Below are 57,823 nucleotides of genomic sequence, written 5' to 3'. Positions count from 1 at the left end.
CGTGTTCCGGCAAGCTGCAACGACGGTTGGAGTAGTGGTGACGGCCGGCGTCGGGATTGGCGGCTGCGACATGGAGATGGAAGGAGAGAAAGAGTTAGGGTTAGGGTTTTGGTTGTTTGAAGGAGAGAGAGAGAGTGATGATGTGGCATGTTTCGATTAGTGATTTGAGTTAATGGAAGATTGATGATGTGGCAAACTGTGAATGGTTAATTTAGTAAGTGGAGGATTGCCACGTGGCGAAATCTGGTGGACTAGAGTTTAAGTGACATTAGGGGTGCAACTTAGTAAAAAGGAGGGGTGCAAAGCAGAAATTTAAAGTTAAATTACAGAAGGGGGTGTAAACCTGAAATCAGGGGGTGCAGCTAGTCCTAGAAATATTTTATTTTAATAATAGATATTCCATTTCGAAAAAGGGGTGTAAACATGAGAATTGGGGGTGCATTTAGTACCTGAACTATTTCTCTCCAAAATTCCTATTTTGGGACTTAATCTATGAATTAAAAGATTCATTATTTACACCCTTAAGGACCTAATTTAAATTACACTTGCATTAGTAAACTCAAGAATATCTAATAATAAATTTGATGCAACTAATATCAAATTTGTAAGCGCAAAAATAATATTAAATTCCCCAAAAGTTAATTATTGAATGTGAGCCAAGGTTCGACTCATCATAGCTCCCAAGCGGTCTGGAAGCTGTGGCGCCTAGCGGTACGTGTCCCCCGCCAGGCGGTTTAGCTGCTGTAAGTCCCAGTTGTTGGACTTCATAGGGTGTTCTACAAGGCTTCTGGTAGTGCTTTAGAGGTGAGGTTGCTGGAGTTCCTTGAGTTGTGGCTCGGAACGTATCCCTTGAGTTGTGGCTCGGGATAGGGGTTAAGCACGTGGTATTCCTTGAGTTGTGGCTCGGAATAGCATCTCTTGAGTTGTGGCTCGGGATGGCGGACGAACACGAGGAACCCTTGAGTTGTGGCTCGGGTTGGCGAGTGTGGCCGGTATGAGTGTGCTGGTTGTGGCCAGTACGGATGGGTCCAGATAGATTGCCCTCCTCAGTTGTTGGCTGACGAGTTAGGTAGTCTTGGGACGATACGGACTTTGTTCGTATGTGGGAACTCTACCTGGCGTTGCGGTGTATGATCCGTAGCATGTATTCCCGCACGTGCTCTATCGGTTGTGGCCGATAGGTATGGCAGCAAGTCACCTTGAAGTAATTAACAGACGAAGTAGAACACGAATAAACGTATTGGAGATTGAATCGAGGGAATAAAAATATAGGGCAATGTGGAAAGTTAAATTTAAGTGATGTTATGTGTATGTATACTGATTTATATATATATGTTTATAGCTTTGAATATATATGTGTTTTATCTGCTAAGCTCACCCTATCTGCGTGTGTGTGGCGATGATCGTGTACGCGGTACACGGGAGCAGATGCTGGTGATGCAGGTGGCTCAGGTGCAGCTTAGGCGTGGAGAGGGGATTGAGTTGGGGAAACTTTTTACTTGTATTACTTGTTTTGGAAATATTTGTAAACCCGGATGGGTGACTTAATAACATTGGATTTTAATTATGTGATGGACGTTCTAAGTTTTTATCAGCAATTAATAAAGTTTTAAATTTTCCCGCGTTTTGGGAAAATGAGGTATTATTAAACATGTTGTCTTAATTATTCCAATTATTTATTTATAAATTAGTAATATCCTGACGGGATGTTACAGGTACCCTTTCTCGGTACAAGGATATGGGGACCGACGAGTTGTCGGCGGGGGATAAGGAGGTGGTGGAGATCTTAATGAAGTTTGTCGATAAGTTGCCCACTAAGGGCTTAGTTAGAGTTTATAATTCGGTGCATCCGATTATAGATATTGAAGGTATCCGTTTGTTACTTAAATTGTGTTAATGATTCTAAGTTGTTTTACTGGGGTTTAATATGTTATTGTAGGGCACATGGCATAATCAGGGAAGAAGAATTTGGCGCTCTTCTAGTCGTTGAGGAAGGAGATGGCCGCTAAGGCTAAGGCAGCTGGGAAGACTGCCATTCCCAACTTGCAAGAGTCCGTGGTGGAAGTTCATGTACATGGTGGAACGAAGAGGAAAGTTGAGTTGCCGCCTCGCGCCAGCAAGGGGAAGGATGTGAAGAAAGTGAGGGCGGTCTTGCTCGGGGTGGGGTCGGCCAGTGGGGCAGGGTCGGCTAGTGGGGAGAAGGGACCAGAGTTTGGCATAATTGAGTTGCCATAAATATCTTTGAGGAAGGATATCGCGATCAACCTCCTAGAGACCATTATAAACTCTATTGATGGTATGGAGGCGGATCATATCGTAAGGACAATGGTGGAATTTGGGAGTAAAGCCTTGATATTAAGTCGCCATGTAGGGTCTTTATATCGGCGGGAGGTGAAGGAGGGAGGTTGGGAGAAGGTAGAAGAGCTGCAGGGAAAAGTCGACAAGCTTGAGGAAGAGAAGGCTTCGTGGAAGAAGGAAAGGGAGAGTTGGGAAGAAGAGAGAAAGAGGTTGGCAACGTGGAAGGTCGTTGTTTGGATTCAGAGGGAAAATTGAACAAAAGAATAGGGGAGTTAGAGGAAGACTATGATGAATTGAAAGACAAGTATGACGGTGCTGTGGGTGAGCTTGACGACCTGAAGAATTGTATTATACAAGAGCACATCAACGGCTTTGAGAAGGGACTACGTCAAGCGACCTTTTTCCATCAGGATGTTGACATCACAGACTCAAAGTTTGATGTGAACAGGGACGTTATTGACGGAAAGCTTGTCAAGGAAGACGAAAGCAACGCGGATGAGGAGGCGGAGGAGAAGGCGGTTGAAGAGGAGAAAGGAGTGGGCGATGCCGAGGAGGTGGCCCTTGATGCAGCAGAATAGGATCTCAGTTTTTATTGATTTGAAAATATTATTTGAGCCTATGTCTGTAATAGTTGGTACATTACGTTACATTGGTACATTCTTGCACTTATGTTGAATGCGATTAAAAGGTTCTGTATGTTATTGTGTATGATGGATTTTGATGATTTGTGGTGTATGTATGGTGCGTTCAATTGTATGTTATGGGTGTTCGACCCAATCGCTTACTTGTGTTAAGGGTGGGGAACTTGAGCGAATTAAACACAAGTTAAGGGTGTTCGAACCAGGCCGCTTACTTGTGGTAAGGGTGGGGAACTTGAGCGAATTAAACACAAGTTAAGGGTGTTCGACCCTGGCCGCTTACTTGTGGTAAGGGTAGGGAACTTGAGCGAATTAAACACAAGTTAAGGGTGTTCGACCCAGGCCGCTTACTTGTGGTAAGGGTGGGGAACTTGAGCGAATTAAACACAAGTTAAGGGTGTTCGGCCCAGGCCGCTTACTTGTGGTAAGGTTGGGGAACTTGAGCAAATTAAACACAAGTTAAGGGTGTTCGACCCAGACCGCTTACTTGTGGTAAGGGTGGGGAACTTGAGCAAATTAAACACAAGTTAAAGGTGTTCGACCCAAGCCGCTTACTTGTGATAAGGTTGGGAAACTTTAAAGGAATATGAGAGTAAAAACATAGGAGAGCTGTACAGTTGAGAACCCTTTGTTTTATTTATTGAATATGGGGTGCCTCGTTAAAATCTCTCTGGCCAAAACCCTCCTTAGGGAAAAAAGACCAGGTGAGGAAAAAGAGTACACCCAGGGTTACAAGTATTCAGTTTAATGCAACATACATTTAACTGAAATAGAACTTGAGGTGGGACACGTTCCAAGTCTTAGGTATCTCTTCCCCAGATAGATGTTTGAGGTGATAAGCTCCACCTTCTATGTCTTCACGTATGCGATATGGGCCGTCCCAGTTGGCGGAGAACTTGTCATCCTTCTTTCTTGCACTGCTGACCATTCTCCATACTAAGTCCCCGATTGTGAATGATCGTGGACATAGGTTTGCGTTATACTTTCTGGTAGCTCGTCGTTTGACAGCTAAATTGCGTATCTGGGCTTTTTCTCTAAGTTCGGGTAGGAGGTCGAGATGCGTAGCCATGTTTTAGTGGTTGTGGGTTGGGTCGTATAGTTCTCGGTGCAGGGATGGTTCGTCAATCTCAACCGGTATCATGACGTTTGCACCGTAAACTAGGCTGAATGGGGATTCGTTTATTGATGATTGAGGGGTGCACCTGTAAGCCCATAGCACTTCTACTAACTCTTCGGGCCATCGACCTTTGGCGCTATCTAATCTCTTGTGTAGCTCCACTAGGATAACTTTATTGGCCGCCTCTGCTTGTCCATTGGTTTGTGGATGTTCTACAGAACTTGTGATGTGTTTGATGCCCATGCCAGTGTAGAACTTGGCTAGCTCCTTATCTATAAATTGTCGGCCATTGTCTATGATGATGGTATGTGGAACATCATATCTGCATATAATATCTTTCCAAACAAATTGTTGAACTTGATGGGCCGTGCTGGTGGTTAGCAGTTTGACTTCTATCCATTTGGTGAAGTAGTCGACGACTACAATTAGGAATTTCACTTGCCCTTTGTCGGGTGAGAATGGGCCGAGGATATCCATTCCCCATTTAGCGAATGGCCATGGGGATAGTATGTGGTGTAGCTGTTCTTGTTTCTGGTGGATGAGGTTGCCATGTTTCTGGCATGGTTTGCACTTTCTGACATAATCTTGGCAGTCTGCTTCTATAGTCGGCCAGAAGTACCCGGCTCTAAGGACTCTTGTAGCCATGGTACGTGCGTCGGAATGGTAGCCGCAAATGCCTTCGTGTAGCTCTTTAATGATATATTGCGCTTGCTCTACCGTGACACATTTGGGGAGAGGTTGGCTGTATCCGCGCTTGTAAAGATCGTCGCCTATCATGGTATACCTGGCGGCCTTAGCCAGCCAAGTTTTGTTCGCATCTTGTGGGGGGTTGCCGGTTCTTAGGTATTGGATATAGGGGGTGGTCCAGTTATGGTTTTGGGGAGGGGTGGTGCTGTTAGTTGGGGTGTAGGTTAGGTTTTGGCAGGTATTTGTGATGAAGGGTGTGGATAATGTTTGCTGTAGTAGAGATCGCTGGCGGCTTTTCAATTTGGTGTTGGCTAATTTTGAGAGGATGTTGGCTCTGATGTTGTCGGTTCTTGGGATATGTTCGATACGGACTCATTCGAAGGCGGATTGTATGACTGCGCGGACTAGGTGGTAATACTGTAGAAGGATGGGGTCTTTAATTTGTAATTCATCGTTTAGGTGCCCTACAGTAAGTTTGGAGTCGGTCTTACATGTTAACGTCTTGACACCAACTTCGCGGGCAAGAGAAAGGCCGACGAGGATAGCTTCGTATTCGGCCTGGTTATTTGATGTTTTGAAGGCAAAGTCGAGGGATTTTTCGATGAGGATGTCATTGGGTCCTTCTAACACGATGCCAGCACCGACACCTTTTGGATTTGAGAAACCATCTACATGAAGCGTCCACTGGTCCTCTGTGGGTGTGTGCTGGAGGTCATTGACAAAATCTAGAAGACATTGGGCTTTAATGAGACCATGGGGTTCGTAGCGAATGTTGAATTCCGACAGCTCGACGGCCCAAGATGACATCCGTCCGGCTAGATCTGGTTTTTGCAATATTTTTTGAATTGGGTAGTCGATTTTGACGGTGATGCTGTGGTTTTGGAAGTATGGGCGTAGGCGGCGGGCTGCGTGGACTAAGGATAAGGCCAGCTTCTCTACCATTTGATATCTGGTTTCAGGATCTTGCAGTGTTCTGCTAACGAAGTAGACAAGATGCTGTGTGCCTTCTATTTCTTGGACGAGCGTGACGCTGACAGTGTGGTCGGTGGCCGTGATGTATACAACGAGGGGTTGGCGAGTGTCCGGCTTGTGGAGGATAGGTGGTGAGGTCAGGGTTGTTTTCAACTTTTGGAAGATTTGTTCACAATCATCAGTCCACGTGAACCGGGTGGATTTCTTTAGAAGTTGGACGATGGGTTGGGTTTGTTCGGCCAGTTTGGGTAGGAAGCGGGAAATGGCTGTGAGGCGGCCTATGAGGCATTGGACCTCTTTGATGGTAGTGGGACTGCGCATCTCAATAATGGCCTTGTATTTTTCGAGATTGGCTTCTATGCCACGTTGGGTCAACATAAACCCAAGAAATTTACTACGGTCGACGCCGAATACACATTTGTCAGGGTTGAGGCGGAGGTTGTATTGGCGTAGCGCGGAAAAGACAACCGAGAGGTCCTCGAGATGTTGGTGATGACTTGGAGACTTGACAACCATGTCGTCAACATATACTTCGACATATTATCCCATTAGATGACTGAAGACCTTGTTCATTAGCCATTGGTAGGTTGCTCCAGCGTTCTTCAGACCAAAAGGCATGACTCTATAAAAGTAGTTGGCATCGTCTGTGATGAAGGCGGTCTTGTGCATTTCAGATATGGCCATGGGGATTTGGTTGTACCCAGAATATGCGTCCAAAAGGCTAAGCACCTTATTCCTTGTCGCGCCGTCAACAAGTCGGTCGATATTGGGTAAGGGGTAGGCATCGCGCGGGCAGGCCTTGTTCAGATCTGTGTAGTCTACACACATCCGCCATTTGCCATTGGCTTTCTTCACTAGGACTACGTTAGAAAGCCAAGTGGTGTACTGAGCTTCTTCTATGAATCCTGCATTTAGTAACTTGTCGGCCTCAACCTTAGCCGCTAGTCGGCGTTCTTCGCCAAGTTTGCGTTTCTTTTGGGATACGTATCGGGCTTCTTTGTAAATGGATAGTTTGTGGGATGCCACTTGAGGGTCCAACCCAGGTAGGTCAGCGGCTGACCAGACGAAAAGGTTTGTGTTGCTGTTGAGGATAGGTGTGATGATGGCACGCTCGTCAGAGTTCAAACTGGTGCCTAGGTTGATAGAGTGGCCATTGGGGAACTCTAGAGGGGAGGTCTCCTCAACTGGTTCGAGACAAACATCCCGACCTACTCTAAGGTCTAGGTTTTCGCCTGATAGGGCGATGCCGGATCCAGGTGGTCGCTCAATGTGGTTGGTTTGTTGAATTAGGAGCTGTGGGCGCAGGCTGGCCATATGTAGCATTCGTGTGCCAAGCGCTGGTCGCAATGGATGGTGAGGATGTCACCGGAAGGAGAAGGGAACTTGATGGCCAAGTGGGGGGTGGAGACGACAGTGCCAAGGGTGTTGAGGGAAGGACGACCTAGGAGGACATTGTAGGATCTTGGCGCATCGACGATAAGGAAGCGGATTGGAATGATTTTGGTTTGGGTTCCCTCACAAAAGACAGTGTGGAGGTCGATGTAGCCGCGGGTGGATACCTGTTCGCCAGAAAAGCCATAGATTGGTTCGTCATACGGGACCATAGTGGTGTCCGGAAGTTGGAGTTTTTGGTAGGTGGCCCAGTAAAGGATGTCAACGGAGCTGCCTTGGTCGACAAGGACATTCTTAACGACGTAGTTTTCGATTTCAATAGTGATGACCATGGGGTCATCTTGTTGATGGTCGAGGCCATGAAAGTCGTCATCTGTGAAGATGATGGGAGGCATGCGACGTCTGTGGTGGGAATGTGTGATATGGTTGATGAATTGGATATGGCAGAGGTATTTCTTTCTGGCAGAAGAGGTGGATCCTCCACTAGAGAAGCCACTAGAGATGGTGTTAATGGTGCCACGTAGGGGAGGGTCGACAGGGGTGATATCGGTGCGGGCCGATTCGGGTTCCTGGTTATGGGGTTGGGTGGGGCGTCTGTCGTGACAGGAGTCGTGTGGAGGGCGTTTGTGGTGGGATCGAGGGGGTGGTGGGATCGAGAGGGATGATCATCTTTACGGATGAAGCGACGAAAATGACCAGCACTGACCAGTTCTTCTATCTTTTCCTGGAGTGCTTTGCAATCTTCTGTAGTGTGGCCATGGTTGCGGTGGTAGCGGCAATATTTGGTCATATCAGCGTTAGGAGGTGTGGTTGTCTTGCGTGGTGGAGGGATGAGGTCAGCTTGTAGGGCCTCATTGAGGATGCGAGATCGGGCTACGGTGAGAGGGGCATATCTGGTGAAGCGAGGTCGGCGGGGCTCACGTGGGCGGGTATCAGAGCGGGGAGGTTGCGGGGTAGAGTTGGCGGTGGTGGCTGCATAGTCGTTGCAAAATTTGGTATGGAGGGTTTGCATCTCCTCTATGCGGACATAGTCGGTCGTGCGCAATTTAAGTTCGTGCATAGAGGCAGGTGAGTGGAGGTAGACGTTGTTGGCGAAGGGGCTGGGTTGTAGGGTAAGTACCATGCACTGGAGGATCATCTCTTGGTTGAGGTGTGGGGTGCGAAGAGCTACCTTACTGAAACTTTCTATGAACGCTTTGAGTGGTTCGCCTTGTTCCTGTCTAATGCCCAAAAGGGAGATTGTGGTAGTTTGGTGTGGACGGCTGCTAGCAAAATGGGTGGAGAACATGTGTGAAAGGACGTTGAAGTTGTCGATGGAGTAAGGCGGAGGGGATGTGAACCATTCCAGAGCAGGGCCCCTGAAGGTGGTGGGGAAGGCTTTGTAGAAGACTGCGTCTTAGGACGTGTACAGGGCGACATGGGTGATATAGACTTTGAGGTGCTCGTCAGGGTCGGTTTCACCAGTATAGCGGTCCAAAGTAAAGGGTTCCCATTGGGGAGGTAGAGGGGTGTTGGCGATAAAGTCGGTGAAAGGGTGACGACGTCTGGACTGGTGGGGAGGGAACAGATGAGGTAGGATGGGATGGTTGATCATAGCGGGGAAGGTGGAGGTAAGATTGTGAGGGGGGATGTGGGTTGTTGGGAGGTATTGTAGGTTGTATTGTGGAACATGTGTGGTGTGTAGGGTGGTAGGTATGTTGTATGGGATCTGGGTGGTAGGGAGGGTAGAGGCAGGGGTTGGGGCTGCGATATGCCCTGGTTGAGTGGATGGAAAGTGAGTGGGGTAGGTGGAGGGAATGGGTGTTTGTTGGGTAGTGGTGAAGGTGTGAGGGGTGAGGTTGTATTCACTTTCCTCCTCTGTGGGCTGGAAGGCTGGGGACCTTGCAGCTTCAGAGGCTTCCTTGGCCTTTCCCTTCAGGGTAGGATCAGCCTCAATCTTTCGCCTATGGCGAGAGTTCTCTTGCCGCAGCGCCTCTATCTCATCAGCGCTGCGTTTCTTCAGATCTGCCAGCTCTTGTTGCATCTTCGCTTGGCCGTCCAGGATGGCGGCTAAGTCAGGGGTGATGCCAGTAGGTCCTGAGGGACCAGCATCTGCCTGCTTGTTGACTCTAACTCTACTGCGGTTGGAAACCATCTTCGGAGAAAAACGGGTACTAAAGGTGTTCGTCTCGTGCCCCACGGTGGGCGCCAATTGTTCCTGCAGAGAACAAACAAGATAAGTTAGGCACAAGCGTCACCTTACCCATGTAGTCCGCTATCTCCTCAGTTGGCCTCTTCCTGGTTAGTACATGTCGGTTTGGACCCATGAGGGGTTACCTGCAGAAGGGACTCCGAAGCTCAAGTGAGTCAAAACTCTCAAAAGGTCAAATCAGTGATTAATGAATGCGTACCTTTAATTACTAGGGTCCACGTGTATTTATAGAGCATTAATTATGTCTGGTTATGCCATGGGTCGGGCCCTGGCTTGGGCTTTAGTTTGGGCTGTAAGTGGGCCTGGGCCCTAGTCCAGGCCCTTAGGACCTATTGAACACGAAAGGGCTTCAATTTTACTAAGTATATTGGAGTAGTCGGCCTAGGCCGACTACTTTCCTCGACGGTTTATGCTATCGGTTTAATCTGGTAAGGCTTAGACCAACTCGGCCTAGGCTGGCTACTTGACCGCCTTGGCATATATGTATCGTTTACTTATTCGGTCGAGTTTGGCTAGGTGTGGTACATATAGCATTGTTTAAATTTGATTTATAGTGGTTGAATTGGATGTATGATGTGAAAAGTTGCATGTTTGATAATGTGTTTTGGTGGATTGATTGAATTGATGATTTAGGTAGTTGTAGATACATGTATATGTGGTTTAATAGTTAGTTACTTATGAGATTGGTAAGTTTTGTTCAACTGACTTCAGGGGGTACATTTTATTTGGGAACATTGGTTTTGACTCATGAGAGGAAAGAAAAATACCCTTTGAAATCAAGCAAACAAATTTACCAATCTGATATGATTTCTGAATTGTGCAGACTAGTTGGACAAGTGATTTGCTTGTTGAGCGAGAGCATAATTTGTGAAATCAAAGAGACAAGGGAAACTTTATTTGTTGAGCAAGTGCCTTTTTCTCGTTGAGCGAAAGTGTTTTATTTGAAAGTCGAGAGGTAGGGGCATCTCACTCACTTGGCTAATTTATGAAAATTGCTTATATAATCCTAACCGAAAATATGACAATCTTTTTTTACTTTGGAATTCTGCTATAAAATAAATAATAAATTAAAAGTAAAAAACACGAATTAGATAGATATGGAAAGTGCTACTGTAACCCTACATAACAAAACTTGTAATGGTTGCCCTACTTTTCGGCGATTTTCGATGTTCTTCAAATGAGTTTCTCTACTTTGAAGAGGAAACCTTTTCCACCAAAAGCCACATGTGTGTGCAATGAAAAAAGAAATTTAAAATTGCAATTAGTAAATGACGCGTAGGTAGTGTAAAAAAGGAGTTAAAATATCATTTTTCTTTTAATTAAGAAATATTTCAACATACTGAAAAAATTGTTGTTCTTTAGAATTTCAAAACACATTTACTCTTTATTTTCCTATCGAAAATGATATTTAAACATGATTTTTAGACTTAGTTTTGACATGATTGACATGACACAACACTTAAGTTTTTAAAATTTATTTTCATTAAATGATATTAACTCTTGCATGTGGGGCCAGTTTTGGAGGCAAAGGGAAAAGTGTTTTTGGCGGCATCCATGCCCACGCCGACAGGTGGTTTTGTAAATTTCCTTCTTTTGTATCTCACACCTTTCCTAGACTTTCATCTTCATCAGTTTTGTAACCTAATCGTGATTTGTTTATTTTTTTGGCACAAAGAACCTACAACTCAAACATCAAAATGTTTGGTTTTTGTGAGATTCACCACAAAAGTTGAAACATTGAGTTTATTTAAGGAAAATGTCATATCTTTCGGTGATAAGACTCATTGCAAGCAAGAGTGCGGTATGAGTGACTGCAAGGTTGAGAGAATCAAGTTTTTTTGGGTGTTGTTGGAATCCTTCATTCGTTGACGTTCATTTCGTTGTGGGTTATATGTGTGGGGAGTAGTGCTGGAATAAGTGGGGAGTTTTTCTTATTATTATGAACATCACTAACAGTTTTTTTAATGCAAAATATGAAACTTAAGTGTTAAGACAAAATGTTCGTTGTCATCATATCATAGGACAAAACTATTTTCATCACCACCAAATTGAAAAACAAATGGTGGTAATGAAAAAATGTCCCTTAAAGAATGTATGAGGTATGTGGAGAGTCTTGTTGGATTAACTTGCGAGTTATTCTTATTATTTTGAACATTAGTTGCAGTAATTTAATGGAAAATATAAAACTTGAGAGTCAAGAGAAAATGTTCATTGTCATTATATGATAGCATAATAATATTTCCAGGACTACTAAATGTTAATTGGATTGGGATGATGGAAAAAGGTCCCATAATTAATGAATGAGGTATGTGGGGACTAATGATGGACTAAGTGGGGAGTTATGATGGACATTTTGATCTTGAGTTATGAACAACAAAAATAAACTATTTCCATGATGACTAAATTGAATAGCAGCTTATTTGGATGGTGAACATTACAAATTATCCTATAAGTAATGTAAATGGTATGTGGGGAGTCGTGCTAGATTAGCTAGGGAGTTATTGTAAATGTTTGGATTATTAGTTGTAGTAACTCATTGGAAAATATGAAACTTAAATGTTAACATAGTACATTGGTTGTCATGCATCCATAACACAAAATTAATTCCATCACCATCAAATTGTAAAGTACCTTATTTGGCTGGTGGTAATGAAAAAATGTCCCATAAGGTATGTATGAAGTATTTGGAGAGTCGTACTGGATTAAATTGGGATTTATTCTTCATTTTTGAACATCAGTTGCAGTAATTTTATAGAAAATATCAAACTTAAATATTAACACAATATGTTTAATGTAATGAAACTATAACTATTTACATCAGTACTAAATTGAAAAACAACTTATTTGGATTCGGGTGATGAAAAAAAGTTCCATAAGTTATGTATGAGGTATGTGGGGAGTACTGATGGATTAAGTGGAGAGAAATGTTGAATATTTTGATCATTTGTTACAGTTATTAAAGGAAAAAAATGTCCAAAAAATATTGATGGATTAACATTAAAGTTTTTTTCCCACATACCATTTACATTACTTATGGGACAATTTGTAATGTTCATCATCCAAATAAGCTGCTATTCAATTTAGTCATCATGGAAATAATTTATTTTTGTTGTTCATAACTCAAGATCATCATGTTCATCGTAACTCCCCACTTAATCCATCATTAGTCCCCACACATCTCATTCATTAATTATGGGACCTTTTTCCATCATTCCCCATCCAATTAACATTTAGTAGTACTGAAAATATTATTGTGCTATCATATGATGACAATGAACATTTTCTCTTGACTCTCAAGTTTTATATTTTTCATTTTTATATTTTTCATTAAATTACTGCAACTAATGTTCAAAATAATAAGAATAACTCGCAAGTTAATATATCAGGACTCCCCACATACCTCGTACATACTTTAAGGGGCATCTTTTCATTGTCACCATCCAAAAAAGTTAGCTTTTCAATTTGGTGGTGATGAAAATATTTTTGTCCTATGATACGATGACAACAAACATTTTGTCTTAACACTTAAGTTTCATATTTTGCATTAAAAAAACTGTTACTGATGTTCATAATAATAAGAAAAACTTCCCACTTATTCCAGCACTACTCCCTACATACAGAACCCACAACGAAATGAACGTCGACAAAGGAAGGATTCCAAAAACAACACCCAAAAAACTTGATTATCCTAACCTTGCAATCACTCCTATTGCATCCCTTGCTTGCAATGAGTCCTATCGTCGAAAGATATGACATTTTCCTTAAATAAACCCAATGTTTCAACTTTTGTGGTGAATCTCACAAAAACCAAACATTTCGAAGTTTGGATTGTAGGTTCTTTGTGCCAAAAAAAAAAAAAACAAATCACGGTTGGGTTACAAAAATGATGAAGATGAAGGTTTGAAAAATGTGTGTGATACAATAAAAGGAAACTTACAAACCACCGGTCGGCGTGGACATGAATGACAACAACGAAAATAGGTCTTCCCATCGATTTCTTCTTGTCGCTTCTGTCTTTCTCAACCAAACACAATGCTTTTGTCTTCTCTTTGTAAAACACTTTTCCTTTTGCCTCCAAAATTGTCCACACGTGCAAGAGTTAATATCATTTAATGAAAATAAATTTTAAAAACATATGTGTTGTGACACGTCAACCATGTCAAAACTAAGTCTAAAAATCGTGTTCAAATATCATTTTCATTTTCCTATTATACCTTTATCCCTTACATTAATTTTAAATATTTTACATATGTATTTATTGAGTTACATAAACATATAAACGACTAAAATAAAGAATTTTACAACTATTTTATTAGAATAAAAAAATTATTTTCTATATTATGTGAAGAAATCCTGAAGAGATATGTAAAAGTAATCAAAGAGATAATGCTATTTATTATGCAACGATAAGAAAAGTCAATTAAACTAAATTAAAAAAAATATGACTAAATTCCAACCTAAAAAAATAAATATGTGTCAGACTCTCCTTTGCAGACACGCTATCCAGTTTCAGTCGCGAGTCGAGCCTTCTTATGGTACAAAACAAACGAAATGAAACTTGCTTCGTTGATTTCTGGTTCCACTGATTACACTCGCATCTTCTCCATTAAGGTAAAACACTCTTATCTCTCTCACTTTGATTCTGTGATTTTGAACCGTTATGTGTTAACCCAGAAAAAGAAACTGAGAAGTAGAACACTTGCTATTGAAATGTTGATTAAAAGGACAATGTGATGAGGGAAAAGAAGCCAATTCTTGCATGGGAAGAAGTGAAGCTGTTCAAAACCATGGTTCCTCCTCTTGTGGCTGCTTTTCTTGTCTTATCTCCAATTAGCACCACTCCACGTGAGTTCTCTCATCACTCCTTTCCTCTTTAGTGCTTCTGCTTTTGATTCAAACTGCATTACTGTCAACATGCAATTACCCACTCTTTTTTTTTTTTTTTTTTTATTCATGGGCGTTGCTGCCGAAACAGTACCTAAAATAATTTAGATTTCATAATATTCATGTATCTTAGTACAATTCTACCATAGAGAGATTCGATTGTTTTCAGGATTGAGTATAGGTGAAAGGACTGATTTCTCAAAGTAACAAATCGAGAGTTGAATCCCAATTGAATGAGATGTACAAATATGAGAGATTCATATCAATCTTGAAACACATCTTCTGCATGATTCTTCTTGAAGGATACATACATATAACAGAACAATGAACAAGGAATATAACTGACCTATTATATTGTAATCCTATTACTGTGCAGGATAGGTGTCTTGATCTTTTATAATGATTAACTTTGAAAGTTATATTGAAGATAATTTTTTAGTTCAGATTAAATGATAGAATAATTACATTTCTACTAGAGAGTTTTACCTTTTAAACTTTAGAGCATCTGTAATTCAAATTACAGAAGTTTGTTAGACGGTTCAAAGGGTGTTAGTGTCCTAGTCAATACTATATAAAAGACACCTCTTTGTATAGAATAGAGAAGGTGTGTGTGTAAGGATGCACATTTGAAAATAAAACAAGACATTAACTTTCTGTGATTTCCTTCGTCTTCCTATTTGTGTGCGTGATTTCTTCTCAAAAAAAGTGGTATCAAGGGCTACGTTGATTGTGTTCATGGACCGAGGAACCTGAATTTTGAAAAGAAAGAAATGGCGAGTTTGGACAATGTTGTTTCTAGCAATCTGTCATTGTTTGAAGGAAAGAATTTTGATGATTGGAGGGTGAAGATAATTGTGATATTCTGTTTCGAAGTTGTCGGAGAAGTGGGGAAGGTGGGATTTCATGAATTAGGAATAGATGCTGCTGCCAATTATAAGGCAAATTATAAATAATTCAAGGAACTTGATTGAATACCCGATTCTTGATTCATCAATGTATTGATGTTACTGTTTTTGGAAGAATATCCAAGGTCACACTACAAGAAAACAAGTATGAGAATATTTTGGTTAAGACCTATGGTGGTGCTGACAAGAGAAAGAAAATCAAGTTTATGACTTCTAGAATCTGCTGCAGATTATTTGAATAGAATTCAAATACTGGTGAATGGAATGAAGTCATGCAAGGAGGAGATCCAGATCAGCAGCAGGTTGTTGACAAGATCTTGAGAACCTTAACTCTGCATTTGATCATGTCGTGGCAAATGAAGAATCAAAGGACCTTGATTCAATGAGTATTGAAGAATTACAGAATTCACCGCCATGCACAAAGAATTAATGAGAGAGAGGAGAAGGCACACGGGCAAACATTGCAAGTCTAAAACAGTTTAAAAACCAGAAAGGGAAAGGGAAAAGAAAATGGAAAGGAGGAAGATTGAATGAATCAACTAGTGGCCAAGACCAAACTGTTCAAGATCAGAGTGATTTGACCACCAAATTAATCAGGGATTTATCAACCATCACACTCGTATTTCAGGGACAAATTCGAATATGTACTCACAGAAATTGTATTGAACTAGTTTGAGATAAACAAAATTTTGTTGTCTTGACACACTACTTAATTGGTCAACAGGTTTCCTTCTCGCATAAGCCACGCTGTGACCATCTCATTTCATCAACTTCACATCACCGATCCTCAATTTCTCTCTTTTTACCAAGTGTTGCAAAATTGCATAGTTGCTTAAGGATCAAAGAACATGCACTCAAGGAATGAATTCTGAATTCTGAATTCTGATTCCTTGCTAATTGTCAGTTATAACAAAAGTGGCATAGGCTTACAGACCGATAATTCATCATCTCATCTCATGCTTGCTAAGTATTTGTGTGCCCAATTGGCTGAAATCCGTTTATTGTTATTGGATCAACTTTGTTTTTTCTTCGTTTCTCTTAAGAACTCGTACTTCTGGACTTGTAAGCTATTCTAAGGCAATATTTACATGTAAGAAACATTGTACTTCATGTCTATTTTCTTGCACTCTGCAGTTTCAAGTGCTCAAGCCGTAGATATTCAGAGAGGAACCACATTGTTTCGTCAAGCTTGTATTGGATGTCACGATGCAGGTGGAAACATAATACAACCGGTGAGCATCCCCTTATATGCATGCATGCATGCATGACATCTCCTTATGTCCTTGCAGACTCAACTCAATTTGTTCATTCTTCGTTATTGTTTTCCACTATTTTAACTTACAGGGGTCAACTCTATTTACAAAGGATTTACAGAGGTAATTGGAGGAAAACTAAGCACCCTCGTGCTGAATTGAAAATATGATGGAGAAAGAAAGCTTTGAATTTTTTAAAGGATACACGTTTGAGTACCAACTATTTCATGAATGAGTTCTTTAGAACATCACCAAATATGAATTTAAAATTCACATTTTGTTGGCCTCTAGCAAAAGGTGTAGTAAACTTCTGACTCTATTTTGATACATCTTTGAAATTATACTAATGTTACTCAACAGAAATGGAGTTGATACAGAAGAAGCAATCTATCGTGTCACTTACTATGGCAAAAGACGAATGCCAGTAAGTTATCTTGTGTAGATTCAAAGAATGAAATCATTATACATTTTAGTGTGTGTGTGTGTGCATGCATTCACATGTCTTGGAGGATTTAATTTCAATCATAAAAATGGTATATAAATGGTTAAGTTTAGATTCTGGGTATGTTTCATTTGTTAAAGAAAGCTAAAGAAAAGTGAAACAAGCTAATTCATCCTATCACAGATATATACACACAGTAAATGTGTTTCACTTGATGCCTTGCTTAATATTTTGTATTTCATTGTTGTTCATATTTTATTATTTGCACTTCCATGCAGGGCTTTGGTAAAGAGTGCATGCCACGGGGTCAGTGCACATTTGGAGCCCGTTTGGAAGATGAAGATATCAAGATATTGGCTGAGTTTGTCAAGTTGCAGGCTGATCAAGGGTGGCCAAGTATAGACACTCAAGAAAAGTGATTTAATTCATGTTAGGTTCACTTATTTGTAAAATATAATTGTTTATTTCTTTTAACATTTTTTTGAAAACTTTTGAAAATAAATTGTTAGTTATGCTAGGCTGAACCAAACATGTTGAGATCCGTTAAACAACAATGTTGCAAAAATCTCTACTCTAAGCCAATATTTTAATATAATCAATTTAAGTTTAATTTAATCTTATAAAACAGATGAATTTTTTTATTTGTATATAATAATTGAGTTTTATCTTCTTTTATATAATAATTTAGTTTTATCTTTGATTAATATAAAATCTTCTATCAATCACTAAACAAGATTGCATATAACTTTGAATACTAAATTGCCTCCCAATATTAATATTGTCACATCATAAGTTCCCACGTGTGTCATCACCTGTCACCACGTGTCATTCAAGATAATTGAAATCATATTCTTCATCTTTCTTTTTTTGTTTTCCTCTGTTTTTAGCTTTCTTTTTCTGCTTAAACTTTACATGATATCAAGAGCATCTTTTTCTCACCATGACTTATTCTGCACTTATTTGATGAAACTGCTACTCCGTAAATATTTCTCAATGTTTCTGATCAAATGTCCAACACGATAAATCCAAATTTGTTGAACATGAACAACAAGATCAACTTGTTGTTGCATGGCTTCTAGCGTCTTCATTCTGCTGCTTAAATCTGGTCCAAGCTTCAAATATACTATGCGTCTCACACTCGAACAAAGATCAAGAAGCTGAAACTTAAGTTAAAAACACCAAAAAGAATGATCGCTGGTGTTTATCTCTCTCAATGATATAAAGAAAATTATTGATACGTTGGCTGTGGGAGCTCCTCTTTCATATCATGGCAAGATGGCTTATAAGATGAGAATGATCCCTTTGTTAGATCTATTATTTTCAGAATTGATCAGATTTTGGGCATTAATAAGGAGTAAAAATAAAAAAAAAGTTATATTCTTATACTCTGATACTTTGACCCTATACAATGCATCAAAACACCGGTGTGAAACGCAAGATTATAGTGGTCACAGAGAAAAACATTACACATATATAGTTGTATATGGTTTTTGGGTGGATACTCTATCTTCATCTTGGTTGCAATAATAGGAACATCAAAATGCAAGACAAAGCCACTAAATAGAAGACAGGGTGATAAAAAACTAACCCCTGACTCAGGCTATTTAATCCAGAGGTTTACTTTGTTTCTGCAAATGAAAGTGAGTGCGAGGAAAAAGGGATGAGGAGAGGGTTTTGGGAAAGCAAAGTTGTTGGCTATTGGCATAAAATAGAATCAAAGGAAATATCTTCAACTCCTAATATTGCAACAAACTCTAGCTACAACTAATAAATAGGTTGCTGCAGTGCACAACCAGAGAGCTCTTAATGGGATTCACATTTTCTACAACTGGCACACTCCTCTTTAAAGTTGGGTCAATTTTTATTACATTAATATGCACATTTGAAGTGCTGGTAGCAACACCTTGAATGTTAATGTTGCACATCAATGATTTAATTTAATATTTTGTATTCTCATCCTTAGTTTTCATGTATGTAAAACAGGGAACAATGTAAATATCTTTTGTATAAAGGTTGGAGCACCCTAAGTGCTCCATTAAATAAAGATATAGTTGATAAAAAAAAGAACATTTTGAACATCACCGCAATTTTGATGAAATTGTTATTCAAGCAAATACAACTTATTACCAAATCTCATTTCCAGAATAAAGTCAATTGTGGTGGTTCTTCCTGCACCAACCAAAATTGCAATAAGGGATTCTTTGGTTCTAAGTCTAATTTCGCAGAAATTGGAATTCTTCTTCGCTAAACAAAACTCAATGTTAAATATGTGGAAAACTTACTCACATTGCCTCAGATTGTTGGAACATGTATGATCAAGATCATAATTCAAATATGCAACCTAATACATCTCATTTTCCTTCTACAACAAGTTCTAAGACATAAACATCTATTCTTGGAGTACCTTCAACTATTCTTGATCTACTATGGTACCTAAAAAGTGGAGCATCCCATCATGTTACAAGTGATCTTAATTCCTTCATAAAGTAGATTATTTACACAGGAGATGAATATGTGAAAATAGGTAATGGTTCAAGTATACCCATCACACACATTGGATCTACACAATTCTATAATCCTTCGCATTCTTGCTACTACAGACAATAAGCTTTCTATTATTGTGAAAAAGTTTTATTCAACTTTATTGTTGTTGTATCATTCATGCCATTAACAATACAATTTATAAGCTCACAATTTACTGACCATTGTGCTCAAAATAGACAAAAACAACTATAAACGCTTAACTCATTAAGTACTTAGACTCCAACAGCTAATTCATTAACTACTCACAACGACTAATTTCTTACAACGGCTAGTTACACACAACAACTAATACATTTAAGTTTATTAAAAACCCAACAACTACATATATCTTAATCATTTCTACATTATAAGTTTGCTAAGGATAATAAGGTGTATTTTTGGTTTCATCCTAATATTTGCTAAGAAGATACAACTTTCAACCCTTTTCATTTGATTTCTCTACTAACTACACTTTTTTCACACCTCTAATGAGTACTTTTCAACTATGGCACTCTTGGTTAGGCTACACTACTTCATGACTTGTTCAACAAGTCATGCGAAATTGAAATATAAAATGCATTACTAAGATTTTTTGGTCAATCCTCTATTTTTGGTAAATCACATCAGCTACCCTTTCATGATTCCAAAATTGATTGTACAAAACCTTTACAACTTGTTTTAATAGATGTTTGGGGACCATAATGATGCCAAATGTTATATCTTGTTTTCAACACCATAGGTTCAAAAGAATTCACTTTCCTCCTCACTATCAAGTTGAAGACTTACTTACCAAGTCTTTCTCTAGAAATGCCTTCACCAAGTTTTGAGGTAAACTTATAGCTATGATTAACCCAACCATAAGTTTAAAGGGATGTCACGTAATAAGTTCCATATGTGTCAACACTTGTCACCACATGTCATATGTTGCTTCTCTTTGTTATACATGTGTAAAAGTGTGTAAATGTCTTCCCTTGTATCTCTTTATCAGGATAATTAAAATTATATTCTTCATCTTTCTTTTTTTGTTTTCCTCTATTCTTGCCTTTATTTCTTTTTCTACTTAAATCTTACAAATATGCCTATTAAAAAAATGTCATTTTCATCTCAACTCACTATTTAGATAGCTCCACCATATCAAGGGTTGTTATGTATTTATATATGGAAGACCTACATGCAACTAAGCATTGACGAACGCTCCCTGATTTTGTTAAAATTATTATCAAATATTTGAAAAAAAATATTTTGCCCCCTCCTAATCTTATGTATTTATCTTGCCTAGTTTTACTGCACTTAATCCTTTACTTTTACTTTTCAAGGTTGCTTGATTGAAACCCAAATAGTTTCTAATTACTCCAACTAACTTAGGGTCTTAGATCTGATACAAGATTATTCTATTCACACAAGCTATTAAATTAATTACTAAAGACTACATAAAAAAAATGAAAATGATATTTTAACAATAGAAGGAAATCTAGTTTCTATATTTAACAATAGAAGGAAATCTAGTTTCTATATTTTAACCTAAGTATATGATAAAATAATGTATTTAAACAGACTACATAACATAAATGAAAACAATATTTTAACTCCATTTTTTTACTCAATTTTGATACCATCTACATGTCCTTCATGAATTTCGTTTTCTCAGTTTTTATTTGCATTGTTGATGTGTAGTGTGTAACATCCTGCCCGAATATTACGGATTTAAATAATAAAATAAAATAAGAAAGATAAAAGTTCATTAATTATAAATCCATTTCCCAAAAACCTGGGAATTTCAAACTTTATTTCACCATAACAATAACTGAAACCCAAAATGGGTAATTATCCATTACAAAATTAGTCTGATAACATAAGAGTTTACAACTGCTTTAAAATCATAAAACATAAAATTCTGATAAAATCTCCCAAGACTAGCCCCGCTCCGACTCTACGCCTCACCAGATCCACCTACAACATCATCTGCTCACGTATAATGCATATACGATCATCGCCAAACACAAACAGATATGGTGAGCTAACAAAATAAACACACACACACACACATATACACATACACACACACACACACACACACACACACACACATATATATATATATATATATATATATACACACACACACACACACAACATATACACATATCACAATCACACCAAAGGAATTCCATCCTTTGTTACCATACAACATGACTACAACCATGTTCACCGTGTTCTGATGAATATCTTAAGATGTCTTGCTGCCACACCTATCGGCCACAACTGATAGAGCACGTGCAGGAAACCATGCTACGGATCACACACCGTAACGTCAGGTGGAGTTCCCACTACGAATAACATTCGTACTTCCCAAGACTACCAAACTCGTCAATTATTACTGAGGAGGGCAATCTCACTGGACCCATCCGTACACGCCACTACGTGCACATTCACACTGGCAACACTTGCCAACCAGAGCCACAACTCAAGAGTTCCTCGTGTTCATCCACCATCCCGAGCCATAACTCAAGAGATGCTATTCGGAGGCACAACTCAAGGAATACCACGTGCTTAACCTCTATCCTGAGCCACAACTCAAGGGATATGTTCCGATCCACAACTCAAGGAACACTAACAAGCCGACCTTTGAGATATCATAGAAGCAATGTAGACCACGCACCACAAAGCAAGCATAACACCATTCTGCTGCAGCATTATCGCCTGGCGCTGCTTCTGAGGCGCTAGGCGCGTTGCTTCCGAGGCGCCAGGCGCGTTGCGTTTCCAGACCGCCTGGTGGGGACGCGTATCGCTAGGCGTAAAACGCCTCTAGTGCCCATTGTCTGCAGGTATCGCCTTGTGGAATGTCCTTCACCGCCAGGCACCACACGTCTAGTGCCTCTCTGAATTGGCTGCTATCGCCTAGCGGTCTAATACCACCACCAGATGCCATATCAGAAACTGCACAATACTGGTTTAAAGTCAATTAGACCTGTTTCTACTCCTCATTCGATACATCAAGGCTTATAATTCACTACCCACTTTATTGGTATCACTTGTCCAGTGGAAAATCCATTATCAAGTCTCCTACTTCCATTTAAGTTCAACCACTCAAGTCTACCAAAAATTATGCCTCCTTAAGGTTAACCTTATTCCTGCAGAATATACTCAATTCACTTATAATTTATGTACTAGATTCATCTCAAATTTCCATTCACTATTACGCAAGTGTTCACCACTTCAACCATAATTCCGAATTTGTCCTAGACCATAATCAAGTTTCTGGACTTTCCCCTCATAGCTTGCACACAACCATATTTACTCTATATTATACCTCAGCCTAAGCTAAGTCTCAGAACAATACATACTACAACAAATTAGGCCGCATTCATTCTAGTCCTCCTTTAACTAACCAAATCGACACCTTCCTCACATCATTTTGCTACTATATCCAATCAATCCTAAGTTTAATCAACTACCCTAGCTCATGCATAAGAGTTCTACCATTATCTATCCAAAAACGTCACCAAATCCATTCTTCCAGTTTCATTTAGGACTGCAACAGAATCCACCCAATGCCTGTCATCCCAGCCACACAGTGCAACATCCACTGTGCTGGTGCTTGGCGGAAACGCAAGTACCGCCAAGCGGTGCGTAAAAGCCTGGAAACATTTTAGCTTTTCCTTGCACCTGCGAATGTCCATTAACTCTAAACCACCCTCCATTAATCTGTTACCCGCTTTCCGTAGTCAATTATTACTACTAGGATTACCTATTCTCCAACCAGAGTCGAATTGTACATGATATCAATGCAATTCCAACATCAAACATTAATATTCCCAAAATCCCAATTTGTCAAACCCTAGTATATGCTCATATGATTTCATCCAATTTCACCGCTAATTCCACGAAATTCAAGGGTATATGATGTCTAACCAATCACAAACAATTTAAACATGATTTCCCCCTGGTCAGAATCTTCCTAGAACACGAAAACATCAAAATCGAACAAAAAATGATTCACGTAGCCTGGTAGGTGTTCATCACCGCCAGGCAGTTCATCAAAAAACCCAAAAACTGGGTTGATATGCTTATGTCGCCTGGCGGCACAACGCTCACCGCCAGACAGTTCCTCAAAGGAACCCAGAAAGCACTAAATTTTGGAAATTTTCTAGAAACGCAATTATTCAACAGAAAAGAAAGATTCATGCATTTCATACTATATCTCATACAATGATTCAGGAAAATAAACATTAATTCTTGCCAAAACTAATTTTAGCAAAAAGAAAGTGTACTTTGGTTCTACCATGGTTCAAACCCAATACCATGCCAATTCCAACTTAATACACAACCATTTAACCAATTCATGTTTCGTGATAATTCTTAAAATTCCAAAATTATATTATCACTCCACATGATCAATCAAATTATTAAAATAATAATAAAATCAAACAATATATAAATGGCATACATAGAATTTGAACCTGTCTTCTCACATAAACAAGTACTCTCAACCATTTAAGCTAGTACTTTTCCACATTATACATGTCAAAATTAAATGCCACAAAGCCTTCCACTACCCATATTTATTAATTAATTAGTTATTTAATTAATTAATTTTCACAGATCTTACATAGTATTGGGCCCAATAGTGCTCCATTGTGGCAAGGATTTTTTTTTTCAAATAAAGGAAATAACAATGTTGTTGGGCCCAATATCACACGTTAGCAATGCAAATAAAAAATGAGAAACGAAATTTATAAATGACACGTAGATGGTGTAAAAAATAGAGTTAAAATATCGTTTTTGTAACATGATTTTTTCTTTTTATATAGTGTTCTTTAGTGAAAAGACGTTTTGACCTACCATAATTGATTAAAATTATGTTATGGCTTAATCTTTTTTTTCTCTTTCTATTTGCAAAGAGGCTTCATTCCTTTGGTTGTGGCTCATGGTCGATTGTAGCCGCAATGAGAAAAAGTTGGTGGGGCCCTTATTAACAATGTTAGTTTTTGTTTTTTGAGATAAGTTTTTAATATGACATAGTTAGGATCTTGACTCTAATTTTGATATTTTTTTCATTATATTATTTAAAATTCTTTCAAATAAGATAATCCATAATATAATTGTGGGATTTATCTTGTTATAGATGTCATTAGACTATTGTATAATCTAAAAGGCTATTTATAAAAAAAAATTGTAGGATTAATTCATAAACAACTTTTGGGCCACTTAATCAAAAAAATGGTTTATGATTAATCTTAAAGCTGGTGTGTATATGAAAGTGATGGGATAAGAGTCCAAATCCCATTAGTAGTATCAAGCTTAGATCGTTGTGACAACAACAACAACACAACAACACTACAAACAAAACAACGATAATTTAAGTAAAGGTCATTGAACACCAAGAGGAAATATAACCAAATTCCATATGAAAGGGACTCACCCTTGATGGGAGAATGTTGGAGATAATCTTAGTATGAGTCTAAGTCGCACAATGGATAAAAATAACATAGTTAAACACCATATAAGAAAGAAGGCTCATAAACTCATTGCTTTAAGGTTTTAGGTTGAAAGTGGTTTCATGGGTTGGACTCAAATCATATTTATGGAATCTCTCCTTAATGAAGTCCCTTCGAAAAAAAAAACTCAGTTAAATTGATATGGATCAAGTAATCCAAAACTTGTTTTCACACTTTCCAATTAGTTGTTCCAAAATGTAGTTTTCTTTATATGAAATTTGGTTTAATATGTAACAAATTTTATTTTATGAAGGTGTAATGGATTCTTAGTTTTGGAGTAAAATATTGGAGGAAATTAACATATTGATAGGTATGAAGTGTATTATATTATGAAATTTGATTCAGCTACAAATGAAATAGTTAAAGGAGTTTGTAGTTACATTTTGACAATGGATGAGTCTAGAGACCATGAGATAATTAGTTGTTGGATGACATAAGTTGAAAACCATGATATTTTGATGATTGTTGGAAGTTTGGTTTTCTAGTCTCTAGGAGAACATGTCTAATTAGATGATGAATTTCAGTTTTAGAGGCTTTAGTTCTAGTTTAGGTAGAGTGTTGGCATGTAATGGACATTGTGAGGAATATCTAAGAGGGAAAAGGTCAATGATTTGGTTAGAGCACAAGTCTTCAACCCAACAAAATAGTCTACTACCAAGGGTTCTTTCAAATTGATTTCAAGCTTAAGGTAAGTTCATGAGTAGAAGGTTTAGGAGAGGTAGCATTTTGTAGACGGTCTAATCCCAATATAGCTTCTTTAACAAAGTTTTTATGTTAAGAAACATTAGACAATCTAGTATTATAAACAAATATATTATATTCGCATGAAGCTTTTAATGCGTGTTTTATGCTGATTGAAGTACATCAATCCATCTGGTGCACGCTTCTAACAACAAAAAACATAAAATTAGTTATTTGCTCATAATTAAATAAAAAATAGATAATAAAAAAGATATAATGAAAAATATTTTGAAAGATAAAATGAAAAAATCAATATTCTAAAAAAATAAATAAAAGAATAACAATACACTATTAGTTGCAAATCAATCTTGTTGTTATTATTTGTTTGTGAATAATTTCCTTAAAAAATGATGTTAGAAGCTTTCATCATATCCAAACTTTTATTATCAAGCATCTAGTAAGAACAATGCAATGCTAAAACATTATAACTAAAAAAATCAATCCAAGAATATCATATCATGACAACTGTGATGAAATAATAGTATCAACCTCTCTAGGTATAACCTTCTTAATTTCTCCTGAGAGTAAGAACTCTCAAATAAGATGAGAAAAACACTCTCAAAGAAAAAGAGCACAATTTTAGCTCAAGGTTAAAACCTCACAAAGTGAAGAATATTACAATGGTTAAGCATATAACCTAGTATTTCACACAAGACCTTTTTTTTTTTAAATTTCACTTTATATGCTTAGTATTATTTAACTAAGACGATAGGCGTTAAAGGTTTTGAATTTGATTAACTTGGTCAACATCTCTTACTTTTTTTTTATAAGGAATGACTTGATAATTTCTTAAATTTGATTCTTCAAGTCTTTGAATTGCTTTCGCTGAGGCTTTTTCTCTTTTCCTTTCTTTCTTAAACCAAAGAGTTTTATTTTGTATCCTTTGATTTTGTTATTCTTTCGAATATTTAGAATTTACCTATAAATGAAACTTGTGCATCATATTCTAAAATATCTCATTAGAATTGTAATAAATGCTAATATATGTAACACCCCGAAACTAGGTGTCACAATTACCCTTTCCAAACTTCTTGCCTGACGTCTAACATAAGTAGTTCAATAGATTATGAGACTGACTTATAGCCCATTAGACGTTTCTAGTCTAGTTAAGGCAAATGCATCGTCTAGCAATTATAGATCAGAGTATCACAAAATAATAAAATTTGACATACACCTTTACATTCATTTCTCGTAATACAAGAAACTTTTACAAAAATAGTCATGTGCTTTATACATCGAATACTTAAGAGGAATAAGCTTAAACTTGTATACAAAATTTTTAACTATTCTAAAAGAGTCTTCGACTACTATCTCTTCTATGAAACATCCTAATCACCTATTGTTCCTTCTACTCATGCACACCAACACAATCATTGTAGGTGAAAACCACAAACCTCAAAAGCAAGGGTAAACTAATATTTGAAACAACATGCATCATAACAACCATACATACAACATATAACATCACCATCATACATTTATCATGCAAAATCTTATGTGACTTTAAATATCACAAACAACCATTCATCGTGAATTACAACATCTTCTCATACCATGCTCACAAAACATATGAGACTCGCTTCTACAAGACTAAGAGCATAGGAATAGACAACTAGGATCTTGCACCTACCAGAAGCACATCTACGTAACAAGATTTAGGAAGTAACAACCTTACCCATGAATTTGTTAGACCAAAATTGAGAGAGCCAACAACCCAATTCCCCTTCTGACAAGGTAAATTCCACATGACAAGTCAAGACAATACTTTTTCATACCTATGATTACGCCACAAGAATCGTCATTGACTCTCAACACATATCTAACTTTCTCGATTTGGTGCTAAGCAACTACTATAGTCAAAATAACCCTTTTTGTAAACTTCATCTTATGCTCTTTATTCCATTACACTAATAGTCACTCAAGACAACTACCTTTGTAGCCATAACAATGCAACAACTATGCATGCACACATAGTAGATTTATGACTACCAGTCAAGTCTCTACAAGACCTTTCACAACTATAGACGCTACATATGTCTACATTCCCTCAAATCCTCATTATGGTGCCCTTAAGCCATCCAATCAAGCACATCCGTAGTTTTGGCTGCATCATGCACTACCTAGTTTTTGCTTAAACACATCATTAGTTTTGGTCACGCTAGGCTCTATACAACCTCCCATAACATACTCACATAAGTAACTTTATATTCATGGTAGATTTTGGCCTCCTACCATGGATCTACTTAACCTTTCTCCATTAGCTCAACTTCAAAACTTCTCACACATAAGGTTGTTGAATGTTCCTCATCACATAATGAACGTAGTAAATGACCTCAACAAATCGTCTAATAGTGGTTTATCCCACAACACATTAGACGACTACTTTGTCTAATCTAAGTGGTTGTCTCATACACTTAGTTGTCTAACATACTAGTTGTCTAATGCCACAAGTCGCTTAATGCTCTGGTTGTCTAATGTGTAATTGTCTTATGCATCTTAACACTATGGTTTGAAATTATTCATTATGTTATAACTTAGCCCAATGATTTTAAACCCTACTATGTTCCTTTTCATAATTTTGAACTCGTCTAGTGATATCATCATCTATTCTTAATTACCTCAATCATTATCTACTATAGTAATTGGAATTTACCACTCTGGTATTCCTTTCAAAACCTCACCACCTACGAGTTTTGACTAGAACTACCCAAAGCCATCATTGTTACATGAAGTCAACAACACATGACACACATATGTCTAGAAACATGACAACCACACATCATCCAACATGCATCATCCATGCACATACATGTATAAACACAACTAAACTACTCACAACATATGGTTCATCTCATCAGCCCCACTAAACATCATGTTCCTAGGCATTCATCTCATCATAAAATAATCATACAACTATCAAACATGTAAACAATCAATCAATCAGTTAGATTCCTTTACCTAACAAGAACTTTGAACTTTCTATAACCATACAACCACGCGAGTACAACTCCACAAACTTATTAACACAATGAAACACCTATGATCAAAAGTCTGAGCACACAAACAAGACCTTTCTGCCCAAAGACTCATTCTCACCCTACAAAAAACACATGCAAGCATGTCCCAACCACATGCAAGCATTTCCCACACCCAAATCCACCAATAGAGAAGAGTTGGAGTTGGACTTACTCGATTCCACTTCCAATCGGTTCAGATGAAAACTCTTCTCTCCACAAAAATACAACTACTTTTTGATCTTGAATCAAAAAAGCACACCACTAACAACACTAGAGATAAGCGAGAGAGGATTGTAAGAACACTATTTTAGAGAGAATTATAGTTGTTGAATAGTGCAATTCAATGTCAAAGATTTTCACTTAAGCATGCTTATAGTAAAACATACCAATCATAGAGTTGTAGGTATTTAGCTTCTAAAATCTCTCATGAACACTTCCCTCTTATTCCTAACTCATTGCTCCACTAACAACCCTTATGCATAAGCAAACCACCTACGCCACACGACCAACATGCATTAAAACAATTCAGTGCACAACAACATTTAGTGTTTAATGCTCACAACGTCTAACACTCACAACATCCAATGCTCACACACAAACCCAAGCTTGTCTACTTCCTTCAAAGCACCTTCTCATCTAATCCTCCATTAGATAACTCCATTTCCCTTGGTTCATACAATATCAATCAATGTCAATTTAATTATCAGTCACATAAAATGTTTCTATATTTGCATATTGCATGACTATTTGATTAAAAATATTTCTACTTTAGAGTATAATTATCAAGAGATAATTTTAGACATTGTTACTTGATAAAAATAATCAAATCAAATGATTCAAATAATTTAATATCACTTTCAAATAATATTAAGACTAAGTTAATATTAAAAGATAAATAAGAAGATAGAAATAACTTATCCAAAATATAATGAAGACATTTGAAAGCATATAATGAATGTTGTGTCTAATGAATGCAATGTTGGTGGAATGTAGTTGTCTAATAAACTCATTTTCATTCGTCTGATGAGTGTTACTATATATGCTTCACCTTGAACGAACACATGCTAGACTAAAGATAATATAGAACAAATATTTTTCTTATTTGTAAAGTGTATCATATAATTTTATTAGCTACTTCTACTGTAATATGAAATGTTAAAACACTTCATAATAAATATTGTTTGTGATCCTTCCTTTTATCGTCTAATTTATGTATTTTAAAATTGTATCTTATATTGTCTAATGATTTGATTTATCTATCATGTATTGTCTGTTGTTTTGTTATCATCAAAACACTTTCATCTAAAAAGGTTCATCTGGTCTTAACATTTTCTAGTATTTGTAAACTTCTAAGTGTTATTTATGGATGACTGAAATCTTGTAATACTTCACTAAATGAAGCAACCTAGTGAGCCCAAATGTTTTCTCTTTAGAATTTTTTGTTACATACTTTGGGTCTTAATCTTAGGGTCAAATAAATTGTGATAACTAGGAATGATTTGTCTAGTCGTTGTAACCAAGAGTGGTTTGTATACTTGTTTGTAATAATTTAATTAATTAATGAAACCTCTAAAGAAGTTGTTGTAAGGGATAACTGGATGTAGCATATGAATTTTAATGAACCTGTATAACTTTTTTTTATATTATTGATTTTGTTTATCTACTAGACTATTTGCCTAATTGTTGTCAAACAAATCATAGCTCTCTATTCAATACTTTTTTTAGAGTCAGTTGTTCCAACATGGGAAATAAATTAGAATACATCAAACATATCATTTTCATCTTTTTATGCGCTGCAATTGCTTCTTTTGTAGGGAGCCTTTAGACATTATTTGAGATCTTGGACAAATATCCATCTTTATACCACTAGTGGTGCCATACCATACACAACAATGATGTCTAACATGTCTTTAAAAAGAAACTCGACATTTTTAATTGATTAAAGCTTTAGATAACCTATTAGTTTGTTCTTGAGATGTTCTAAGAATAAAATAATTAATTATTCAGGTAAATAACATATTAAAAGAAAGCATTTACATGTTTTCAAGTTTTACATAACATAATCGATTAGAATATTTTTTAATCAATTCAAGTTATTTTCATAAATAATGACGAACAAGCTTAATTGAATAAATTGTGTAATAATTTATTAATAGCTAAAATACACTAGAGGATATCAATACGCTAGATTCCAAAGAGGATCTCTACCTATGTACTATGGGACCACTTCAAGGGATCTTGACCTTATTCACTCTTTAGGTATCCAAAAAAACGTGTAGCCTTATCAACACTATTAAATAACCCAAAAAAATCCTACCAGAATGCCCCACAAATAACAACATAAAAACAAACTAGGAAAAACTTCCAGAAAAACAAAATTGAAAAGAATTTAATACAATAGAAGCACACTTACAACTCTTTCACACAATACAACCTTTGAATGATTTAGAAAGCTTGGTAGAGCACTTGTAAATTGCATTTAGAAAGGTAAGTACAAATCACTTCTAATCATTGAAAAAGTTATCTAAAATATTGAAATTGATTCTCTACTTAAAGAGACAAAAATCCAATTCGAAAATGGCTATTGATGTATATATTTGATTATACCAGCCAATAACTAATTATCTTAACATGATTTTGAAATTTTTTTGCATTGTCTCTTTAAAATAATTTATTATTACACCTTATACACACTCCTCGTTAATTGCAGAAGTTGATTTAATTGGTTGTAAAAGTATCCTAATCAATTATTTTACTGGGAACATTAAAACCTGAAAAAAAATCTTTGTTTTAATCGATTATTTCTCTGTATAATTGATTATGCTTCTTGCAACCTCTAAAGACCAAATTAATATAGTATGTAATCAAAAAATGCCAATTCCTTTTTTTCACTTTATTTTAGTTTTCAGAAAACATTTAAGTAATTTTTTAGCACATTATTATAGGTTGTGGGTTTTGTTTTAGAGTTCTAACAAGTACTATAAGTGAAAGACTAAAAAATATAAAGCCATTAACTAAGCATTAAATCTTCATTAACATCTTTCATAATCTCTTGAAATCATGTAGGCTTTCTTCAATATCAACATATTCCACACCACTGTTGCTATTTTCTTATTTGTAATTATTTGTCTTCTGCATGAAAGTCTAAACCTTTTTACGTTGATTCTCTTGTGATTTCACAGTGAATTCTGAAGTTTTTTTACAATTTAAGTTTGTTCTTCATTTTCAATAATAGAGTGTGGCTATATCATATGTGTTTTTTTAATTCTAATTTCTACTATTGGAAATGTTTTGGAACATTTGTTGATAATTCAATCATATTTTTTAATCAGTTATTATTAATTTGCTTAATAATAATAATAATACTCTTATGTTTACTTAATTCAAGAGGTAGAAAAATAAAAATCTCAAATATCGAGGCTTGAAGATGTGTGAAATACTTAATAAATTTATTAACACTTGTTTGATTAATTTTATTCCATTCAGAAATTGAATGATATGATGATCGATGAAGAACTCAATTGTGAATGAAGTAGAGCAATTTGCTTCTTTAATTGCTTTATTCAAACTATTTTATCATCTTATATAAAAAAAATCGCCTTTTTTAATTTATTGTTCATTCTATTTTATGTTTTGTGCTAATACTTTTGAATTATGATTTACTAAGATCGTAACATTCCGTCAGGATATTATGAATTTATAAATAATTAAATGGAATAAATAAAACAGCGCGATTAATAATACCTCATTTTCCCAAAACGCGGGAAAATTTAAAACTTTATTAAATGAGCGGATAAATTTTAGAACGTTCATTACATAATTAAAACCACAATGCTATCAAGTCACCCCTCCGGGTTTACAAATGTTTTCAAAAACAAAGAGATACATGTAAAAGTTCCCCAAGTCAATCCCCTCTCCGCGACTAAGCTGCACCAGAGCCACCTGCATCACCAACATCTGTTCCCGTGTACCGCGTACACGATCATCGCCACACACACGCAGATAGGGTGAGCTTAGCAGATAAATCACATATATACAAAGCTATAAACATATATATATATATATATATATATATATATATATATATATATATATATATATATATATATATATATATATATATATATATATATATCAGTATGCATACACATAACAACACTTAACTTAATTTTCCACATTGCCCTATACTTTTATTTCTGCAATTCGATCCCCAATACGTTTATTCGTGTTCTACATCATCTGATGATTACTTCAAGGTGACTTGCTGCCATACCTATCGGCCACAACCGATAGAGCACGTGCGGGGAAACATGCTACGGATCATACACCGCAACGCCAGGTAGAGTTCCCGTATACGAACATAGTCCGTATCGTCCCAAGACTACCAAACTCGTCAGCCAACAACTGAGGAGGGCAATCTCTCTCTGGACCCATCCGTACTGGCCACAACCAGCACACTCATACCGGCAACACTCGCCAACCCGAGCCACAACTCAAGGGTTTCTCGTGTTCATCCGCCATCCCGAGCCACAACTCAAGAGATGCTATTCCGAGCCACAACTCAAGGGATACCACGTGCTTAACCCTTATCCCGAGCCACAACTCAAGGGATACGTTCCGAGCCACAACTCAAGGAACTCCAGCAATCTCACCTTTAAAGCACCACCAGAAGTCTTGTAGAACACCCTACAAAGTCCAATAACTAGGACTTCCAGCAGCCAAATCGCCTAGCGGGGGACACGTACCGCTAGGCGCCACAGCTTCCAGACTGCCTGGCGGGGGACACGTACCGCTAGGCGCCAAGCGCCTCAAGACTTAGAAAACTTGCAACTACCGCCTGGCGGAACCATTCCTACCGCCAGGCGGACGCTGTTTCAAGAACCACGATTTTCTCTCTTCCGCCTGGCGGAAACTCTCCGTCACCAGGCGCCTCCTGCACCAGACCTCACTGTTGCCTCGTTACCGCCTGGCGGACCTAGCTCTATCGCCAGGCGTTGTATCAGTACTTATGTAGTACTGGTCGTGGTCAGGCACTCTTCGTACCTTAATCTTGCACCCATCAACAACCCTTTATACTTCTAACTCAGCTCATGATACTACTTAATTGGACAAATATTTATCACTCTCCCTTCCTACCACAACTCTCATAAAACAATTCCACCCTAGACCTTCACCAATGATTGAGTGCCATTTATGTCTTTCCAGTCCAATAATGTTACACCAATTTACAAAGTCCTGATCACACTAAAATATCCCACGATCCAACATACTCCCATGAGTCTAATTACCATTCACCATTCTAACTTATACACTCAAGAGTTTACTAATAAGGTAAAAGAAAAGTGACATTAACCTAGTGAAATCACGATACCCTATCCCCTCGCAATTAACCAGAGGCTGGCTCACCAAAAACCAAACGTCGAATTTCCCCCAAACACTGCTACAGTCACGGACAACCACTCAAAACACATGCACTGGGTGGCGCCTGGCGGCCTTCCCCGTGCCGCCAGGCGGTGCATCAGACGTCTGGGAATTTCCATAATTTCTGCACCAGTCTACTTCCACATTTTTCTCCCATTTTGTTTCTCCCTTCCAGATCAGTACAATCCTTACTCTCGCAACACTCTCGTATCCATAATACCACACAGTCTATATAAGTATCATTAATAATTTTCAAGCATTCCGGTCGGAAGCAATAATCACAACCGCGACCCCAAGTGTTCAACCCTCAACCCTTTTCCACTGTTCTATCCATTCATACCTGCCAACTCTATTAATTTAACATAAAATAATATCAAGATCGCTTCTATACAATCTCAGATAGCTTCCTCCAAGTTCAAATACAGCCCAAAACCCCAGAACACCAAGAACGAGTTGAATTAACTCGCGTCGCCTGGCGGTTCACTAGCCACCGCCGGGCACTTCATCCATACCCAGTCATTTAGGTGATTTTGCTATGCATCGCCTGGCGGCCGGGAATGTGCCGCCAGGCGCCTCCTCCCCCAGAACCCAAAAATCATTCCAGACAGATGTGTCGCCTGGCGGTTATTCATCACTCGCCAGGCGGTTTCTTGTAGTAAAATTTCAGATTGCCAAAACCTTCCCTATGGCCACTTTTTACCCTTTTAAACTTGGCTTTTAGTAGAGTTTAATTACCCAAAACGAAATTTACTTAATGGTACTGTTAACTACCATTTAATTGACCTTTATGATCTGTTTTTCAGCTACCCAAGGTTGCCTCTCAACTATCTAGGGTTTTTCCCAACCTTTCATATTCAATTCAAAGCCAAAATGCCAAAAATAATGTTTTTAGTTTGGTTCTCCAAGGTTTGAACCCATAACCATTCAATCACAAGGTAATTACACCACCAATTCAACCAAGTCATGTTTCATGCTTAACAAATCCAATTCAGACATCATATCATTCCAGAACATAATTACATAGATTTAAATAATAAAACAATAACACAAAAGTTAGTATACCTAGGACTCGAACCCAAGTCCTCTCACACAATTTAAGTACTCTCAACCACATGAGCTAGCACTTTTTCACGTCATACTAACCATAATTTAATGTCATAATTATTTCCCTTCCCGTATTTATTAATTAATTATTTAATTAATTAATTAAATTCTACGGGTCTTACAAAGATTCTATTAAATTCATTGGAGGACAATTTTGGGTTAACTAATCTTATCTATACCCACATTTTGTTAACCTTTTATGGAGTTAATGATCTGGTGAGGAGATAAAATATATGTGTAATCATGCATTAGTTTAGACCATTTTTATTCATTTCTGCATTATTGGACTAATTTTTCATCATGCATTATTATCTTGTTTCGGATAATACATTTGGGTTTGTTCATTATTTGTGTAAACAGTTCTAGAGGGAGTTAATTAGATTCAAAACAACATGTTCCACATGTGCTTGGTGATTTTTTCCACGACTTGTGGATTTGGCTTCAAAAGTGCAAAATTCAAAACAATATGTTCCATAAATGCTTGGTGGATTTTTCCACAACCTGTGGGTTTTGCTTTAGAAGATTAAGTGCAAAATAACAAGTTCTACAGGTTGCCTGTGAATTTTTCTATAACCTATGAATTTTTCAACAAGAAATCTAAATATGACGTGGATTGACAAGGATTTAAATGAAGAAGAAAATAAAAGAAAGAGAAAGAGGGGGAAATGGTTAGAGGAGAGAGAAACACACCTAAAAAAAGGGAGAGAACGTGGAAAAAATAAAAGGGGGTGGATCATTCACAAAAAGCTTCTTCTTCTTCACCTTTGTCATTCTCTTGTTCCATCAATTTTATTCTTCTTTTCATTATGCATAACTAATTTCCCTTTTTATTGAAGGATTGATGTAAGACTCTGGATTATACGTTTTACGCTTTACATTTGATGTTTTATTAATGTTATTTATCTCAGTGCCTTGTTTATGGTTTTATTGTTTATTCTATGAGCATTTTCAAAATTGAGAAATTGGGGATTGTTTGCGATTATAAATAAGACAAGTTAGGTTATGTCACAATTGGAAAATTGGACATACCTAATTAGTTTGCAATAAAGATGATTATTGATTTTTCATGATTCTATTGGATTTTTGTAAACTGATCTAAGGGATTGGGAGTTTGAATTCAATGAATAGATTTTACCTTCTAAGGGATTAGGGGTAAAAAAAACTCTGAGTAAACTCAAGTGGAAGATTAGATTGCTTGCATCAATTGAAAAAAAGTAGAATTCTAGAGGAAAGGGTATGAAAACAATTCTCTGACAGTCTTATATTTATTAAAGTTTTTGTTATAATTTGATGCTTGCAGTTCTATTGAATATCATTTGCTTAAAATTACGTAAATTAGAAATCTAATATTCAACGAGTCAATCCCAGAGGACGATATTTTATTACTACATTAACGATTAGTTCACTTGCCAAACAAATGTTTATCATGATTAACACTCTTTCATTGAACGGTGTACTTCTAAATCATATTGTCAACACTTTTATTTGATTTAATACAACAATGATCATCATGTTATCCTTACTCCATATAATTTACCACCGTGGATGTGTATGTGAAGGAAATTTATGTTTTATACCATTATGATTCTTGGTCCATCAATCTCAAAGAATAAACACTTTAATGTATTTATGTCCTTTTATAAAAGGATTGAAAATATTGTGGGAAGATGGAGTAGTAACCCACAATGTATCCTTGAAGAAAATTTTCTAATGAAGGCAACTTTGATATGAAAAATGGATAATTTTCTAATATATGGAATTTTAAGTTGATGGATGAAAATGGAAAATGTTTGTCCAATTTGTTTAAAGTATTGTAAGGTGTTTACCCTAAAATATAGTTGAAAACAATAATGTTTTGATTGCCATTAATGATTCTTACCATAGGGTTGTGACATCAAATGCTCCTTCATAAAGGTTGAATGAGGAAGAAATTTGGCAAATAGTACAACATTTATCAAGTGGAGAAGAATATGAGAAACAAAATCCCTCAAGTTAGTGATCAAAAGCACAATAGGACTAATCACAATACTTTTAGGAGTTGTCATATTAGAAGACTTTTTTTCTGCCTCCATAATATTGATGTCATATACATTGAAAGAAATGTATTTCTCAATATTCTATATACAATCATGTACATCAAAGGAAAAACAAAGGATACATTGAAATCTTTTAAAAGAATATGCATTGACCCAACAATAAAGATTGGTTGTTTGTCAATGGGTTATGAATATTAAGATACTAGATGATTATGCTTCCAATTTTATTAGATATTTTAACATGAAGAGAGAAAAACTATTTAGGATGAAGAGTCATGATTGTCACAATTTCATGAAACAATTATTTTCCATTGTGTTCAAAGTCTTGTTTAAACAAACATGGAATTTGTTGACTAATTTTTACTAAAGGATTTTACCAACCACTGAAATTCATTGATAATTATCAACAAATATTTATCGATAGAAAATACCAATAGATTTTTGGTTGTCAGTAAGGACCAATGGATTTTCCTATCTATTGATAAAATTTATCGATAAACATTTTATTGATAGATTTTTTACCTTTGGTAATTTTGATCTACCAATGGATTTTGGTGATTATCGAGTTTGTTAGTAATTTTGCTTCTTTTTTCTTTGTAGCGCATGATGTTCTTCATCGAACCTTCCATTATCAAATTTCATTGTTTAGATTGTGACTCAGGAAAATGCATGACGTGTACAAGGGCATTGCACATTTGTATGCCCTTTTAAACTATTCGGAGGTTGTCCCTGTTAAAATATTGAAAGTTGTAACTAATCATGTCATACATTATTATTTTGTCATGCATTCTATTTCATGACTAACTTAGCATGTCTAATATTTACTCAACTTTATTATTATAATTAGATCCTAAAATGGTCAAAGCAACATTAGATGCCCAAGTTTTATATATTTTTCCCACTTGGTCTAAACTATATGTTAATGCAATGATATTATTTCATAATTTAAATATGTATATTTTGTTAGTAGGGGTTAATAAATGGTATGCAGTATAGTTACTCAATCCTATAAATATGATTAATGATGTGTTGCTAAAAGGTTTGACAAGTGATCTATTAAGAAATGTCATTGAATGGAATAATTATGCCATTAATGGATATAAGTTTGTGATACAAAATAAAAATGAAGGAATGTACAACAAATACTCATGTTTATTGTTTTAAATAGGAACAATCTAATTACATTAAGTTTATTATTATGAAATCTCAATAGAGAAAGTAAAGATGGAGTTTACAAATTGGTCAAACAAAAAATGAAGTTTGATTAAAATGTCAATGATTTAAGTATAGTTGTAATGACATAAGGACAAATGAGTATATTATCTTTTTGTATTTGCTTAACAAGTTGAACATGTATACAATGAAGTGCACTTGATAACCTAAAGTTGTATACCATGTCAATGATGCACAACAAAGGTAAATAGTTATTTCAAATGATGTCTACTAACCATCATTTCCTATAGTATAACAAGGATGGCTAATTGTCATAAAAACTAACACATATAGTAAAATACAATCATGTGCAATTGATAAACCTAAAGTTCCAAGCCAAGACCCTCGATCAACACATGCACCACATACAACTTCTTAACATTTTCATTTATGATCTTCTTCTCACCCATCCCTAATTCATTTATAAGACATATTTTGTCAAATATGGCAAGAAATTTGATGCCTATTCTATCGACGAGTTTTAAGAAAATTAATTACCAATGAATTTTATTAACGGGTTTTACCAGAAACAACCAAAGTCCAAAGGTGGAAACTTTGGCATCCATTTTTCTGATGTAATTTCCTAATGAAGTTTATTGACAAATCCATTATCGTGAAAATATTCGTTGGTAATAAAAATTCTAACTTATCAATGAATTTGTGATAGATCCATTATACACTGATATTTCTGGGAGTAATAAAAGTTATAAACCCGACGGTAAACTTTATTTTAACAATATATTTTCCTTTTGTAAAATTTCATGGGTAATTATGAAATAAAATTCGTCGATAAAATTTGTTTTATCAATAAATTTTTTCCTTCAATAAAAATTTCTTTGTAATTACGAAATTTTTTGTAGTAAAATCACAAAAAAAGCACACAAGGACATTAAAAGCTTAGCACAACCTTAAATATTGAAAAGCTTAAAAATACTTTAGAAAATGTTTAAATCTTTGTTAATCACGGTGTAATTCGCTTTATGTGATTGAAAAGTTATTATCAAAGTTTTCAGATTGAATTTCTATTTATGGAGTTTTCAAAACAATGGTTTAAAACAACAACCAGTGCGTTTAATTGATTATGTCAAGTTTGGATTAATCAATTATATAAACAAAAGTTTGAAACAAATAGTTACAACAGTTTATGTTTTAATCAATTATAGAACATGCATAATTGATTAAATACCTTTTTTAACTAATGCAGGTAGTTGATTCAATGAATTATGAATGTAAGGCCCAATTTTTCTGCCATAATGTTTCAGGGCTGCCTTTAATCTATTGGGCCTAAGGGCTGGCCCAAAGAGGAAAACCAGACCCTAGTCTGCCCTAACTCACACTTTCTACTCACTTTCAGAGAACCTTGAGCTGCAGCTATCAACCCCTCTTCTAGGGTTTGTTTCCTCACCGTTGTCAAGTTCGTTCGAGCTCTTTCCTACTCAACGTAAGTTACCCTGTCTCGTACCATCCCTCCCTTGTTATGTTTTCATATTTTTCCCAGTTAGGGTTTTGTAGGGAGCTCCTCTTATGTTTTGTTCCACTGTTTTTCCAATTTCCTAAACTGTTCCGAAGCTGCTATGTTCACTCTTGTGGTGTCGAGGTCCCCTGCTAAACCCTTTTCTAGGTAAGGGAAGCTAGAACCCTCCTGTTTGTTGGTGGGATTACGGTTGTTTTGCATTTATTTCATGATTGGTTGAGTTGTATGCCGCTGTGGATGTATGAGCTGGTTTTCATTTTTGTTTGGGTACGAAATATGAATGTCGCAGGGAGAAACAGTGGCGAGGTTCGACACACTCACCCAAACGAGCCTGTCTCGCCTAGGCGAGACTTGCAGGAACAGATCAGAGCTACACTCGAGCTCTCGCTCAAGTGGAAGCCCTTGTCTTGAGCGAGACAATATCTCGCTCAGGCGAGAGACGCTCGCCTAAGCGAGGATGCGTGTAAGCTCTGGGCTTGTTGCTTTTGTTTTAGCCCAGGCGAGGAACCTCACCTTTGGGCGAGGGGTTGTCTCGCTCAGGCGAGGAGGGCTCGCCTAAGCGAGGGCACTCCTATCGCCTAAGTGAGGACTCATGGCTTGAGCGAGATCAACTGCGAGTTGTGTTGTTTCCTTCACTTGGCTAAATGAAATGTTTGATTTATGATATACCCTATATAATGTATGAGACCTGCGAAATGAAATGCATGAGATAAGTTGTGGTTATAAATTGGATTGATATGATTGCATGATCTCGGCATGTGAAACAAATGAGATGGTTGGTGTTAAAGTGGCATGGTATTGGCATGAGATGAAATTCCACAACTATGGTTTGAGAGCAATGAAAGGGTATGGAACCACTGGGAAAGAAATGAAAGAGGTGAATTATAAAGAGCTGGTATGCGATGTATATGTGTATGTGTGATAAACCTTTCTTGATTGGTCTGGTATGCTTGGTCCGTGTCAGTGCGTAATTCCTTGAAAATCTCTATGTGGGATTTCAGAGTCGTGCTTCAGTGGTGGGGACGTAATTCCATGACCCCTGTTAGTGGGTGTCCATGGTGGTGCCCCATCTATATAACTTGGTAAGGATTCAAGGTAAGGATTGCATCCTGACACTCTAAGGAGTCAGTTAGTCTCACTTAGAGCAGACAGACTCTTGTGGTGAGAGTAGTAGGAGGCCTGAAACTCATTAAGGACTAACCTTGTGTGTGATGGAATTGATTCATTGTAACACTTGTAACACATAGCTCGGGGGTGAGCAGAGGTATCCGCCACAAGTACAAGCATCCGCTGAATTCGACCAGGTTATATGTATCCGGATGAGTTGAGTCGAGTCTTAGTGTATTGATTGAAAGGTCATAACATGCTTGGATGATATATGTACATTGGACTGTGAAGGTATATTTGATTGCATGATAAAAGTCCTGTTAGCTCTAGCTTACCCTTTGCTTGTTTGATTGCTTTGTTTGTTGTTCTTTTACCTTTGTGATGATCATCAATTTATTGATGGGAACAGATGTGAGAGGTACTCGTGGTCAACAGGGGAGAGATGATTCCGTTGCTTAGTCTTCTCGGGCTGGACTTCCTGTCCTTCTTGGGCTTTCTTTAGGGTTACGACCCATGTACTTGTATATGATTCCAGTAAACTGTTTAACTTGTTTTTTTTTGGGCATCGTGGTGTGTCTTGGATTGTAAGGAGTTATGTTTAAACTCCAGGATTGCGCTGTTATATTATAATTGTATGACACTTCTTTTAATTATGCTTATTAATTAAATGAGACGTTATAATGAAAGATAAGATTCAGTTATAATTCTGAAACTTTTGAAAACACTTAAGCAACATTTGATTTTAAAGGATTAATAGAGCAAAATAATTGATTATATTGTTCTGAAACCTATCAAGAACAATTTAACTGATTACAAATAAACTTAATAGATTAAAAATATTAAAAAGTTTTTTAATCTTAGTTTTACTTTATAGAAACATTTTCTTTCAATTTCTTTTACTTAAGGTTGCATAAGAAATTCACATTACTTTTAATAAAAAGCTAAGACATTAAGTTTGTGAATTTTTCTTTTTGTTATATGGGATATAACTTTATCATTTCTATCTATTGTCAAAGTTAGACTCACTTCATGACCTCTCACTTTAAGCACACGTTAACTCATGTTAATAAGGATGTAAACGCAGTCACTTAAAGTAGGTTATATCACTTTAAGCAAAACGTTGTTTTTTTTTTCTTTGAATGCATATTCCCCCGTTTAAAATGGTATATCTTTTGTGCAATTGAAGCTCGTCTAAGGCCACCAAACAATTATGTGATGAATAATACTATCACAATTTGCAATAGAAAACATTTTTAATTTTTATTTAATGCATATTACTTTGTGGTGAAAAACACGTGTTTGTGGTGATTTTTGTAATGTCTCTATCTATGACAGTGATTTTTTTTCGTCACAGATGTTGTCGCTGATAATTTTTAACGATATCCTTCTATGTTTTCTTCCATATTTTCAGTTTTATGCATAAGAAAGTCTTCCACGCACATTGTCACACAACATCTCATAAGAAGTTCTAAAAAAAAGTTATGTTTCGTAAATAGCCTGTGCTGAAAATACACTCACCCAAAAAATCTTGGATACAAAAATTACCAAAGAAATTGCAAATCATGTGCTATATTAAGAATATGTGTTTTTCTATCAACTCCATTGCTTTATTGCATTTCAACATATTCGATCTGACAAATAATCCCGTCTTCATGATCATAATGCTTCATGCAAATCAATTTCATTCCATTATTACTCCTGAAAATATGTTCTTTATTAGTTAAAAGTACATAAATGTTTTGTTAAACCTCATTTTTTTTTTCACCAATCAAGTAAATTCATTCACAAATAATACACTGCAAATTTAGAGAGTACTGTCATTTTAAATCTCTATCATTTTGTTTTTATAGTGGCAACTTGCTAGTTTACAGTGAACTTGTCTTTTTATTTTGGCAACTTTTTCTAAGACTAAATAAATAATGTTTTAACCCAAAAAAAAAATCATCAAAAATGTTATTAAAATTTGAGATGTGGTATTCAAATCAAAGTTTCAAAGATAAAAATGTCAAAGCGCGTAACTTGGTTGTAAGTGATTCCAGCATGAGATATGGTGAAAGTTTTATAGAAAACTAGATCGAATCCCATATATAGGAACAGAAAATTATTAAAGACATTAAACTTGAAACAAAATTGATGTGCTCTAGCATAATGTATTTGGATAATCAGTTAACTAATCATTCATTATAATAATAATAATAACTTGTTAACTAAGAGCTCATTCACAAATTTCATCGAGAAGTTTATATATATATATATATATATGGGCGGAGCTTTTTGGGAGCAGGGCCTGGACCCTCAAAATTATGAATTTTTTGATTTATATATATATATATATATATATATATATATATAATATAAAAATATATTTAAAATTTTTTAACTTTTTTAAATGGTAGGTAATATATATTAAAAATTAATAAAAATTAATTTTTTTTTTATTTCTTTTATTTAAACATAACATTTAATGTAAATACAAAATAAAATATAAAACTAAATATAATAAAAAATAAAAATATTTAGGTTTAATTTGTTTGTGTCCCTGTTTTTATTTAAAAATTGACACTAAGATTATGTTAATTACACCAACAAAGCAAATTATTCATATTAAGAGTCTCAATTTGAATGAAAAGATCATTGATCTGTTTCGAGGAATTTAACGAAATTTATTGTAAAAGATCGAATTATATCAGTTTTTTTCAAAAATCGGGATCAAATTGAGACTAAAAAAATTGGAGGACCAACTTAACATTTTTAAACCAAAACATGAATCAAAAGAGTAATTAAACCAAATATTTATTAACATAATTTTTATTTTCCTTTTCATTGTCTTTTTAGTTTTTCACAAATTGTAATAATCTCTCACTCTCATATGTCTTCTTTTTGTTTTTAAAGAAAAAAAGTTAGACATAAACTCATTATATTTCTCATTTATCATCTTCCTTTCCCGTCTCTTGTCTTACTTGATAATGAAAACATTATTTTTTTTTTATTTCATGAGCTTCTTGTATATTTTTTTTATGAATATAGAAAAAAAAAAGTGTATTATGTATTAATAAAATGAATATATTTTTCTTTTAATAATTACATGTCTTAATTTTGTATTAGATTATGATCAATTATTTTTTAGTATTATTTACAAAAAAGATATATTGATAAATAATGAAAGAATAAATTAATCGTTTAAGAGAGATGATAATGAAATTATTGACTAAAACAAGATAGATTTTACCTCTTCACATATTTTGAAGCATTATACTAATGATAAAAAATGTTCAGTTAAAGAAGTCATTTTTTGAAGTATTATTTTGTCAAGATCCGCCACTATATATATATATATATATATATATATATATATATATATATATATATATATATATATATATATATATATGAAAAAAAACACAGCTACTTTTTGTATTTTTTTATGAAATTTATTGAAATAAATTAAAAAGAACTTTATGCTTTTTATTATCCATTTTCACTGATAACCATTTGTCACTCCAATTTATGTCACGACTGAATTATACAAAGCAATTAAATACTTATATCACCCATAGATCCAAGAATGACAATGTGGAGTTCCATCTAACCATTAAAGTACTCGAAGGAGATAAAAAACCATACACACACACACACACACACACATATATATATATATATATATATATATATATTAAAATTAGATTATAATAAATTAAATTCATATATTAAAACAAATTATTATGTAATAGTTATTTTTTCAACAAATAGACAAAATTCCACACAAACAGCAATTCTATTTTAAATGAGACCATTCTTAAAGAAACGGTTTCTTTTTTTTTTTTATGGAAAAGCAATAAATTTGACGGCTTGTACATGACAAATATATAACGAACTAAAAAAATAAAATGATCCTAAATTAGTATAAACAGACTTTTCGCTGGTTGCAGTGTTTCATTCATTCAATAATTTTTCATTACAATAATTTGGAGTAAGCAGCACATCTCACGAGGCAATGTCTGCAAAGAAAATGTCAGAAAGTAAATTCAGAAAACTCAAATAACGTGAAGTATCTATGATTTATCAGAAACTATAATTGAATTTGTAATATTCCTAGTTTTAACTTGTTAAAAGCAAATAAGCATATGCATGATTTGAACTAGGACCAATATTTTGCTAGAGATTTTTCTTGAGAAAATTTTGCATTATTTTGTATATTATTTAGCCCGAATGATATTTAAGTCAGTTGCTAACTGTTACCGTTGCAGGAAAACATTTTAAGAGAGAACATATATCTATCACCAAGAAATTTAGATTCACATATTATATATTATACCAACCACTGGCAAGCAATACATGCTAATTATAACCACCTAGTACCTTAAAACACAACCTATTTGTCAAGCCATTTTCACTGATTAATTCTCCTCTGTCATATACCTAAAATAAAAGCATCCATCTACAACAGCTGCAAGAATTTAATACGATATCACACATATTATAAGAATCCTTTGCCAAACTAAGAGTTTCCAATGTAACTGGATGAAAGGCACGCATACACACATAAATAAACTACTTCAACTTTTAACTTTTTTTTTTTTATCAAATGCAATTTAGGGCAAGATTAATACTCATCAAAACTTTGCTATCTCTAATCAAGGTTCATGTATAGAAATTTGATTTTAAGGCATCTTGGCTTCTTCAAACAGCACATTGACAAGCTTATATATATACTGAAATTGAGAATCATGTATATGGATGACTATATAATTGAAGAAGCTGTTATGTAAAATTAGCATCAATCAATCTGAAATGAAATCTTAAGATATTTAAAATAGAATTTCAGAATACTCGTTTACATTTGTCATGGATAGCCAATTTCTTAGCAGACTTGCATTGTTAACATGATGTGGCTGCAAAAGTATCTTAATTGCAGTAATTCAACCTTTTTAACATTAAAAGATGGAATACAATTACATTTATCTTTGTGCTTATTTTTTACCTTTTATGCATATATGTTCATACCTGAAAAATATATTACGAAGGACAACTTTTAGGTGTCTGATCTTAATGTTCATAAACATTTTCTTTGCAGGACTGAGCCTGAGGTCATGTTTTAGGACCATACTGGTAGCACATGATATGAACTCGTAACAGTTCCAAATTAATGCAACTGTACCATCATCTAATAAAACTGTGTATGTGACTATAGCATGAAACTTGAATCAATTGAGAAGCAACACCCATCAACCTAAACAAAAATTTAAGGCAAAAACAAACAGAAAATAATGCACAATAGTCCATTACATTGAATCCACTTCAGATCTTTCAGTCGGTGGATCTTTCTAATCTTAAGTTTTGTAGCTAACAACATTGGACCACATACAGTTGTCTACCCAGGAAACTAACAAATTGAACCGCTTCTGTTTGTCTGTAACTCACATCAACGCATCCCAAAAAAAGTTAAAGAAAGGTTGTTGAGATTGTGAGACAAACGAGTACGACTGTAAGCAATTACGTGAAGGATCGTTTCTGTTAGATAGATCACTTTCATGTTATGTAGAACCACACAAATACATGTAGTATAGTACTATCCAGAACATGTTAAAGTCTTTGAGGTCATGAATTATTCACTGTCTGTTTATCACATACTTTGTCTCATATATCTTCATATACTTATTTCTACAAACACCATTTTCTTTCCTTATTATTATAACAGATAAATATCTGTGCATGGATATGGATATGTATGAAAAGTGACTGATAATTAATACTGGGAAGAGAATAGAAGATACACATACATACAGTTGAAATTAATAGAAAAATCAAACAGTATGAGATTAAAAGTATGAAGTATGAGAAAGAATGGTACCTGAAATGGAGACTGTGGTTGAAAAAGTAGCAGAAGAAACTACTCTGTTGGTTATTGAGTGATTGAAGCTGCAAGATGACCTGATGGAACCACATCTCATAACAACAAAAAAATTTCCTTTTTGGTAGGTTTCCTTTAAGGATCAATTCCAGTTTATAACAAGACCCTTTTGTAGAATATGAAGAAAATCAAGCAGAAGAACAAGCCAGGTAAAGTTAAAACCTTTTCTTTTTTTTTTTTCAGAAGTGATTGACACCAGAAAGAAACCTTGAATTTGAACCAAAAAATGAGTAGATATGGATTTTCAAATGAGGCATGAGATGAGGGAAAAGAGTGTGGTGATTACCAGATCATGCTGGCAGCTTTAACCTCTCAAACCAACATACTTGTGAAAAGAGAAGAAACTCCATTGAAGGATGGAAAATCCTGTGATATCTTGATATGTTGATACATAGAAATTAGCAAAAAGGGAAGAGGCCATGCATGGTTGGAGTAATTAAAAGAAGGGTCTCGTGATCCTCTTATCTCCACTGATCCATATGAATGAATGCCTGTGCCGCAGTTCAATGTCTCTTTTCTTTCACTGTGCCAAAGAGAGAGTATTTAATGGTAGGTTTTGGTCCTCTTACAGCTATTGACAATGACTCTTTTCTCTCTCTGTCTCCCTCGCACTCTGTAGGGTTTACATTTGTTAATCATATTATAACTGCTATGAAAGGGGACCACATAATGGTCCTTAGAAAATTTAAACCCAACGCCAAATATTTATATCACAAGTTTAACTATTATTGGAAAAAAAAATATACCACTGTCATAGTCTTGGATGAAAGATCCTTTTCTTGGGGAAAAAAAATACATTTTTACCATATATAAATATATACTAATGACTCAAATCCAAATAATATAGTTATGAAATGTATATAATAACTATGTATAATGTATCGATAATAACTATGTTATTTGGATTTGAAAAATGAGACCCTCAACCTGTTTTTTTTTTTAATAAAAACTAAAACTAACTATTGTAATACTATATCGAAACTTAAAAATAATCATTTTCTTAACCAATAATTAATAATAATATTTATTTCAAAATTGTGCAGGGTACTATGTCCTCTCGAAATCTACATCGCGAACCAAAAGAAGAGAATTAATTGTTACATGTCGACACTAGTGCATGAATACAGAAAATGTGTAAAATGCTACTTCTTGAGTTCTTGGATACAGAAAGTGTGTAAAACGTTTCTGTATAAAAGATCAACTTGATATAATTAGTCACGGATTAACAACAGAAAAAAGATTATACTGTCGATCAAATAATAATTCCTTCCTTATTCATGTTAATGTTATTATTGATACTTCAAACATTCATGACAGATTGCAAAAGGATTGAAAAGAAACTAAATATGCCTTATTCATTTGATATCACAATGGATTGTCGTAATCAACTTTTATTAATTAGTAAAACCTTGTTATGATTAAATTAGCTAGTCAACAACCTATTCTAACTTAACTGGTAGTAATTTAAAGTTTCAGGAAGTGTCCACAGAACAAATCTTTAATTTAACCTGTATTCATGTCAATGAAGCAAATGAACCAAATATATACATATCCAAAATATTTACAACTGTTCCCATAATATTTATATATATATATAATCAATTAGTACTCATTTGCTACAGATATGACAGCAAGGTTGTACTCAAAGGAATTCAGATTTCCTAATACTGTCAACTAACATGATATGGCAATGGTAAAGAGAAAAATATAAGTATCTAATGAGTCTTACGACCAAATGATGATGATTCTATGATTAAAAAATAAATAAAAATGAAGTGCATGTGTCTTCAACATGGTGATATTGTTGATGATATAATAAGATGACAGAATCTAAATTAATTTTGTTAATAATAGTATAGAAGCGCGTTACTAGAAAGTGTCACGATAGGTTGAGACCATATTAAGTTAGGTTGGATTTGATTAATGGTGGTTAAAATAGGTAATAGAGATAATGTTGGCATGTGGTTTGAGAGGAGTTTGGACCCTACACAGAGATAATGAGAATTAAATAATGTGTGGTAATTAAACGTAATAAAAAGGGTATATAAATTGGGCAGGTTGGTGGAATCAGTTGAGTGTGCCCTCGTTTTGTCTTTAGCTTTGGGTGGTTTCTCTGTCTTTGGTGTATTTGGTTGACAAACAATGACATATGGACAGACCAAATGGAAGACGAGGACCACAGATATGCATCTTTTTTTTTTAAATAGTTGTTCTGATTAATGGATAGCGTCACATGGTTTTGCTTTTGTGTTTTACCTCAATCACTTTGATATCTTCAATTGATTAAGGTAGTTGTCACTTATATGTGGTGGTTGTCATAAAAACACTTCATATTAGGGCTGTTTCCTTTACCAAACGTATTAGGGTTCTCTTCTTTCTTTCTTTTGGTCCCACTTGTGTTCTGACTATGATAATTCAATTAACTCCTTTATGTGTAGATAGGATTTTAGTTTTTTTTTTTTTTTTTTTAATTAAGATGCCCTTTTGCTTTCCATGCCTCCAATCTCACAGTTACTTTCTCCCTCATGCTACCTAAATCAAGGTAAGTGTTCCTTTTAAGAGAAATTCACATTTTTCAAGACCAACTTTTCCTTCACCTGCTTCATTTTTTTTCTTTAACCACCTCTACTTTTCTTCTACTTTGACAATTAATTAAAATACAATATATAAGATGTACTACACATTCATATTTCTACAATAATGTTCAACAATACATAAATTCCTAAAATTTAAACATATTAAATGCACATTTATGCACATATATAATAAGTTATATATATGCATTGTAAATAATTAGTTTTTATCATCAACTAATATAGCTACTAAAATATTCAGCTTGGACACTCTTGCTCTCACTCTATAGAGGTAAAATTAAAATTGAGAGAAATAAAAATGTGCAGAAGATCTTCATCCCACACAAATATTAGGCACCTTGTTAATTCCATTCCCTGTTTTCATGTGGGTAATTTTTTTTTTTTTATGTTTTGGTGACCTAATCAACATTTTTGTTTAAAGTGAACAAGTACTCTAGAAGGATGTGATGCATTTCTTGTCATTCCAATTAAAAATATTAACAATCAATTAGATGACATTGACTTGGTTACAACATGTGTATTACATGAAAGAAATAACTCGGTAATATTGTAGGAGATTATGTAAATTACTATTAACTTCCTTAATTAACACCACAATCAATTATTTTTATTAATAACATTTAAATTGGGACACAATGCTCTTAAATTGAGACTCTCACAAAATTAATCAAAACACTCCAAACAATTTCAATCTCAATACAAATTAACACTCACAATAACGAAAATTGAAAATTAACATATACAAAACAAAAAACCAAACAAAAATGCGTTGAAAATTTACCTTATAGGAACCGCAGCGCGACAGTTGCGGGAAAAAAGGAAAATGTTCGTGCACGAAATGGAGGTGCAGGAAAAAGAGGTGCAGCGACGGTGGCCGGAGCAGCGTGGCCAGAGGCAAGACAGTTCGGTGGCAGCACAACGTTGGTGGAAGAAGAAGAGGGGCTTGCGTGGTGGTGGAGGGTCGCCGGAACAGTTGCAGAGAGAGAGAGACATTATCCAATCGGAGGGATGACTGGCCGGAGGCAGCGTGGCCGGAGGCGAGACGCGACGATGGCAGCACAACGATGATTAGAGAACAAGGGGGGCTCGCGTGATGGTGTCGCCAGAATAGTTGCAGAGAGAGATGGAGGAGATGCAGCACGCGCGAGGAAGAACAAGAGGGGTTCACGTTTTTGTGCCCTAATTAAACTATATGGCCTCGGTTCAATTGATAACCGAGGCATATAGTGCTATTTGGCCCCGGTTCACAGCCACCCGAGGCCAAAGACGTAACATGTAATGGCATTTTTGAAATTTCTGATCACGTTTTTTGCTTCAGGTTTGTTTAACCGAAGTCTATAACACCTTTTGGCTTTGGTTTTACTTAAATCGAGGCATAAAAGTTGCCTGAAATTGCAAAAATGTCACCGCTCCTTGCCAACCGAGACCTATAAGGCGAGGTAAAAATAAAATTCTACACGTGTAAATCATTGACACTTAAAAAGATAAAACCAATGATTTATTATTTCATCAAATGCTAATGATTTAGACATTGATTAGAAATTTGAATATGTTGATTATGGAATTAAAACACAAAAGTCTGAATGAATAGTATAATGTTTAATCATGTCAACTAATAGTAATTCTACAATCACTAGGGATAATAATAAGTGAGCAGATTATACTTTTTTTTTATTCTTTTGAACAACACATAAATGTATTAATAAATTTATTTTTAATAGTCAATAGGGATTTTTAATCACTAGGGATAATTTTATTTTTAATAGTCTATATTCTTAAAAATTACTATTATTCACATTATTAGATACCTAATAAAAAAATAGATGCATTCATTTGAGATTGAAAGTCATATATGTTTCGTTAATCTCTTTTCTTTCTAGTAAAGTACTCAAATTTTAATAATTTTAGTATTTTTTATACTTAACATTATATAAATTTATATTGTAATATTTTTATTATATTTAATACAGGTATGTCAGGATAAGCCCATAAAAAAATAATATTATTATGTTATATGCAAATTACATTTTAATGTTATTATATTTTATTATTAAGAGAATCATATTTAAAATATATGAAACCACTTGAGATTTAACTATAAACTAATATGTGAATACCAAATAAGATACTACTTTTGTCATTAGTAACTTATTAGCTAGTGAAATATAATTAGTAATATAAATAAAATAATTGATTTTTAGTTAACTTATATTAGGTATAATCATGTATTTTTGCATTTTAACTATGCTAATATTTCAAAATATATCAATTATTTGTTATTCTATAAAAAAAATTATTAAAAAGAGAAAAATAAAATAATAATAATAATAATACGAGGACCGAACCAAATTCATGTAAAAGAATACAATGTAAATTTTCTACTATGTAAACAACTCTTAAACATAGGAAATGGAAGCCTATTATGAAAAAATCAAGAAGATTTGTTTATGGTATAGTATCATACCATTTATAGAGAATCCACTATACAATAAATATTACATTTAATTATGTAGTATAGGCTACGGTCATGAGAAAAAAAAAACATAAATATAAATACACGATGATATTTTTAAAATTATAAAATTATTCGCAATATATAGATTACGGTTCAGATAAAACTGCTATACTCTGGATAGAAAAATATAGGCTATGATTCCTTCGGTTGACCATAGCCTATACTTAAGCATCCAAAGTGTAGGTTACGATTTTACGGAAAAACCAAAGCCTATACCTCAAAATGGGGTTAATTTGTGAAATTTTTACTTGCTCGCGAATGGTCCTGTTGCATCTTGCTATGCTGTGAACTAGTTGTTCTTCTCATCTGCCATAAAAGAGAGGCTTTTTCCTCTATAAGTTATTGTGTTGAAGTTTGTTTCTCTTTTCTTTCTTGTTTTTCTTTGTTCTCTTTGTTTTAGCCACTAAATATCTTAAACTACAGATATAGTGATGCATTTTTTAGTGTCGTCATTGAAGTTCTTCCATTATTTCATCTTAGCTTATGAGGTTTGGAGGTTTTCACGTGCTTTTTGGGTTTAGCAATGACACATTTTAAGTTTTTGGTTCTGCCATTATTGTTGCCATTGTTGCATTTTGTGTTTTAGGTCATCCCATTGTTGCTTCCAAGCGTTTGCATTTTGCACCATTGACCCAGTAATCAAGAGAGCTTTTACATCGTTGTAGTCTTACATTATTGTGCTTCCAAATTCCTCTCTCAAGGCTATTGACTTTAGAGTTTTTATATGATTTTTGGTTTTAATTATTTGAAATATTTTTTTAATATGTTGTTTAATATATTTCTTGTATGCTTAATATGTTGAATTATTTTTTTTTTAAATTAGTTGATTGTATGCTTAAATTTATCTTGTTTTAAATTGTTGTTGCTTTGAGTGAGCCTTAGTTCTCATCTGAAATTCAATACGAAAATTATGTATTACCTCTTATTTCTAAAAAAAATTGTAAATTTTTTTAAATTAGTATAAGAGGATGTAGTACTAATAATTTATATGTATTGAATTTTGGATTGTCTAGTTGGACAGTTTATGAAGATTAATCACCTTTTGATAAAATAATAGGGCATATAAATTAATATACATATCTTAAATTTCATGAATTTTTGCTAATTGTATTTTAGATTGATCTTCATGTGTATATTTGATTGGGGCTAATAAACACTTTCATTTCATATAACCTAAAGATCAATGCAAAATGCTAACAAAATTTTATGAAATTTAAGAAATGTATTTTAAAATGAATATGTGTCAATTAACTAAAAAGTGATTTTTCTTGATTGGCATAAAGTCACACCTTGTATACAAAAGTGAGGTGATCATTCATTTAAAGAATGCTAAAATTGCGATGGAGGATCAAGAATTGAATATCATAGTTGTTCAGTTATAGATGATGTGAGTCTATGAACCATTCTTTATATTTAATTATTACAACTATACTTATATATGAAATAAATGTTTTGCGTTTAGGTATATGTTTGGAGTTACTAGAAATGTAGGATTGAGTGATTTGTATGGGATTGTTGTATATAATCCATCATTTTCAGGTTTAATACAATGATTATTTTCAATTTAGGCATTATTGGCACCTACTTGTGGTTTCACTCATTGATGACACTATTGTACAATTTTGCTCATTGCACAAGCATCCCCCCACACATATGAAACAAGAAGTAGATTAATAAGAACCTCAATCTTATGAACTTTCATTCTTATATAAGTGTATCCTAACTAATTTTTTTTTCATAGTGCATTCACCATATATTTGATAAATGACATTATCGTGTTTTTAATTTTGTTATTTCTATTTTGTATTGGTATTGTTATTATATCTTTTTAAACAATTAAGGGTTTATTAAATTATTTTCGAGAAAGATAAGTATTTTATATTTTATTAGATAATTAAGATTTTCTTAGATAATTTTAGAAAAGATGAGTATTTTATCTTTTAGATAATTAAGGTTTTATTTCATAAATTGTAAAAGATTAGTATTTTATTTATAATTTTGCAGATAAATTAAAATCACTAGAGATTAAAGAATTGGATAATTCAATTATCAATATAATCAATTATCTAGAGTTGCTTACTTCAAGTACAGAAGCAAGTACAAATTTCAAGCCTAATCCAACAAGTTGTGCGTTTCTAAAAATCTATAAATAGAAGGCCTTACATAATTGAAATTCAAACGTTTGATCTGGAAACTCATTCTAAAGGCTAGAGATATTCATTATTATTCTTTTCTAGAGTTCATAATGTATATAAGTAACTAACTTCCTCATTCATGGGACGTAATGTATCTTAACTCTTTGTGATTTTTTATTTAATATATTTCTTTTACATTACTCTTGTGTTTTATTCTCGTTCTTAACTGCATGAATTGATTGATTGCTATTTGTGGGTATCTGATTATTGGACATGATGTTGGAACCTAGACTAGGATAAAACAACTAATTGATTTTGCATATAGACATAGAGCTTAACGATTAGTCATTCAAAACATCTAAACTTATTGCTTAATGCTTAATGCAGACTTTTAATAAAAAGACCTAAGGCGTTATGGTTCTTATTAATAATTTTAGATTTGTCTCTAACACATTAGAACTTGTTAAATATTAGTGTGAATGCTAAAGTAGGAATTAAAGGTATATTGTTTAGTGTTTTCATATTGATTTGGTACATGAAATCTAAACCCAATGAAGTCTTTACCGCATAAGTACTTTCATAAATTTAATTGCACTCTAGATCTTAGAATTATTCACATAAATTTGAATTTCTTTCATTATTCAAAAGTTCTTTAACCTATATTAGTAAATAAACATAGTTTTTCTAAACAATGCGAGTTTCTATGAGAAAATGATGTTCGGACTTATCCACTTTATTACTTCTACGATTTGGTACACTTATCAATATCTGTAACAATATTTAAGGCAAATCATTGAAGAAATGAGGGTGGCAATAACTTTTTTTGAAATTTTTAAATTAAATATGTAATATGTATTGAGAATTGGTGGGAACACTATAAAAGGTTCTTTAATAACATTTATCGATGGGTTTCACCGACAAAAATAAATTTGTCAATAAAGTTTGTTAGTAAATTAAATTAATTACCAACGAATGGTAATGGTGAAGCCAAAAGGCGACGACGACTAACCTAGAGGTCGGTGGTGGCAACTTTAGCAGAGAAAGAGAGGCAAGGAGGTGGAATTGGAAGAAGAAATGAATAAATAAAAGGAAGAAGAAGAAAATGAACTAGATCATGATATCTACAAATGAATTTTTACTAACAAATATTTCCCAACAGAACTTTGTTGGTAATTACTGGCATATTTTTTATTTCGTCGGTAAAATTTAGTGATGAACATTTTATTGACAAATTTTACTAATGAATAAGTGTTATCGACAAATTCAATAATAATTAAATTGAGTGTCTTTTTTTTACTCATTTCCACTCGTGCATGTTTTTGTTTGGTTTTTAAGAAAAAAAGAAAGTCAGACACGAATTCATTATATTTGCTCATTTCTCATATGTTCTCTTCCAATTTGGAAGAAAAGATGCAGTTCTTTCTTATTTCACTTGATAGTAAAATATTAGTTTAGTAATTTAAAAAAAAATTTATCTCAGGAGCCTTTTGTATTTTCAATTTTTATGAATGTAGAAGGAAAAGTTATGTACTATGTGTTTTTTCATAACTTGTTTTTAATTGTGACTTGATTGTCATAAATTTTTCTTTTAATAATTGTGTCTCTTAATTGTTTAATTTGACAAACCTTTTCTTAAGGCTCAAGGAATTACAAGAGAGGAGTTTCGTATTAATTCATTGCAATGTGATCCAGGAAAATGTCTTCAAATATGTGAATATCCAATGAGTCAAAGAGATGAAAATAGAAGAGCTTACTTAAAATGGGGTTCATATCAAATACAACTTCAAAATTATTGTTGATGCTAATGACCATCCAAATTTGAAGAAGTTATTAACCATGCTTGAATATGTCAATCTTTGGCAAAAATAGTAAAGTCAATAACATTTTACTTGATTGATCATTTAATTTATCTTATTTTAACTCTTCATGTTCTACAACTACAATAAAAAGATTATTTTCTACAATGAAGATTATCAAAACAAAATTGCGGAATAAAATTGAAGATGAATTTCTAGCCAACAATATGAATATTCACATTGAAAATGAAAATGCTGAAAATTTTAGTTTTGATTCAAATATTGATGAATATTCAAGAATTTGAACGAGAGAAGGACAATCCTTTATATTATAGTTATACTAAATTATGTACTCATTTTTTTGTATTAGTGACAGTAATTAAAAATATAAATTTTTAGTGTATGATTTTAGCTATTCAAAATTGTTGGTCAAGATTCGTCACTACCAAATATAACATGGTGAGAGACAGAAAAAATGCAAGATGAAAAAAAAGCTAGCATGGTTGTCGCTCAAATTTAGCTATTTTGGTATAAATATAATTTTTTGATTCTTTTTCTTCCTCAATTACTTATAATTATGTAGTATAACAAATAAACCAGCTTCTATAAGTGAAATTACTATATAATACAATGGATGACAACCATCATTCGTGCTTGTATTCAATCAAGTTGGAAACAAAAAATAATTTACTTAATTTAAAGTACTTTAAAAAAATTTATTTTAGTGTAATAATTGAAATTATTTTCTTTTGTTCAACATTTCAACAATCTTCAACCATTGTTTCTAGATTCAATTGCATATGTAAGAAATGCTTGTGCCGAACATATAGTGAAAATGTACAATAGTTTAAATTGTTATGTACCCTACTTGTATACCTTAAATGTAAAGCTTTTGACTAGTATAAAATTATTATGTATTCTATTTCTAATTTCTCATTGTACTTTTAGATGTTTTTTGAATACCCTTTTATCTAGGGTTTGTAATTATGTAGGTCGGAACCAAAATCAAAAAAATATTTTAAAAAAATGAAAATAAACTATGATTCCACATAAAATCATAGCCTATAGTCAAGTATAATAAGATTCTACCCAAAACCGTAGCCTACACCTATGTTATATTTCTGAAAGATTTTATGCTATGGTTATCTCATTAAACTGTAGCCTATACCTATGTAATTTTTTATTATATTTTAAGATTTTATGTTGTGGTTATCTCATTAAACTATAGCCTATACATGTATTTTTCTTTTAATATTTTTTTAATGATGTTATGCTACAATTATCTACAAAAATCGTAGCCTAGATCTCCTTTTGAAAATGACTATAGATTACTGTTAGCTTGAGGAATGTTAGCTTGAGGAATAGTAACCTATTATCTAATATTATATACTATAGTTTCTAATAGTCTTAAGATATATTTTTTTATTATGACTTGATATACTATGATTTATTAACCATAGTTTAACATTGAAAATAATTTTAATCATTTCTCTTCGCTATAGTAGTGATCTTGTTACTTAAACCTAAAAAAAAAAAACTAATTTATCAACACAATGGTTATCCTTCCTAAAAATATACGAGAATATTTAAACTCCATTTAATTATATATCTCTAAGCACTTTCTTCATCTTCCTCCAAATGAGCAATTTGAATATCCAAGACCGTCTTACATAACAAAGATGGATCAATTTCCTGTCATTTAAGAACATTCAGTAGCCAAAATAATCTCATTATGATCTTATCATATAAATAAATACAAAAACTTATGGTACATTAACGGAATTATTCATCTTATCCTGAAATACATATAATATATATATTGTTATTATCGTGTTCGATCAAAGAGTATTCCCATATATTTTCTAATTTATTATTCTTATTTAATTTTATAAATTTATTTACAACTCCTTTTTGATATGCAATTAAAATCTCATTTTTTCTCTGCTTCTGAGCTTATGAA

At 34.4% G+C, this 57,823-nt stretch overlaps 1 protein-coding gene and 1 long non-coding RNA gene across 2 annotated transcripts; one reads left to right on the top strand and one right to left on the bottom strand.

Moving 5' to 3' along the window:
• The first annotated feature begins 13,790 nt into the window (after nt 1-13,790).
• Nucleotides 13,791-17,389, top strand: LOC114177176 (cytochrome c6, chloroplastic). The gene is made up of 6 exons (XM_028062432.1): nt 13,791-13,906; nt 14,020-14,140; nt 16,219-16,316; nt 16,429-16,460; nt 16,698-16,761; nt 17,058-17,389. Exons 1-6 carry the CDS (start codon nt 13,847-13,849, stop codon nt 17,196-17,198), a joined length of 516 nt encoding a protein of 171 aa, XP_027918233.1. The 5' UTR covers nt 13,791-13,846; the 3' UTR covers nt 17,199-17,389.
• Nucleotides 17,390-44,787: 27,398 nt separating this feature from the next.
• Nucleotides 44,788-47,532, bottom strand: LOC114175779. The gene is made up of 2 exons (XR_003602907.1): nt 46,764-47,532; nt 44,788-44,910 (listed from the first exon to the last, which is right to left on the bottom strand). It is a non-coding gene; the product is annotated as an uncharacterized LOC114175779 (long non-coding RNA).
• Between the last annotated feature and the right edge of the window lie 10,291 nt (nt 47,533-57,823).

Source organism: Vigna unguiculata, chromosome 3 (genome assembly GCF_004118075.2).
Source record: "Vigna unguiculata cultivar IT97K-499-35 chromosome 3, ASM411807v1, whole genome shotgun sequence".
In the NCBI taxonomy this organism is placed as follows: Eukaryota; Viridiplantae; Streptophyta; class Magnoliopsida; order Fabales; family Fabaceae; genus Vigna; species Vigna unguiculata.
This window is presented reverse-complemented; position numbering and strand designations above follow the sequence as displayed.

Excerpts from the sequence above, each read along its gene's own strand:
- LOC114177176 (XM_028062432.1), top strand. The coding sequence starts at position 13,847 with ATGAAACTTGCTTCGTTGATTTCTGGTTCCACTGATTACACTCGCATC. Across the intron at positions 16,317-16,428 it reads GTGGAAACATAATACAACCG|GGGTCAACTCTATTTACAAA; the intron begins GTGAGCATCCCC and ends TTTAACTTACAG. Across the intron at positions 16,461-16,697 it reads TTTACAAAGGATTTACAGAG|AAATGGAGTTGATACAGAAG; the intron begins GTAATTGGAGGA and ends GTTACTCAACAG.